General features: G+C 41.4%; 1 protein-coding gene across 1 annotated transcript; it reads right to left on the reverse strand.

The window, feature by feature from the left end:
* Positions 1-4,450: 4,450 nt before the first annotated feature.
* Positions 4,451-55,708, reverse strand: LOC121878641 (homeotic protein empty spiracles-like). The gene is made up of 3 exons (XM_042384968.1): positions 54,976-55,708; positions 24,982-25,151; positions 4,451-8,791 (listed from the first exon to the last, which is right to left on the reverse strand). The coding sequence occupies exons 1-3, from the start codon at positions 55,469-55,471 to the stop codon at positions 8,549-8,551; spliced, it is 909 nt and encodes a 302-aa protein (XP_042240902.1). The 5' UTR covers positions 55,472-55,708; the 3' UTR covers positions 4,451-8,548.
* Positions 55,709-72,089: the final 16,381 nt, after the last annotated feature.

Here is a 72,089-nt window from a genome sequence, read left to right on the forward strand (position 1 = left end):
TATTTTCTTTCTTTATTCCACGCTGAGAACCGGCTAGAGACACCGTACATCAGGCCATGGTCGTATTTATGTGCATTAATCTGTGAGAATTAGCGGGAAAGTTGCTATACCATGTGTAAGACCCTGATGAGGAAATTATTAATGGTGATCGACAGCTGCTAAACCCGACATTATGACGATACCTGCCGCACGACGCTCCGAACCCCGCCAAGACCGATTTATTCGACCCCGAGATTTTGTTTTTATTCTTAGTTACTCCTTCAATGTGTCTAAGTCATTTTCTTATCGATTTTTATTATTTTTAGCGGATTTTTTCTTGATTAATATATTTTTTTTTTTAGTTTTCTTTGCTTTTTTATTGCTAAGTATTTTTATTTATTTTTTTTTATTTTTAATGTTCAGTGTGTATATTTAGCCCTCACTCTAAAGAAACAATTAAAGGGACGGTTTTAGGGATCACCTGAAGACTCTCTACCCTAGCTTATTTCACCTAAAGACTAACAATTACCTTAACACTAGCCATGGACGAAAAGTTACTAGCCATGGACGAAAAGTTACCAACCACGGACAAAAAGTTACCAACCACGGACAAATTCCCCTAATACAAGTCATTTAAATTTACTGAGAAAAAATAAATTAATTCACCAAAATTCAAATAATTTATAAACGTAAGCTTACCATGGCGAAGTTCCTCTGCGATACAGACGGCTTCTTTTACCTCGTGGGTTAGATTAGGTTAGATGTGGTGTTGGCTGATAAGTTTATTACAGGTGTAGCCGCATGGTGATTCAATCTATGGACAGACACCTTACACACTGAAAGATCCATATTGTAAATTTTTTGATCTCACAGCTAAATGGTCTTTATAGAATATGGTTACAGAGTTCACCACTATCACCACCACTAAACACCATCACCAGTACTACTATCATCACCACCATCACCACCATCACCCTCTCCCTCACACCAACCAACAAATACTGCTTGGCAAGTTGGCTTCTCGGATCTACACATCGTTAGGGTGACACACACACGCTAAACGACCCAACAACCTTACTACTGTTTTACACTCGTTTGAATCCGGGACACGATGTATACAAGACATTATTATTATTGTCTAGTGTTCTAATTATCTTTCTGTGTCATGTTTTAATCATTTTATTTTACTTTTAGCTTTGTGTATTATAGTGAAGATGATAATAGGTGATATTAGTGTTTTCTGAGGTCGTCTGAGTTCCTATGTGTAGTGATAGGGTTTTATATGAGATAGTTTTTGTTATTGAATTTAATATATGATCAAAGTTGTTATATTATATCATCTTTATGTACTATTTTAATGTTCCTTACGAGTCTTTTATTATCAAACAAATCGATCGGGTTTTGTTTTTGTAACTTTCATTAATAATTTGATTTTCTCTTTCTCTCTTTGATCCTTTCTGTCTGTCTGTCTGTCTGTCTGTCTGTCTCCCTAGTAGAGAACAAGTTATTAGCTGGTCCCCCTCCCACAGGTATACTAATTAGAACGTAGCACCAGGTAGTCAACGCCTCCTCCCTCCTTGCTAACTTTTCTCTCCCCGTTTCTTCTCTCCCCACATAATCCCTCTCTCTCTCTCTCTATCGTAAGACATCTCCCCCCCCTCCCCCCAGGTACAGTGATGAGAGTAAGGTCATCAAGGAGCTGCCTACCAGTAACAAAAGTAGAAGCATAAATGACCTCGTTTATTTGTGTTATCGCAGACTTACACGGAGGGAGAGGGGGGAGGGAGGGAGGGAGGGAGGGGAGGTGGGAGGAAGGGGATGAGGGTAGATAGTGTGGGATGATGGAAAAGGAAGGGCGGATAGAAGGAAGTAGGGAGAATGAGTGAGGGAAGGAGGAAGGGCAGAGAGGGAGGAAGGAAGGGAATGAGGAAAGAATGAAGGGAGGGAATGAGAGACTGAGGTAAAGAGGGAAGAAAGGACAGATAGAGGGAGAGAGAGAAGGAAAGTAGGACTGAGGGAGTGAGGGAGGGAACAAAAGGAGAGAGAGGGAGGTAGGGAGCAAGCCACACACACACACACACACACACACACACACACACTATCCCAATCTCTATAACTTAATTCATCATCAACTTTCAATCGTTTTCAGAATGGCAGGTCACCTTCAACGTGCAATTGTGGCAAAGTAAATAAACTAAATATATATACTGTATACAATGACGCCCTCCACTAGTGGCTCTCACTCATATAAAAAAAAAACACCACCTATTATGATCCCTGGTTGATGTTGCCATAAGGTTGACTCGCTGTGTTTGGTTTATAATTTGCGCCGTCGCTACACTTAGCATCTCACGCTAGACGAGTGTAATAAAAATGGATTTGTTTTCGTGTTAACTGAATGGTAAATATTTTTTTTATTTATTTTTTTTTTTGGGGGGGGGGGATTATTTACAGGAATGATTTACCTTTTGTAGAGAGTTATTTATGGTAGATAAATGTTATATAATTTGTTTATTTCAATGACGCCTCTACTCTTTTAATGTCACCCTAGACGAGTTCCAATTGGCTCTTCGTGTTAGTTAGCCATTAAGTCGTTTTGTCAGGCTTTTTATGCAGTAATATTTCGTTTTTGTTGTTGTTGTTGTCATTTACTTCTAATACCTGGAAATTGTTTTTGTTATTGGAGTATCTTAATGGTGTGTGTGTGTGTGTGTGTGTGTGTTATTGATATTCTTAGTGTTATTGATGGTTCTGTTATTGTTATGTAATTGTAATAGATAATGTATTAATTTTGTCCTTAATATTACATCATCTTACTGCCCTGCCACCACCACTCACCCTCCTGAGAACAGTGAGTTATTATTGTTATTGTTTGTGTAAAATACTAGAGGTAATAACTCACCACATTTCCGGGTGATGAAGAATTACATCTGGATCCTCTTTGTCGTATAAATGTAACTTGTGTGTAATTACCTTGTTATACCTGTAACATTCTCTAATGAGGTTGACCATCGTTTCTATAATACCTAGTGTATATGTAATTTACCTGTCTGTCTTTACACACACACACACACACACACACACACACACACACACACACACACACATGTATATACTGCGCGTGCGTGTACATAAATCTTTCAGTAAAAATACATAAAAATATGAAGGATCTTGTATGAAGCAGAAAATAGTATTACTTAAGAATGAACAATTAAGAGGGAGGTTAATGATGGTAACTGACTGCAGCACAGTAAATAAACTGAGTCATTACACGCAGTAATTATTTTTTATAGAGCAGCCTGGGCGTAAGGTGTACCTACCTGATAACTGCGGAGGTATAAACACAACACAAGCAAACAATAGCAAGGTAACAATGAGCTCCACTAATGAACGAAAACATAAACACTAGCTGTTTGTTAAACCAATGTACTCACAGCTTCCTGAGTGGCCACCATGAGAATAATGCTTCCTGAGTGGCTAACATGAGTATAATGCTTCCTGAGTGGCTAACATGAGTATAATGTTTCCTGAGTGGCCAATTTAAGCATGATCTTTGCTGAGTGCTTAATATACTCGGGAATATAATGCTCACTTAATGATCAACATACTTATAAAGATTCTTGAGTGACCCAACATAAATTATACTGATCACCAGCACACACATAAACATAATCAGATCACTTAACCAATATTCACAATGATTCAGTGACTTAAACTATAAGCCATACAGGTACACGTCAACTAAGGCTCGCTGAGTGGCCATCCTAAGCTTAAAAAAAAACCACCCTAAACACGACCAGACTAACTAACTCCTGTATGCAGATGCCACAAACGCTTACAAAATTAACCAATAACTAACGTATTATTACTTGTTCAATGTATATATTCACGACACAAAGGTTTGGTGTTACAAGGCTACTGTGTATTTTCCTCAGGCAGTTGGATAATTAGGGGGGAAGAGAGGTTTTTAAAAGTTAACTACACAGACTATTGTAAGTTTTGTGAGGGTAATGTTGAGTATTTTGTCTGCTAAAATGGAGGTGGAAGGGAGAGACGTAATTACTGGTGTAGGAATAAGAATGAGGTGTGTGGGTAAGGACCTGTGGGTATTATTTTAATGAAGAAATTATAATCTTGGTTTATTATTTATTTCTGAACAAGGAATAAAATATCGTAACGTGAAATTATATGCAACAACTACTGCTATTACTACTGTTTCTATGGCTATTATTATTAGTGCTGCTACTACTACTACTGCTACTTCTACTACAACTACAACCACTACTTTTTTTTTAAACGTGGCCTCCAGCCTCCCCCATTAGCCACACCTTCGCCACCATTTTATTAGCTTAATATTATATTCTACTACTACTACTACTACTACTACTACTACTACTACTACTACTACTAGTACTACTACTACTAGTACTGAAAACAGGTGTTAGGATGAAGGTTATATTGAGGTTGAACATTATTTATTCCAGTCTTTATTTACAGAAAATTGTACATATTATACAACGCCAAGAAACTCTTTGGCACTAAACAAAATACAAAAAAACACATTCAGGGTCTCCACCAGAGTTAAGTTCTTGTGTCATAGAAGGTAAGAACACAACAGCCAGATGTCTGTACCACAAGAAAACACAGACAGCCACAGACAATAGAAAGGTGTCCTCAGTCTGTACCACAACAAAACACAGACAGCCACAGACAATAGAAAGGTGTCCTCAGTCTGTACAACAACAAAACACAGACAGCCACAGACAATAGAAAGGTGTCCTCAGTCTGTACCACAACAAAACACAGACAGCCACAGACAACTCAGTAGCATAGGTTTCATTTTACAATACACAACTAATCTTGGCTTCTGTCGGCTTCCGTCTCTCTAGGATATAAGACTCTTGACCAGAACCACGCGACGTAAGGATTCTCAAAGGTATATAGTTGTACATAATATATCTCTCACGACTGATAATGCAATAGTAAATAAAAAAAATGCTATATTGAACATCTCATGAGGTGGAGTTTGACATGAGGACAATAGGAACATGAATACAATGAAGACATGAGTTATATGACGTTGATCAGGAGTACAAAGTGTTACATTATTTTTGTCACATCATTCAAGGCTGAGATTGAAGAAGCAGCATCAGAAAACAAAGAGAAATGATTGGTTAGACACCTAAGTTAGTGGAGTCTAATATGAAGAGATAGTTGTGAGGGTCAAAGACACAAGACTCAAGCAAAAACGCTATTTAAATACATGAAACTCACAAAGAAAATAGAAATAGGAACTCCAAGAACTCAACTAGATTTCAAGACATCTTCACTGATACTAACCACGATGAAAATGTCTTGAAATGAATCCGAAAGCTTAACTATTATTCCCTCCATTTTTGCCTTACGAGTTCCATGTATTATGCTATCCACGTATATATTGTGATTTCCTTTTGCAATAAGACTATGTATGTATCTTTAGGACTTGTTCGTGACGACACAAACACAGACATATAATAAATTAGGAAGACATATACAAACTACACGATACAGGAGACTAAATATTTATAACAAAAACTATAGTGGGACTTTATCAAGGACACATTGACGTGGTTGGTAGAAATAAAAAAAATATATTATTGGTTTTATCATCAATACAGTTTCTCCAGTAGTCAGAAGAATATGTAATGGTAGCTGGATAGTTAATTTCAAATGGCATACAATTTCATGATAAGTCAAGCATCTTTGAAGGTTGCCATGACTACTATCCTACATTAAAAAAAAAATAAAATAAAATATTTGATTAGCGTAAAAGAACAGTGAAAGTCAGGTATAGTTAGTGAGGGTTTTGACCAGAGAGTTTTGACCATGGTGTGAGTTTTGACCATGGTGTGAGTTTTGACCATGGTGTGAGTTTTGACCATGATGTGAGTTTTGACCAGAGTGAGAGTTTCAAAAGACACAGTAAGTTTTTCCTGTGCAGAGTAAACAGACACTCTTTGGTGTAGCTGAAGCGCCGAGTGTTGGCCGCGTGAGTCAGTAAGCAAGTCCAATGAGTCAGTGAGTCAGTTAACAAGTCCAATCAGTCAGTGGGTCAGTAACAAGTCCAATGAATCAGCGAGTGAGTTAGCAAGTCCAATGAGTCAAGAAAGGAAATACATATTTCCGAAGTCAATACCAAGTCCAAAAAGCCAGTAAAAAAAAAATTAAGTCCGATTAATAAGTCAGAATTGGATTTCCAAGTCAGAGTAACAAGTCCACAAAATAACAACAGGAATTTCTTTAGTCCAAGTAACAAGTCCGAGAAGTCATTAGATGAAGTCACAGTTGGTTATTAGGTCAAGTTGTTGATGTCAAATTGTGAGTAGTTGTGAAGTCAGGTTGTGAGGTCAGGTTGTGAGGTCAGGTTGTGAGTGGGTCATGGTTGGGTCAATAACATGGCACTGGACCACTTGAGAGAGACTGTTAAGACTTTCTAAGACTCACATTAACTGAGGCTCTAATAAACAGTGTTAAGCCTCTTCTGTTTCCTATATTCACTAAGTAATATTCGCTGTCTTGTGAGCCGGGTACTGAGTCACTGGGTGGTGAGTCGCATGTGAGTCACTGTATAAATCACACCTGACTCCGTATACCTAGCGAGTCATTTCTACAACTCACAGCATCATGAGTAGCATATGACTCCGTACATGTGAGTCATTTCTACAATTCACCTCATTATGAATCGAGACATTACATCTCATTTATTTTGACAACCTCCTGTAACTCATCTCAGGTAATGACGGTAATAACACAGGTCTCTCATAATTAATTAAACATAATATCCTCATTAAAAATATAATTGCATGTATTTTCTATTTAATTCCAGGGTTTGGATGAAGTTACAACGAAGGTAATATTTACAACAGGTGTTTCGTTTTAAAATTACGTGTAAGATTTCGTAATTACATACTTTATTAATTATTAAATACCTTAGATGTGGTAAAGGAGTGTTTTTGTATTGGTTTTTTTTATATAGGGAAAAATCTAATGGGTGTTTGTGTGTTTGTTTGTTTGTTTGTTGTTTTTGTTCTCTCTCGTGTGTATAAAATTATTAGGTTTGTAGTCTGTACATGTAGGAACATCATGGCCGTCTCTACTTGTTCTCACTTTATCACCAACACTGTCCTTCACCAACACTGCCTACTTCACCAACACTGCCTGCCTCCTTCACCAACACTGCCTCTTTCGCCAACACTGCCTCCTTCATCACCATTGCCTACACCAACACTGCCTCCACCAACACTGCTTCCATCTTCAACTATTCACGCCACACACACACACACACACACACACACACACACACCTAAGTTCCATACAAGTTTGCTGTTATCAATATTATCTAGGAATTTGTGTGAAATTTACAGACTCCAGAAGTATCGTAGACTCTCTGTCTCTCTCTCTCTCTCTTACAGGTTTTACAGTATCACGGTCACCCAGATCTCTTAAAACCCTGATGTGACATTCCTTTATCTAATCCTCATCTAGAGTAAGATTTTCTCTCTGTCTGTCTGTCTCTCTGTCTGTCTGTCTGTCTGTCTGTCTCTGATCATGCTTCACTACTCATCTACGACCACTACTACATTATAAGGCGTTTGGGAATGTGTTAAATTTTCAGTGAATTTTTTTTTGATCAATTATTTTTCACAACTGGAATCTGACACTTGATCTCTTTATCCTTGAAGAGTTACATAACACACACACACACACACACACACACACACACACACACACACACACACACACACACCCACACACACACACACACTTTCTTACATATACCTATTTCGTCTATTATTTAATTTTGGACATCTCTATATCAATATATCTCAAGGCTGTATATCATATAACAATAATCTCCAGCTTGAAAATTCACTAACTAGTCATTGTTTATTATTGTCTTGGTTTCTCTCTCTCTCTCTTTATTATCAGATTCCTCCCTTATTCCCAGACATTCACTTGTTTATGTATTAAGAATCATCATAAGAATGTGGCGGGAGGGAGAAAAAGACGAATGAGTTTTTCTTTTGTTTTCTAGGGAAGTATAACACTTTTTTCGTCCGGTAACTTAGCGTTGCTCTCCTCACTATTACTCCGGGTTTTTTTTATTCACTTCACACACTCTATAATATTCAGGATTTCTTTATCAATAGAGAGAGAACATTTTTACACTTTTCATTTCCTTTGATCAAGATATTTTAACATTTTTCATCGGGGTTTTTCTTCTTTCAACACTGTGGAAAATACGTTATGTTTCATCCTTGTTTTCCATGTGTTGTCTCTCTCTTGTCACCTGCCTGACCTGAGTGATGGTCAGTGATAGGTTTTAATTGGACGTGCTCGATGCCTCCTTTTAGTCTTGGCTTACTTCGAGTTCTTGCACTGCGCAGAAAGTAATTGTCAGATTCAAGGAGTGCGCATATGGTAAGCGCCAGGCTGGTTTTCTAGCCCAGACGAACATTGGGTTCTATAGGACTGCGCAATGTGATCAGCGTCAGGTTCTAGGACTGCGCAATGTGATCAGCGTCAGGTTCTAGGACTGCGCACTGCCCTCCTGGCCTCGGGGGTCACATTCCTCGTCACTCATCACGTCGTCCTCGTCGTACTCGATCATGGAGAGGTCGTCCTTGTCGTCGGCTTTACCAGAGTCGCCCTTGCCACCGTCAGCATTGCCGCTCGAGTCATCCTTCTTCGGTCCTCCTCCTCCAGCCTGCTGCTCCTCCTCCTGCTGTACCCTCTTGTGCTTGGTCCTCCGATTCTGGAACCACACCTTCACCTGCAACACAAAAGTCTCAGTATCACTTATACATAATAACACAGAATCTTTTAAATTACAGTTATATCGTTACAAGATCACACGACTTGTAACCAACCAGTCATATTACAGAGAAACATAACACAGGATCATTTTATTTCTCGTAAACTTAAGAGATTGTAAAGTAATTCCTCGTTAATGAGAGGAAATGGGTTAAAACGACACACTTTCTCGCCACTGGATATTTCGTAAACGTTAATTCTATCGTAACTAAGAAACAAGAACAGTATCTATTTTATCATGGCTGCTCCTATTAAATAATAATAATAATAAATTACATTAACGTATGTATAACAAAGCAACACTGTTTTGAAGCGAAAATTATTGTACCGCTAATTCATTAACTAATATACACAGGTGTAATAGTATATAATTAAGATATATACATACTATACATAAAATACTAATGAATATGTCCAATAATAATTTTAAATAAAAATAAAATATTCTTGGCAGGTTATGACAAATTTTCTAAAGACTATTTCCTTTAAGTTCAACTCTAATCATTTTTCTCGGTAATGTAATAATTTGTACTCGTCTATATAAACAAGTCTTATAATTGTCAATATGTCCCTGGAGACTCGGTGGCTTGTTATGTGTAGTCTCAAAACCTCATGAGTCACTTTCACTACAAGAAATTTTTACAACTGACTGTTTTAATTAGGGAAAAAAAAGTCACTATATTTCTCTCTCTCTCTCTCTCTCTCTCTCTCTCTCTCGTTCCGCCCAGTTGTTTTACGGTCATGAATAATGAATTTCTCCATCGCTTTCATTTGATTTATAATGTTACCTGCACCTTTGAACACCTGTCTGATATCACCTGCAGCTCTGAACACCTGTTTTATACCACCTGCAGCTCTTAACACCTGTCTGATACCACCTGCAGCTCTGAACACCTGTTTTATACCACCTGCCTGACACCACCTCTCTCTCTCTCTCTCTGTCTCACTTCCTCACACTCACCAATCTCTCTCTCACCCCCCCCCCCAAGTGTATCCTTCATCTCGCTAATGTCTAACAAGTTTACAAGTCCAGCCTCAAATCCTTAGTCATCCACTTTAGTCCAGACATTAAAAAGTCATAATATACCCAAAACAGGTGTATAATTGAAGGTAAAACAGCGTAAGTGTATAATTTGACCTGTGCTCATAATCACAAGTAATATACTGCCTGAACACCAACCCCAGGGTTTGATTTTGATTTACTTAAGACAAACTCTGGGCGGATCTTTGGGGTCGGATTCTTGGTGTCGAATCCTTGAACCCGGATCCTTGGAGACGAATCCTTGAACCCGAGTTTTTGGTGTCAAATCCTTGAACCCGGATCCATGGTGTCGACTCCTTGAACTCGGGTCCTAAGTGTCGAATCCTTGTACCCGAGTCCTTGGTGTCGAATCCTTGAATCCGAATCTTAAAGTGAGGACTATAAAAAAAAATCGTACCTTTTCCCCCTAAAACGGAGATATGAAAACCCAGCTAACTACCTCACACCAACTAAAATAAATTACGATACCAACCAACATGACGTCAAAACTGCACCGAGAGACTATCGTAACTGTAACGATATACATCAGGGCGTTCTTAAGCCAAGGGAAAAAAAACGAAGACATTTAACGAACGAATCTTTGAGAATCTGGACCCTGGCTTTAAGAATACCGGGGTCCTGGATCGTAAATCTCATGTGGCAGCCTCAGCAAAACCACCTTCGTCATTGTCGGGGTACTGTTGAGTCTGTGTGTGTGTGTTTATATATGTGTAGTGAACACATTAAGCTTTATGATATATTGTGTATACATTGTAGAGTTTAGGCACATATTGAACATTGCACAGAATAAGGCACATATCAATTGATCAAACACCTCTTTTCAATATGATAAGTTGCACGTGTTGAGCATTGCATTAGGTGTGTGTGTGTGTGTGTGTGTGTGTGTGTGTGTGTGTGTGTGTGTGTGTGTGTGTGCGTGTATCGAGCACATTAAGCTACCTGATACATATTGCAGTGTTCAGACACATACTGATCATTGCAAAGAACATTGCACATACACGTCTTTTAAATATCATAATATCGCACACGTTAAACCTTATATACCGTGTGTGCATTGATTACATTAAACTATCTCATATGTATTGCACACACTTAACGTTGTATATAACATTACAAACATCAATTATTTCAACACATCTTTTACACATCACAGCACATATTCAACACGTAGTAAATGTTTCGCCAACACACTACAACACATGTCACCGCTGAAGGAGTCAATACCGAGGTGCCTTTGAGTCGTGTAGTACCAGAACGGAAGCGATAAATCTTGATAATGGAGACGCAGGGTTCACATATATCTACTGCGATCGATCGTCGGTATCAATTATGAGAAAGGGACGAGATACAGATAGGGAGGGAGGAAAGGGGTGGGAGGAGAAGGATGGGAGAGAAGGTGGGAGGGAGGATGAGGAAAGGAGAAGGGTAGGGAGGAAGAAGGAGGGAGGAAAAGGGTTGGTACGTGGGAGGAAGGAGGGTAGTTGGGAGGGTGAAGGAAGAGGGAGGGAAGGAAGGTGGGTGCGAGATTGATTGGAAGGAGGGAAGGTAGGTGGCTGGAAGTGGGAGGGAGAGTGGGAGAGAGAGGAGTAACAGCTGTCACACACAAGCAATGACAAGGAGAATTAGAGACCATGAGAACACACACACACACACACACATGAAGAGTGAGTTAACGTACAGGTAGAATAAGTTGACGAACAGGTACAATGAGTTGACGTACAGGTAGAATAACAAGAAGAAATAACAGGTAGATGACGTACAGGAAATAAGAATCACGCAGGTAACACAAATTTTAATGAGCTCCTGGGATGAGTCTCTCTCAATATCAGGTATTCGTGAGGCTGAAGGCTCCCATGTACTCACCCACTCCTACACCTCAACTCTTCCTCAATATGTAAATACTTTTTAATACATATTATTACACATATTTGCTATTATCTACAACTATGTGTATATTTCGATGTATAAACGTCATTATTATACACATACAAACATATACAACTGTGATGAGGGTGTATGAATTCTTATCTGTGAATTAATGACGTTATGTATACGTACACATATATGAATAAACTAAGGAAATACTTATATATGTAATACAAACATAGTCACAGTTACTTACACACCCATATACACATTCAACCTCGTGTGTGTGTGTGTGTGTGTGTGTGTGTGTAGTGTGTGTTTGTGTGTGTGTGTGTGTAGGACTCCAAGGACCAGCTGTTATTAAGGAGGTTTAAATGTTTTATCTTTATCTATCTATAACATCTATAGATTTCCTGATGTGCTTTTGTTTTTGTGTATTATTATGGAGTTATTTCGTTTATTATTATGATTATTATTATTATTATTATTAGTGGTAGTTGTAGTAGTAGTAGTCGTAGTAGTTCTAGTGGTAGTAGTGGTAGTAGTAGTAGTAGTATCCATGACGTTTCTTTATCAATATAAGTCAGAAGAGGTAAACAAAAAAATATCTGTCATGTTCCTTCCATTTTGCTGCAGACGTTCATAATCCCGCATCTCTTCTGCCTAATTCTTCTCAACATGATACGTCTTCTTTAGTCTCTCTCTCCCCCTCCCCCACTCCTTCCTCCTTTCCCCTCACCCTTCCCCCCTCACCCCACCCTCAGGAGTGTGTCATCCCCCCCTTCGTGCCCTGGACAGCTCCTAGGCTTGATTAACACGTCAGACTCCCTGCCGCCAACCTGTTATTACGACCTAACCTGCTACACGATCCCCCCCTCCCCCGCCCCCTTCCCCCCTTTTTTTTGGCTTTTCTTGAAGATTTTGGTGAACTCTTCTCTAAGCTTCACGTGTCTGTGTGTGTGTCTCTGTTATGGTTGTGTCAGGTTGAGGGCGAGAGGGGCGTGCGAGTCGTGTACAAGTGGTTTATTCATATTAGTTTAAGGAGTTTGTTTTGGTGTGTTATTTTATATGCTTGAGAGGCCATTTCACTTTGTAATGGAAATGCGTGGCAGAGAAACCCAGACATTAACACAATTATGCGCTTGTTCTAAATCCACAAAGTATTCCAAATTATACACCAGTCTCCCGCCTCGACAAATGCGATAAAAAATAAGAGTGGGTGAAGGCGGTAAACAACTCACCACAAAGTTGACTAATATAGTCATTTGCTCCCCAACCTCCGCCCCTAACAACCCAATCTGCTGTGTAATAATAATCCCGGGGCCTCCTCAAATTTAAAACAACACACAGCTCAATTAAACCCTAACCAGCGGAAACTACAAGAGGATTATGTAGGCCAACCTCACTACACCGGACCTGGGGACAACCTCCTCCAGGGGAATACACACTGCTGGAGGCGACACACACACACAGGAGGCTGGACGTCCGCCTTACACACTCGCCTCCTTCAGGGTGATGCGACAGGGGAGTCCTCCAGTCCCATGGCGTCGTAGTATCGGTGCGCTGTCCCTCCGTACTGTGGTTATTCCAACAAGCGGGCGATTATGCAAGCTAATTATAGGCACGGAGGTAGTTATCAGGTGGTTAGGACCATAATACCATCTCATGTCTGATGAAAAATGTTGTGGTGAGGAGGGAGTATATACGATGAAGTCTCTCTCCCTCCCTCCCCTGCACACCTCACTCAGGCTATATTTACGATCCACTACTGTGTGACTGCATGTATAAATAAATGAAAAAAAAAAGTTATTCCTTCCCTCAAGTTATTCACCATTGTTAAGGAAGGTTTTGGCTCATATAAAGAAAGAAATATCCTGTACATTACTAGACACGTCATGATCCAGAACACTTCACGAGATATTAAACTAAACTCGTCATTATAGATATAGAGTATTACCCAAGCCGTGAGTCGTCTTGGTGTGTGTGTGACTGTGTGCTTCACGAGTCTCTCTCACGCAAAGGTCAAAAAACACCGTCGTTTGACACTGAGTTACACTTTAGGAGAAACATGTCCCGGTAATTACCTCCAAATTAATTAATTACATGGGATGAATCCAATATTACTACTAAGCATGCATAATTGCCCCGCCCCGACCCCGGCTCTTCCGTGCCTCCCACGTATAAAATCTAACCTGTAACACGACACCGCTAATTAAGCTGTAAACTTACTCCTCGTCCGACCTTTTCATTGGCAAGAATTGAAAGATATAATATTGAATTAAATCATTATCCTGTTGAGCTACGATAACAACCTGGTATTTTATTATGAAAATACTTCGTGTTGGCGAGGCGGGGTTGATTACCATCTGTGTCGTCCAATATGTTACAATTATGAAGCATATTAATGACGGGGTCGAGGCTGTAAACATACGGTCGGTGCCACGTAGGGAGTCATCATACTGGTCATGTATGTTGCTCCATAACTTAGTGCCGCCACCACTCTCGTCCTCCTTACCCTCTTCCCCTTTCCTCCAGCATTACCCTTACCCTCTTCCTCCTCTCCTCCTCCTCCAGCACTACCCTTACCCTCCTCCTCCAACACTACCCTCACCCTCTTCCGCCAACACTACCCTCACCCTCTTCCGCCAACACTACCCTCACCTCTTTCCTCCTTCTCCCCCAAAACCAGCTTGTATAAATAGACGATGATGTTAAGGCCATGACGGATAAACAGACAGTGTGGAGAGGAGAGGAGAGGAGGAAACAGCGTTGACTTGAGGTGCCGTCGATATGGTGCAAGAAACGACAAAATGAAGAACTAATCAGGACAGGTCTTCTATCTGGGGCTGTAGGTTAGGTTAGGTTAGGTTAGGTTAGGTTAGGTTGGGTTAGGTTAGGTTGAGTTATGTGACTCTGACTTTGTTCTGGTTATAAATGAAGTGTTTCCTTCACTAGATAGTATTGAACTTACGTGGCCATTTTTATTAATACCATCTAATACCGGTTTTTGATATAATACACATACATACAGATGCAGATACATACACTCACATACACTGAGACACACAATTATTAATAATAATGGATGCCCCTCGTGTAACGAAGATGGTCAGCCTAAGGGCCACCTAGCAAAGAATTTGTTTTAGGTATAGAAGCTATCGCTAAAGCAACAACCACACACTAAGTTAACGAGCTGCATGACCCAGTGTCAAGGAATATTCCGAGAAGACCGGACAACTCGCCAACTGCACTGGCTAACCACTAACCTGGAACACGATTCGCAAATCGATTAACATCCAGGTCCCCAATTACTGCTGGGTAGACAGAGGCACAGATCGCCCCACACACACACACACATACACACACACACACACACACACACACCATTACCATTATTGATGTACTTTATTCTCTCATTTACTCGTTATTTCCTCGCCTCCTCCTCACCCCGGTGTTGTTAACCCTCGGTAATATATCACAGTAATAGAGGCTAGATCGTACGCTTTACAGGGACGACCGAGTTTACAACAGCCCACAAAAAGGTATAATTTAGGTTAAAATATTACTTACCAACGGTGAGTAACGCCCGTCCATCACCGTAATGCTTCCGTAAATTAATGTTATCGTGGCGGTAGTTTTGCCAACCTCATTTCGTCCTCAAATACAATAATGAATATTCATGATTTATTTTTGTTCAGTTAGAGACTCTTGAGGTTTATTAGTGAGGTTGAGGCAGGTAATTCATTGTTTGGCATCTACCTGGTGCATCTACCTGAGGAAGAATCTCCCACCTAAGTATATTTTACCTAATGATTAATAACCCTAACCTAACCTAACCTAACCTAACCTAACCTAACCTAACCTAACCTAACCTAACCTAACCTAACCTAACCTAACCTAACCTAACCTAACCTAACCTAACCTAACCTAACCTAACCTAACCTAACCTAAACTCTATAAACAAGTTCTCAAATTCCTTTAACTATATGAAAGAAAATATATACCTGTAGTTTGTTAATTAAATCTTATATAACAAACATTACTCGTTGCTTTTATATCAAGAAACTAGGGAGTATACTTTATAACGTATATACGGTGTCCTTAGAACTGTAGTGTGTTTAAATATATATATATACATCAGTGTTATTCCTGTACCACAATTTATATATATGAAACAACAAATACCTGCTGGTTTATATGTGACTCCAGCTGAGATTTTTAATGAGATCAAACAGCTATTTCCTTGACGTCCATCAGCCAACCAGTACCTGCGGTGTTCTACTCGAGTATAAAAGTCAAATAAACCAAAAAAAAATACCCTAGGAAGTCAACATATTTCGTGGGGTAAAAGTCAATTGAGAAAAGAAAACCAGAAGCTTTTTTTTTTCCCTATAGGACGAATATAAGATTAGGGAAATTCCCCTATGAATACGAAACAGTGGGGGAAATTATACACCATATGTCATTATTACGTTAGATATGACACTGAGAAAATCAGGTGACGTGTGATTAGCGGATTGGGCGTGGCGTAAGCGGTTCTTAACCAATCGCTGACGACGCTTAGATGTCCGGGCATGGTGATTGGTCACGTCTAGAGCGATTTAGGCGTAAACGAGCCATTTGGTGGTCGGTTTTTATTGTTGTATTCTGTGTCGTTGGAGCTGTTGATGGTTGTTAAGGGAGGGGGGAGGCGAAGTCCTAGTTTGTTCCCACTCTAGCGCTAGTTTCTCTCTTATTAGCGTTAGTTTCTATCCTTTTACCGTTAGTTCCTACCTTCTTAGCGCTAGTTCCTGCCTAATTAGCGCTACTTCTTACTTTTCTAGCGCTAGTTCCTACCTTCTTAGCGCTAGTTCCTGCCTAATTAGCGCTACTTCTTACTTTTCTAGCGCTAGTTCCTACCTTCTTAGCGCTAGTTCCTGCCTAATTAGCGCTACTTCTTACTTTTCTAGCCCTAGTTCCTACCTTATTAGCCCTAGTCCCTATCTTATCAGCGCTAATTCTCACCTTACTAGTTCCAATTTGTTCCTCACTGTAGCGTTAGTTCCCACCCTTACTATTTTTCTGCACCGGCGCTTGTTCCTAACCCAACAAGCACTACCTCGTTACTCACCACTTCAAAATAAAAACAGGAACCAATAAAATGTGTCAAAATTCGTCAATATTTGTAAAAAAAAAAAAAAAATCTTTGAACAAAATTACTAGTTTACTTCAACGATAAAAAATTAATTTAATATTACACTCGTATTTACACAGCATATAAATTCAACTCTTCAATTACAGTATAATAAAGAGACGATAAATATTGACTCACTGAATAAATTATGACAAGGGAAGGATTTAGTTTTTTGTTAGGAAATGAAATATATGAGAATCGTATTTATATATCCACTGTGTATGCAATGATAAAATACTACTACTGTTAATAATAATAATAATAATAATAACAATAATGATAATAATAATAATAACAATAACAATAACAATAACAATAACAATAACAATAACAATAACAATAACAACAACAACAACAACAACAACAATAATAATAATAATAATAATAATAATAATAATAATAATAATAATAATAATAATAATAATAATAATAATAATATAACTGCCATCACACGTACACAAATGACTCACATACTATCAGGCAACTTGTCGAATCAGGGGTACTCCTTGGGGGGAGGGGGGGGGTGACCTTTATGAAGTGGTACTTAGATGGAGTGTGACCTATAAGGGTGACGATGAATACAAACCACATGTAAGTGTGAATAAGTGTGAGCCTAGGAAGTGACTACCAACATGACAGACAGACAGAGACAGACAGACATTTCGTGATATTCAAAAACTCATGAGAATTTTGGGTAATGCTATTGACCCTCATTTACTGCCCAATTAGAGGTCCTTCTCCATACACTGTTACCTGTGTGTTAGTCGCCATGATCACACTTAATGGCAACTGATTAAAAGGTAGAGACGGCCCCATTATCTATTATGACGTCATTTAAAGGTCTCCTGAACAAGCATTGGACTTCTTAGGATAATTTAGACCAATTAGCGATATTTAAGTTAGGTCATTACTGCCCCATTACACCTTTTCATTACCTAATTAATTTTAAGTATTTTGTTTTCTCCCTGTTATTGAATCTTGCCATTAAATATTAATTACCTGTAAATATTAACGCAATATATTAACATTTAAACATTCAAGTGTACGTATGTTAAATATTATCCAAACTATGACAACAAACTACTATCATAATGAGTTGTTGATATCAAACGTCATCAATTCTTACTGCTATTTAACGAACGATGTGTAAGAGAGGTTAGCCCATTAAATCGAATCCCGTTATATGGAGGTTTCAACTCTACATGAAAACAAAACAAGTTCAACAACTATACGGTCATTAAACGCGTAATAAAGTCAATAATTACACAAATCCAAAAACAATAAGAAAGAAAAGGATTGAACTCTTTTTAAAGTTTCTATCACGTATACACAAAGGATCCCAGCAAAAGCATCGTGTCTACTTAATCCCTTGACTCAATAGAACATAAGGGATCGAAGCCTTTTTCCCCTCTCGTGTCTTATATCACTTATAGATATCTTAAAAAAAATATAAGAAATGTGGGGGGATAAGTGGAGTCGGAATCCCCCAAAGGACATCTAATTCTTTTTAAGCAATGGGTCTTGATGGTGTAGGAGTGTGGGATTGAAAATAACCTAAGGAAAAAAAAAAGCTGTTGATTTATGAGCCAATAAGTGTGTGTTGTGTAGTGTGTGTGTGTGTTGTGTTGTGTAGTGTGTGTTGTGTGTGTTTGTGTAGCGTGTGTGTGTGTGTGTGTGTGTGTGCTTCTGATGGTTTTAAAACATTTTCGTGGGTGTAGCATGATCATAAAGTACAGACAGACAGATAGACAGACCTTCAATAAAAGTATAATTACTGTACATTGTTGTTTTATGACTGAAAGAGACTCTGTATGATATATTTTCCCCCTCCAACCATTTATAAATATATGAATAGGTAAAAATCGGTCATAAAATACTTTCCAACAGCTGGCTATAGTTTTACTCCATGAGAAGCAAAAGCCTTATCGTGTAATCTTTCCTTCCCAAACAACAGACAGGCTGAGGAACAACAGTCATTACATCGTCACTGTAACAATAGCATCTTTTGTTTGCAGTTAAGTGAAGGTTATCGTTCTAAAAATATTTCCCACCCAATTACGTCCAGTAAACAACAGGTCAGGATTCTAAATTGGTCAATTTTACGCCCCCTAGTATGTTTTATGGCACTTTCGTGTTCGATAAACTTGTGCCGGTAACACTTGGTGGGCGGTATGAATGAACAGCACTTTTCCTGGACTTAGCATGGGGTCTTGTGTCTTATCACTCCCTACCATCTTAATGGACATTTTGTGAGATTTTCAATTACTCGAGGCAAAAGATGCATGAAATATTCCCCTTTGTCCCGACGATACGTAAAAATATAGAGGCCATTAACCTACTTGATTCTTATAACATTACGACAGGCGTAATTACGAATGCAATTATCGTCATTTTTGCGAGTAAAGAGAACATTTGCGATGGTTCATAATTTTTGGCGGGCAGTAAGGTGAGGGCACTGGAGTCCTGAGGGGAGGAGAAGAGGAAAGGAAGGAGGGAGGAAAGGAGGGAGGTAGGAGAGAAGGAGAGGCGGAGAGGAAAAAGTAAGGAGGGAAGGAAGGAGGAGAGAGGAGAGAAGAAAAGGAGAAAGGAAGGAAATGGAGGAGAGAAAGAGATAAATAAGAAAGGAGAGTAGGACAGGAAGAAGAAGGAAGTAGAGGAGGGAAGGAGAGAAAGAAAGAGGAGATTAGGAGGCTAAGGGTGGAGGAGGGAAAGAGAGGAGGAAGGGGAGAATGTTGAAGGGGTATTGACTTGGAGGAGGAGCTCGTTGACCCCTCCTAACCTAAATTACTGACACTGTTTTGCAGCAGTTCCGGGAAACAACCACCAGAAGCAATCTAATGTAGACAAAAAAAAAATGTTCTTAGCGATGGAATGATTGTTAAGTGGTGGTAGTTGTGGTAAATGACTATGGCTGTGGTGAATGATTGTAGCTGTGGTGAATAACTGACTGGTATCTCTGACATGCAAATTCGATCAACTTTACTCACTAATTACAAGTATTAAAAAAAACTCCTATTAACTGACTGTACTAACTGACTGTAAGAGTGGGTTAATATTACTAACTGTTTACTGTTTAGGTATACTTGTGGTTATGCTTCTAGACCAAGTTCTTATGGGGTGTTTTATGTGTCATGGCGAGGTGAGGTCAGGTCAGGGTCGTTGATAAAGACTGGTAACTGCTGTAGGTGGATGAGTAATTGTATTTTTAAAGGATCCATCTTAACATTACTACCATAAAGACCAATTATTTTAATGTCTTGTCTTGTCTTGTCCTGTCATGTCATGTTTCCAGGTTCATAATATCCAGGACGAAAGGTTTATTACAGCTGAGGTTCTTCCCAGTGATGGAGGTTCATTCTAGTCGATAAATTTTATACCAGCAAAACTGTGAAATTTTTGTGTTGTTATTTATCTAAGTGTTTCTGTCTTCATTCCTTGCTAGTGTTGCCGGTATGGAGAGAGAGCAAGAGAGAGAGAGAGAGAGAGAGAGAGAGAGAGTGTGTGAGTTACCTGCGGCTGCGGTTCACCCTGGAGGAGGTTCTCGCGGTACGCCATAGTTACGGTAATAAGCCCTAACTTCCGCCCCTCTCCTCCCCCCGCTGGTGACTGGCCACACACACACAGACACACAAACCAGGCCACAGTACAGGCCACACCAGGACAATAAACTCTCATCAAGGTGGCCACATCATAACTAAGACCAATACAGCTCAGACCCTGCACCAGATTAAACCCATATTAAGCTAAAGGAAACTTACTAAGATAACCACAAGATATTCTCCTCAGAGTAATGGCTGGCCAGTACAACAGAGACGCTACCCATTATGACCAAAAACCACAGAGCAGTGCAGGGGAGGACACACCGCCACGACCCACACCACAAGACCACACAGGTGTAATAAAGACCCCACAAAGACTGTTCACCTGAGCTATTATGGCGAGTGAGTCAGTGATTCATTAACTAAATTGTCCTAACCACTGACTATATTTCTCACGAGGCTTTTATACACAGTTAAATGGCCATCAAACACACATTGCTATTCACAACTGTCGTAATTTATATAAGTTGGTGTATATAAATAAATAGAAACTTATACAATAACGTTTGTGTTTATTGTCTGAAAAGGATTGATGGTTCTTTTATAATGTTCTTGGAGGGAAGGTGCAGAGTCTCAGGTGGTCGTGTTCTTGGCCATTAGACGTTTAGAATTAGATTTTGATTTTGATAAAGCGTCTAAAATCAATACTGTCATTGTCACTCTTCATTGCCACTGTCACCGCTCGAGGATGAGAGAAGATAAAAGGTGTAGAATTTCCTTCGGTTGTCAGTTCATCAGTCTGACAACATGGAGGGTCATAGCGCGTTCACTTTAACTCCTAATATCAATACATCACGTCAGCGTTCACTTAAACGCCTAAGATCAATACATCACGTCAGCGTTCACTTTAACTCCTATAATACATCACGTCAGCGTTCACTTTAACTCCTATGATCAATACATCACGTCAGCGTTCACTTTAACTCCTAAGATCAATACATCACGTCAGCGTTCACTTTAACTCCTAAGATCAATACATCACGTCAGCGTTCACTTTAACTCCTATGATCAATACATCACGTCAGCGTTCACTCGTTTCGTATGATCAGTCCATCAGGTGTCAGTATTTACGTATCTCCAATTATCAGTGACTCATATATCAATATTTACCTGTCTTATAAAATCAATCCATCAAGGTGTCAGTTTTCACCTGTTTGGAAGATCAATATTACAGGTGTTCAAGTGTCCATTAACATTGTAACATGTGTACACCTAGTTCATATGTTCACTCATTCTTTGTTAACAATATCTCAAGTGTTACAATGTCCCTTTATAACACGTACACATTACCTGCAGGTTCCTCAGTACTCCCCCAGGTAAACATAGCAGTCAAGACTAATTTTCACCTGATATTCCACGGGCCATAAAGTGTGGTTGTTGGTAACACATTCAGCGCACAGTTGTGACCGCGGTGCTGCCTACTGCGCTTAATAGCCCACGTACAGTACAATTCCTATTTCAACCTGACATGCAAATTATTTCACGGTAATCCCTCCCAGTTATTCGAACCAATCACACGACACCTTGATTTATGGTCCGAATGTCGAGTAAACGTCAAAATTCTCTATCATTACAACAATTGGGCGATATTTTGGGGAGTCTTTGTCTATTGGGATTTTCTATTAATAGTAAACCAATTATATGAAGACGGTCACGCAGGGGAAGGAAACGTTTGAGGAATCATTACGGGAGTTCGCATGTTAATGTCGGCCCGGCTGAGAGGTCATTAGATTGCTATCAGAGACAAGAAGACGTGTTTGGCCGCGGTGACCACTTGCTGTTACCTCCAACTTAACATCGTTCATGTGAGGTTCGTCTCCTGCAATGAAACTTAATGAGTTATAGTCAGTGGTAGGAACTAGAGGAGAGAGAGGGGGGGAGGGGGGTTGGTTAGTAAGTGGAAGGGATCTGTTTTGTGGTGGAACTACAGATGGGAAGGGAGACGATGGTGTGAAAAGAGGGAAGGATATGGGAGGAATAAAAAAAGTTAAGAGAAAGGAAGAGGAGAAACGAAGGAGAGTGAGATAAGACAGATGTGGAAGGGATGAGGGAGAGTGAGAAGTGAGATAAGGAAAGGAGTAGAAGGAATGATAAAGAAAGATATGGAAGAGCTGTAAGATAGATGACAACAAAGAAGAAAATATAGATGTTGTCGACACTTCCCTCCTCCCAAAAAAAAAAACATGCCCCATCAGCTAAAAATTTCATCTCTTGTAAACTAAATCAAACTTTAACTTCCACAACACAGAAGTAACATAAACAAACAATCAACCAACCACGCCCCTACGCCCACACACGGAATCACTTCATGACATCGACCCAACTATTTGATAACTCGGAGATATTCACCATTCAAGGGAGGGAGGGGGGGTGGGTGGTGGGGTGGGGACTTTCAATCACCTAGCGACTGGTTGAGGAGTTGGGTTGTTAGGTCGTTGTTTATACCTTACTCACGACCCTGTTATGAAGCGTTCTGAACCTCCTACTGGGTAAATGGTGTTTAAGTTCTAATTTTATGTCACGTTGGTGGGGGGTTATTTCCTCATATAATCGGAAACATCCCTAAGCGTCGATAATAGTGGAGAGAGAGAGAGAGAGAGAGAGAAGTAACTTGACTGTTTCTTTAGTTTTGTTTTCTTACTTCCTTGACGTGTCTTACCTGAGCTAACGTCTTCTCCTCGAGTGCTGACAATTCTAAAAATTACGTGAGATTGTTGTGATTTACGGCAGCATTAAGCCACAGTTTCGCTAAGATTCTCGTCACAAAACACGACTTGCACCTGACAGATATTTTTTCCTTGTGGACACGAGCACACACATACACACCAGGTTATATGTATGCAGCTCACACACCTAATGATTGTCGGTCCAAGTGGATGAAGCTGTACTTTTTTACCCTGCAAAGCAAAGGTTGTGGAGGAAACTAGAAGCTTTCCGCAGCAAATTGCCAGGTGAAGACACCGGCGCATACTGGCCTCAACTCTCAGGGCCGTAATGCAGGACTAACACCCATAGACTCTCGACTCTATTGTCCAAAGCCACATAGCACCTTCCGCCAGCCAGTCCCCGTGTGGGGAGAAAACGAGGATAGACAGTGCTATCCTCGGCAACATGAAAGGCGAGGATCCTTCTCAAGCTAACGAGAGCCTCGACCAGACGGCTGTCCGTTGTGAGCAGAGTGTTGCCCCGGGCCCTCATATATTCAACATTATTGCACGCAAGTCCCGCCAGCGTTGACAGGCTCTGAACACGCTACACTGAACAAAGCAACATTGCCAACGTTCACTAATGTCCATCTCAACCCAGCTCATAACATGTCATCTTATCAAACGTTACAGCTTGTTCTTGTTCCATCCCTGATGTAATCGACTAATATCTTGTCATTCAAAATTCCCCCTTAAGTGAGGTGAAGTCTAAATGTAAGAGCGAGTGTGGTGGTGGTGGTGGTGGTAGTGACTGTGGTGTTAGTAGTGGTAGTGGTGGTGGTGGTGGTGGTGGTGGTGGTAGCGGGGCGCGAGGTCTGGTTGGACGTCGGGGCGGCCAGTGAGCGAGCCGTGTAAGGGGGACACAGAGGCATTACCAGGCGGGATGGTGCGTGATTGGGGGCTCGTTTACGGCCGCCACTACGGACACGGGAATTTTTACGGGTGCTGGATAGGGGATACGGGAAGCCAGTCACAGATCCCGCCAGTAAGGGGAGGGAATGGAACAAGTCAAAGAAAACTGACCGGGTACGAACTGATTCAATAATTACCTGCAGACGATAGCGGACCTGGGGGAAGTCTTTGAGGATCTGGAATTCATATCCGACAGAAAGAATGATTATAATGTACCCGTAACTTTTATTAGTGGTGCAAACACACGCAATACTGAACCCTTGAGAGAACGTGGTTGAAAATAGAGATTCAGACGCCCAACCCCCCCCCTCCCCTCCCCTCGCCCAAATTTAATGGAAGAGTGAGGAAAATGGATGACGATTAGTGTAATGTTGCAGAATGAGTGTCAGGTCGTGAGGGAAAGCTGTCCCGGGTCAGCTAAAACATAAGACATATTTATAAACTGTCTCCTATGGTGGTGAAAAAAGGAAGGAGGGGAAAGATTGACCCAACACAATGTAGAGTGATAAAAGATTCTTACTTGAGGGGAGAAGGAAGAGAATATGTTGTGGTCTCTCTTCTTTGTTAGTTAATGGTAGTGGATGTGTGATTCAATGGACACACACACACACACACACACACACACACACACACACACACACACACACACACGAAGACGAAAAAAAAAAGATGAAATATTGCCTATGGTTCCAAGTTTTTTTGTTCTTGTTTCGTACAATATGTAAACAACGAATCTTCACTACGTAACACTGATCAAGTATGTGTGAGACAACAATAACAAACAACAGCTGTATAAGGTATTGGCTGAGGGGATATAGAGGAAATAGTGAACATTATAAGGAGTTTAATTACCTGTGTTTCAGAGAGGTTGAGGGTCTGGGCCAGCTGTTTCCTCTCGGCTCCCACCACATACTGGTTCTTCTCAAACGCTTGTTCAAGTTTCAGCAGCTGACTCGGGCTGAACGCCGTCCGGATCCTCTTGGGCTTCCTGAAGGGCAACAGGAACGACGGGAAGTCTGGCCCTGGGAAAACAAAGACCAGATTTTCGTTATTGTTATGGGGAATTTTTATTGGGTATGTGTAATGATTCAAGCGTGTGTATATTTTTGGGTACACACACACACACACACACACACACACACACACACACACACACACGAAACAATAGAAAATATATCGCAAATAAAAATAAGAATTAAAAACAAAGGCAAAATATCGTATCCAAAAAACTGTGTCTGACATTCACCTCAAAACAACAACAGAAACAAAACAAAAACAACAACAACAATAAAAGAACAAAAATATAACGCATATCTTGAGAAAAAAAAAAACAATTATATTTACGTTTACAATACAAAGACGAATATAAAAAAAATCGATTATATTATTTTAGGTTTTGCAAAGTTTAATAAATCTTCCTTCGGTAACAGTAAATAACAACACGCGCTAATAATATATTCTGTGGATTATTTTTTTCCCCATATTTCTCACATATTTGTTGTATTAAACGTAATGCATCATAAAGCACACATTTTAAAATAATAATTGATGTTGTATTTTGTAGATTAAAATTCGGTGCGATGATTGGTGTGTGTATGACTGGGTTTAGTGCATACCAAAATCAGCTGACGTAATGAAGGTGTAAAATTGTAAATGAAACAAGGTAAAAAAGTAAAAAAAAAAAAGTGTGTAAATGTTGTAAATAAAAAAAAAAAATTAGGAATATTTTGTAAATGAAAAAAATAATAAAGGTGTGTAAAAGACGTAAATAAAGAAATAGTGTGTAAATACTGTAAATTAAGCAATAACAAAATAATAAATTCCTTTGTTAATTTGACAGAAAAATCAAAGTTCCTAGTTTAATAATAATAATAATAATAATAATAATAATTATAATAACAACAACACCAACAAAAACAATAATATAAGTAACAATAAAAATAACAATAATAACAATAACAATATACAGCACAGGTAGACTCGCAGAACAAACAAATACTCCCCCTCCCCTTACTACCTTCCTTTGAGAAAATATCACAAATATTTAACACACAGAGAGGAACAGCAGCTTGAGCATCTCTTCTCTCTGATCTCTCATTATTTACAAAAGAAAGAGAACAGAGAAAAAAGGAAAAAAAAAAAGATAAAAAATATTCAGCTTCGAGAGAACAATTGGTGGAGAGGAGGAGAATGACAGCAAGTGTGTTGTCATGTGTGTGTGGGGAGGCCACTGTGTGTGTGGGGGTGAGGGCCGTGTGGGGGAGGGCGAGGCCACTGTGTGTGTGGGGGTGAGGGCTACTGTGTGGGGTGAGGGCTGTGGGGTGCAGGTCAGGTGGGGCTACTGTGTGGGTGAGGCCACTGTGTGGGGGGGCCACTGTGGGGGTGAGGCCGTGGGGGTGAGGGCTACTGTGGGGGTGAGGTCACTGTGGGGGTGGGGGCCAAGAGGTCACTGTAAGAGGTTACCAGGAGGTGAGGCCACTGTAAAGAGGCCAGGTGGGTGAGGGCCAATGTGTGGAAGGGTGAGGCCACGTGAGGGGAGGGGGCTATTGTGTGTGGGGTGAGGCTACACTGTGTGTGGGGGAGGGGGCTGAGGGCTGTGTGTGTGGGGTGATACTACTGTGTGGGGGTGAGGGCTAGGGAGGTGAGGCTACTGTGTGGGGGTGAGGCACAATGTGTGGGTGAGGGCTACCGTGTGTGGGGTGAGGAGGGCGTGTGTGGGGGAGGGCCACTGTGGGGAGGGCTACCGTGTGAGGAGGGTTACTGTGTGGAGGGGTGAGGGCCACTGTGTGGGGGTGAGGGCTACTGTGTGGGGGTGAGGCTATTGTGGGGTGAGGGCTGTGTGAAGGGGTGAGGCCACTGTGGGGTGAGGTTACTGTGGGGTGAGGGGCTATTGTGTGTGTGGGGTGAGGGCCACGTAAAGGGGCAGAGGCCATTGTGGAGGGGCGGGACAGTGAGAGCAATTATAAAGGGCGAGGTCTCTTGGGCTTTCACCACCACCTCCACCACCACCACCACCACCACCACCCACCACCTCCACCAACTGCCAAACAGAGAGAGAGAGAGAGAGAGAGAGAGAGAGAGAGAGAGAGACTGTGTTTGTTAATGGTCTTCCCTCAAGCAGCACAGGTATAGGAACCACAAGCAGGCGCCAATAACGAGGTGAGGGGAAGCACCACGAACCTCTCTAATGGCGTTTCTTAAAACCCTCTAGGACACTATACTGACGATTCGTGATCTCCTCATAGCAACTTTCTCCCTCATAAATTCATTTCGTGAGGTTGTTGTAGCACCATCTTCTCACCAGGACGACTTTCCAACCCATAACGGTATTCACTGAAATCCCTTAAGCCTCTACGGTATTACTAAAGGTTTATAATCGACCATAAATATCTTTCTTCTTCATATTTTCAGTTTGGAAGTTCTATGGAATTTTCTGGAAGTTCATGAATTGTTGGGGGGGGGGGTAGGGGGGAGGGAGGAGGGGTGGGGAGGGGAGGTGAGGTAGGGAAGGCGAGGGAGTGGGAGAGGGAAGGGGGTTTCTCCTATTGCTGTATAGGTAAAAAAAAATAAACAAAATTAAGGCCTTCATGTTAGGTTAGTTTATTGCAAGTTACCTTATCGGGATTTATTAAGAGGATAACGTTACGATATCGGGAAGGTGAACGATTTGGAGGTAGTTATCGGTATATCAACCTGAGCGCCATAATCATCCGATATAGTTTATTATTATTGTTATTATTATTATGCTCGGGTGTCCACTTAACTACAGCCTGGTGCCTGGGTGTCCACTTAACTACATCCTGGTGCCTGGGTGTCCACTTAACTACAGCCTGGTGCCGGGTGTCCACTTAACTACAGCCTGGTGCCCGGGTGTCCACTTAACTACAGCCTGAGCCTGCCAAGTGTGTCCACTTAACCACAGCCTGGTGCTGGGTGTCCACACTTAACTACAGCCTGGTGCCTGGGTGTCCACTTAACTACAGCCTGGTGCCTGGGTGTCCACTTCTAACTACAGCCTGGTGCCTGGGTGTCCACTTAACTACAGCCTGGTGCCTGGGTCCACTGTCCACTTGGGTGTCCACTTAACTACAGCCTGGTGCCTGATGTCCACTTAACTACAGCCTGGTGCTTGGGTGTCCACTCTAACCACAGCCTGGTGCCTGGGTGTCCACTTAACTACAGCCTGATGTCCACTTAACCACAGCCTGGATGTCCACTCCTAACACAGCCCGGTGCCTGCGTCCACTTAACTACAGCCTGGGTGCCTTCGGGTGTCCACTTAACTACAGCCTGGTGCCTGGGTGTCCACTTAACTACAGCCTGGTGCCTGGGGTGTCCACTTAACTACAGCCTGGTGCTCGGGTGTCCACTTAACTACATCCTGGTGCTCGGGTGTCCACTTAACTACAGCCTGGTGTCCCCCCGTGCGTGAACATTTGTCACCCGTATGACCATTGCATGACTCTTTAGAAGGGCGATGTATTGACTCCACGGTACATTACTGGCCATCACTTGCTACAAGAATGTGGCGCTCTACTACCACTACTACTACCATTACTACCACTACCACAACTACCACTACTACTATTACTACCACTACGCTGTGATGGACGGACGGACTGACGGACGTATACAGTAGATGGAAGGATTGGCGAACAGATGGAAGGTCGGGCGTACGTGAGAATTCATAATAATAATAATAATAATAATAATAATAATAATGATGATAATAATAATAATAATGATGATAATAATAATAATAATCTCCTCAGCAAGTACAGTAAACAACAAGAAAACCAAATAAACAGGAATAATTTTTTACCTTTGTGTGTGTGTGTGTGTGTGTGTGTGTGTGTGTGTGTGTGTGGACAGTAAGGTGCTCATTGTTGATTCGAGGCGACCTGTGTATTAACCATTGTCCGGGAGCGAGTGTCTCTTGTCAGGTGCTCTAGGGGGTGGAGAAGGGGGAAGGGGGAGGAGGAGGAAAGGGTGAGGGGATAGAGGGAGTCACCAGCTGTCCAGGGTGTCACTTTCATTAGCGTGTTAGCACCGTATTAGCATATTACAGGTGCAACTAGAGATCTGCCTCTCTGATAAGGGTGACAATGTGGAGATGCTACTCTTGACATGGGTCTCCCTTACTCCTGCTTGTATATACCTGGCTGGCTGGACTTTACCTGCTGATGGGGTTAATTAACAAGGTCCTACCGACTCTCTTACTTGTACAGGTATTCAGTTGACCTTTACCTGGTGATGGGGTTAATTAACAAGGTCCTACCGACTCTCTTACTTGTACAGGTATTCAGTTGGACTTTACCTGGTGATGGGGTTAATTAACAAGGTCCTACCGACTCTCTTACTTGTACAGGTATTCAGTTGACCTTTACCTGGTGATAGGGTTAATTAACAAGGTCCTACCGACTCTCTTACTTGTACAGGTATTCAGTTGACCTTTACCTGGTGATGGGGTTAATTGACAAGGTACTCTGCATGTGTATCGGGGCTTTTAACCTGATAGACGGGTGAGGGTGAGTGTTTGTGTGTCAGGTAGATGTTTGTGTTTGTGTTTCTCTTCATTATGTATCGGTTGTTAGGGTGACTATTATCATTGTTTGCTTGTCTGTCTGTCTGGGTGTCTTTAGATGAGTGATTTTTCTGAATTGTCTGATTTTTACTTTCCATATTTCTGTCTTTTACTCTGTCTCTCTGAAAGTTTCTCTGTCAATTATTATTCGTACTTCGGTCTTTATCTTCTCTATCTGTCAATTCGTCTGTCTATTTCTCTCATTCTCTCACTTTTACCCTCCGTTTATCACTCACTCTTAAGTATCTAAATTCTTCACATCCAGGCGCGTCAAGAGCCAATATTGACTCTCACGCCAGCAACTGTACACACGAGTCCTCAGGGAAGTGTCTGCAGGACTGGACACAAAGGTCTCTCGTCCATAAATGTGTTGCCCAAGAGTATTATAAATTTGGCCATAATAGTGTTGTTGTGTTTCTAATGGTAACACTGCATGACGTCAATCTTCGCTACACCTTGATACTATAAAACTTACCTTGTCGTTGTCTGAATATTTACGTTGTGTTCGTTGGAGGATTTTACATTTATCGTATTTTATTTATTTTTTGGGGGTAATTTTAATTTTATTGTAAAAGAATTAGTTTGTGTGAATTGTCTGAAGGTAAATTATAACAGGTGATTTATTGATTAATTTTAAGGGTTTTTGTTAGAGCCATTAACCATCGTTTGCTTGCAGTTCAGGTAGAATTCACGTGTATTCGGGCATCACAAGCACTGATTGGTTAGTTATTTTTACCCGCTAGTTTCTATCCCATTCTCCTCTTATAAATAAAACATTAACTTAGTCTAATTCCATGTAGTGATAGGAGGAACACCAGCTGACGTCACCGTGGACAAGGACCAATTAGCGCACGTCATGCCCACACACGCGTGATATATATTTTTTTTCTTTTTAGTCGTCTGTCCAATCTGTTACCCCCTAAGGTATCAGGCCACGAGAGACGTTTCTGGCACCAGCTTGGGGGGAGGGGGGGGGGGTTCAGGTCACTGGTGAAACACGGTAGACTTGACCATCAATGTAATTGGTGACGTCATCTAACAGTTGGCCATTCAAGAACATTAAACTTATAAGTAACGTCAACAACGGGACTAAATCATTTACTCATCGATATTGTGTAATAACTGACGTCATCCACAAAGACGACCAATCAGCATCCTTAACTACAGTTACATCATGTACAAGACGACTAATTAGCAATATTGCAATAAGTGACGTCATCCATGAGACGACCAATTACCAACCTTTTAATAAGTGACGTCATCCATGAGACGACCAATTAGCGACCTTGACAAGACCAATTACACGGTCAGCGGTTGAGGTCAGGCTTGGTAGATCGGCGTTATCTGTGACGGGCATCAGCTGACCCGTTGAATTGCTCGGCCCACCGATATTAACCATCCGAATTGCCCGATAAAATTAACCGGCACGTCTCTACCTGCCAATCAGCCATGATAGATTGGGTGTCTATTATCGCTCGTCACATAGTTAAGTGAGGCTGTCAAGAAGCTTCACTCAGCCTCCTCGCTGCTGTGATAAGGCTTTAATGACCTGCTTAATGCACATCGCCTCCACCCCACCAGCCAGACACTCCCTCCTTCACCGTCACTCACACTCCCTCCGTCACTCACGCTCCCTCCTTCACCATCACTCACACTCCCTCCTTCACCGTCATCACCTCCCTCCTTCACGTCACTCACTCCCTCCTTCACCGTCAATCACGCTCCCTCCTTCACCGTCAATCACGCTCCCTCCTTCACCGTCACACACACACACACACGAGTATCTCCCTTAAGCTCCCCCTCCCCTTTAACTTTCCCCCATTCAGAACCTTAGAGTCCCTTTGCTGATCCCTAAGCGCCCCTTTGGTCACCCCCGAACTCCCCTTTGCCGACCCTCTAAAGTTCCTTTGTCCACCACCTAACCTACCTCTATTCTACCGTCTAGCGCCTCTTTTATTCTGTTCACTTTAACATCCCTACCGATCCCTTTGTCAACACCCCTTTACCACCCCTTTGCCACCCCTCTAGCACCCTTTTGTTACCCCCTAACACCCCTTTGTCATCACTAACACCCCTTGCCACCCCTCTAACACCCATGGCCACCCCTTTGCCACCCTCCTCTTAAAACTCCTTTACCAACACACATAATGTTCCCTACCCCTTGGCTTCTCTCCCAACCCCCCCCTTAGCCCCCCTTAGCCCCTAGATGGGTGGGCCCCTAAGGTTAGTACGTCCCCAGTAGTAGTGACACGCCTATTGTCTTACACCAGCAGTGATGAATGTCCCCGTCACTCCCGTCACTATCCGTCCGTCTGTCAGCTTCTCCGTCTCAAGACCTCGGGAGTCTCCAAGGTTCCAGCTACGACACAATTTTTTTTTTTACGCCACATCGTCACATTGGTTAGGTTAGGGAGGGTTAGGTTAGGTTAGGTTAGGTTAGGTTAGGTTAGGTTAGGTTATGTTTGCGTTATGTTAGGTTCGGTCGATTAGTTTAAGTCATATTAGGTTAAATTAAGTTAGATTAGCATTAGGGTGGTTAGGTTAAGTTAGTTTTAGGTACGTTAGGTTAGCATTAGGTTATGTTAAATCAGGTTAGGGATAAGGTAGTTAATTTTTAGGTCGAATAAACTGGAGGGGGGGCTAATATTCAGGTGATCCGATAAACAAATACCCCAAAATTAGGTAAAAATTCATAGCTTAATTCAATGTTTTTTGTAATTCTTTGTTTGAGGAGATTTTGACATACGATCGGAAAAAAAATCCTTCTTCAATTTATTCTTCAGGTAACGTAATTTCACGAGAGAGTTTAGTTTTTAAATTATTATTGAAGGTCGGTTTAAGGTCTCGTATATCCGTGAGAGAGAGAGAGAGAGAGAGAGAGAGAGAGAGAGAGAGCCATTCTATTCTTTCTTTCGCCCGACAAAATCTATCATTAAACTATATTTATTCTATAAGGTAAAGTTTCTATAATTTTTTCCCTGAATCATTAAACTTTGACGATATTCTTAAAAAAAATTATTTATAAAAGTTTATTCCCGATCTTGTCATACATACTGGCCAAAGTTTTTTTTTAAGTAAAATAAATAAACTTTTAATAATTCCAGGTCATTATAAAAAGTTTTTCTTAATTTTCTAAAAGTAATTAAACAAAAAGTAAATATAATTTGTCACACTCGTAGTCCAAGTCTCAATACACGACGTAAAAATATGAAAACTTTCCCTACACAACCGATAGGGGTGAAGTAGATAGTTACCGACAAAGGGGTGGACCAGATAGATAATCGTGTGTGTGTGTGTGTGTGTGTGTGTGTGTGTGTGTGTGTGTGTGTGTGTGTGTGTGTGTGTGTGCGTGTGTGCGTGTGTGCGTGTGTGCGTGTGTGTGTGTGTGTGCGTGTGTCTGTGTGTGTGCGTGTGTGTGTGTGCGTGTGTGTGTGTGTTCTTAAATAAGCCAATGTGTATTTAAGCTACAAAATACTTAATGGAAGAACAAAACTCGAATTAAATTTCCACATTTCATTCCACTTCTTAAATTATGGGTGACATTCATAACGAAAATAATAAACGATTGAATGAGTAAATAAATGGATCACCTGAGTAATTAATTAGTCCCCTCACCTGCTTATTCCACCTGATGATTAAACACCTTAACGTTACCTGGGAAGGGGTTAGGTTAGGTTTAGTTAGGTTAGGTTTGATTAGCGTTAAGTTAGGTTAGGTTAGATTAGGTTAGATTAGGTTAGGTTAAGTTAGGTTAGGTTAGGTTAGATTAGGTTAGGTTAGGTTAGGAGGGTTAATATAAAGTGAAATAAACTAGGAACCAAATCTTCAGATGATCCCAAAACAGACACGGGTGAATCTTCTTAAAACCATCACACTTAAATAATCACAAGGTAATGGGCCTCACTAGACGATCATAAAGAAAATATAATAGCCGCCCCAGCCCCCTCCAGCCCCCTCCACATCACAGAAACTCCCTAAAAATACTCCAAAATTAAGATCCGTTTTTGGCTTTTCGTCCCGCTGTTGACTGAGGCGGGTTGGTAAGTTTGGGCTGATTTACACGCCATTGTCCCCGAGCTCGTACGATCTTTGTCATTCAAATGAGCTGTTATTAATTGGCCCTGTCCGAGATGTTGGTTGGAGCAGGCGGGGAGAGAGGGAGGGGTGAATGAGGGCGGATGGGGAGGAGCGAACTATGAAGGAGGGAGGGAGGGAGGGGTGGTTGAATGGGGTAAGGCGGGGAGGGGCGGGCCTAGATAGGTGAATGGAATGGGATGGATGATGGCGAGAGAGAGAGAGAGAGAGAAGGCGTGGGATAGAGACAGAACCGGGAAGGGCGAGGGAGGGAGGAGGAGGGGATTAAAGTGGAATAGGGAGGAGTTATGGTTAGGTATAGGGACGGATAGAGAGTCGGATGGGATGGAGAATAGGGATAGCCACATGGGATGGGAACAGAAGGGGGAGGAGGATACATGGTAATGGGCAAGGACCGAGGAGGGTGAAGGAGCACCGTCAGGAGATGGTCGGCAGGAGGAGGAATGAACGGAGGAAGGGCGGAGTCGAAAGTTGGTGGTGAATGGATGAGAAAAATCGGACAGACTCGATCAGGGGAGGATGATTGGACAGACGAACGGTATAGATTGACAGAGTCGGAAGGGGGGGAGACAGACGGAGCCTACAAGAGGGGGAGGAAGGGGGGAGGGAGGTAGGAGAGTGATCGGACGGAAGCTCCTCTACCTACACTTCTTCATATTTATATATTCAAAGTCTTCATTTCCTTTATGTAGACAAACTGAACTCTGCCACGTCACACTCCCCCTCCCCCCCCACCCCCACCCCCTCACCCCCCTCACCAGAAGACACACCTTTCCGGATACGTTGAATAAATTTACTTAAATGGTGTTGAAGGAACATGTCATATTACTTTCATTTTTATTAACAACTCTTTCCATCACATCAATTACTCAACCCATGTATGTATGTATAATATGTATTATCATGTATCTATTTATGTATTTATATATACATGATTCGCTAACTACAAATATTTAACGAAACCAAACCTAACCTGAGCAATTTTAAAATGTCTTTATCGTATATGTACTAGACGCGTGTAAACACCTGCACACACAGATGTTAAGCGAGAGAACACACCTGCACACGCACACACACACACACACACACGCACACACACGCACACACACACACACACACACACACATATCCCCAACATAGCTACATTTCATATCATCAACACCACATCATCATCTACACATCACGTAGATAGTTAACTCATAATATAATTTACACCTCAACTTAGCATGATGTTACCTGAGTAATTAGTGCGTCCTAGTTTCTGAATGGGAAGCTTTATACCTGAGTGGAAGACATAGGAGCTATCGAGGTATTTACAGAAATTTATGCGGTGGCCTTGATAATCAGGTGAGGAAGCTGATTGACACAGGTGTAATTTGTATACCCTGTACACTTGTGTGGTTGTGGGAATTTTGAATTTATTTATTGATATTAGGTGATTATTTTATGATAAGAAAAATGAATGTAATTGTTTTCTATTTTCAGGTTTGACAGTGTGGGTGAGTGAGGTGTGTGGATGACTGAAGGTGTGGGTGACTGAGAGTGTATATGAGTGAGGGGGTGGGTGACTTGGGGTGCTGTGGGTGACAGTCTTGGAACTATTGATCTAAGACAGTCCTTTATTTTGGTTAGGTTAGGTTAGGTTAGGACACACAAGTTACCTGCCTTTGACTGAGTGAAGGAGGGAGGGGGGAGGGGGAGGGATATGTGTGTGTGTGTGTTTTCACCCCTGCTCGTCTACTATAGCCAATGGAACTACAGGTAAGTGCACAGATCATCAACAGGGGCGTGGTTGAGTGGTTGAGTGGTTGCACTACTACCGGAAATCCACAAGTTTTCTCAGGAATGATTTTTATGCCCTCAAACACTCGATTCACAGTCACGTATAAAATTTATAAAATGATACGTATCAAGTAAATCAAACCAGAGGAAACAGAATATTGTACCATAATCACGTCGTCTGGTTACTTAAAGAGACTAAAACACAATAAGAAGAACAAAACTTCCTTCCCCCCTCTAGTTGTTATCAAGATAATCACGGCACAAGTACTGACATTAGGCAACAAACAGCTATTCAAATACGTCGGTGTTTACAAGAAACTTTTCAAGTCTATGTATCACGCAGCCATCTTGAGGTGACCTGCCGAGGCTCACTCCTCTCTCGTTATATGTCAGCTCCAGACGTCAGGAAAAATTTGAGGGTTATTATGCTGTTGCAGTCATAAAAAGCGAGTAACATTATCCTTATTTTGCCTTATTATAATAATTGTGTGGACTAGGAAGGAGAGAGAGAGAGAGAAAGAGCTTCTGCGCTGTTTCCGTTGACGAGCTCTACAGGAAGTTCAGACGAAGAAGGAGGAGGAGGAGGAGGTGCAAGAGGGGGATGGGGGGAGGAAACAGCGGGTAGCCCTTGTGACCCATACTGCAATTTGTCCTTATCACAGAAATTAGTGTTTTGAGGGTGACAGTAATTGGTTGGACTGTCACGAGGGTAGATTGTGTTGTTTATGGCAAGTGACTCTCCTGTCTCAGTATGTTAGCTGTGTACTTCCTCCTTGACTGTGTGGCCAAGAGACAGGATCTTATCACTTCCTTGCTGTTATTTCCTTACTATATGACGATGTTTTCAGTTTTCAACATTATTGTACTAAAATGCGTCAATTGTATTCAGTCTTCGTAAACACTTCCATCATCCTCACGTGTAATTATTAAGAGGTATGTGTTTGTATACGTTCTGTAACATCCGGATATGGCGCAAACACCACAACCTGAGGACACGGGTTCGACTCTGAGTTACCGAGTGATGGTAACGTGGCTGCGATAATACACCTAGTTGTGTGTCTGTCAATAAAACACACACACACACACACACACACACACACACACACACACACACACACACACACACAAAGTTATTCGGTATTAACATCTTGTGTCAATCTTGTCCTAAGTTTGAGTTCAGGTGGCGGGGTGTGGTGATCGTAATAACCAGAGCTGACAAGAGTGACTGCAATCCTAGTAAATGAAGGACAAGGAAACTAGTAATCTTCGTTTTGGGAGAATGTTGAATATCTTTTTTTTTTAACTTGAATGTATTAGTAGTTTACGAATCTTGTATTGTAAAAAAAAAGATAAAAACGATATATATTTCTTTATGTTGAGACTGCTATAGTGGAGGTGTGGTGAAAATATGCCACTGCCTTCACGTGCTTAATCAACGCCTCGACGCATATAAACAAACCATCACTGAACCATAACTGTGGCAAGGAATGAACCAGTGAACGGTGCTAAACTTTGGTCCGTTCCTGCTAATGTCAGACACAATTCAGGAATGTTTTGTTTTAACCCACACGAGTGAGATGGTGACCTGCTTTTACCGAGTTTCCATAAAATAAGCCATTTTCAGGTTTGAGAATTTAAAATCGTTACTACATATAATCAAGTTAGAATTGTAGTATATAAACCAAGTGAAAAAAAAACAAAATTGTATTGGCGTTCCTTTACATTAACCGAATTCCATAACATTCAGGTGTGCACAGGTATGGGACAATTAGATTATCATCACTAAATTACACATACAGGTGTACACACATGTATAGAAGTAACCAGTATGTGAAAACAACACTTAAATACCCTGGTGTACAAGGTAATTGTCATCACACCTACACACCCAGGTACAAACAGGTGTGTGTGTGGGGGTGGGGTGGGGGGGGGGTATTGTATCAACATCACACTTACACCATCACTACTAGTACCGCCTACCCCAGCATCACCCCCGGGCGAGGTCACATCAACACTGACCACAGTACCCGGGGCTATAGAGTTACAAGGTAGCCAAAGGTCAATCAGAATGTACCTAGAAAACATATATTAACCAGATATACGAACAGGAATATAAAAATAAATAAATAAATATCCGTATTAGTTCGTCGTTCGATCTAGGTTAAAGGCAGCAGCGTCCGGATACAAGAGTGTGCGGATAGCAAAAGCGCCAATTATGTTAGGAAGATTCTTATCAGCGAGCAATAACACCGTGAAATTATTTGGCCGGGGCGGACGTGACTGCAGCCTCAACACAGCGCCACAGCCTGCTGAGTCCCGCCCGCCTGACCTAATTGGTTTTCAAACGGTTGTGTGGATACTGCAATAATGGTTAGTTAGGAGCTGCAACAATGACGCGTCGGGGTAATAGACTCTTTGTAATGGCGTTCCAAATAGGGATAAATATCTCCTGTTGCGTCTAATTCTATATCGCGGGGTCGTTTGGGGACATAAGTCATCGGCGGTCCTCGACAAAATATCGACGAAAAGATATTGTTTGGAGGAAACTGTCAGCGTGTTTGAGTCACAAATGGATATAGAATGCAAGTTTGATGTAAATTCAGTGAATACAAATGAGAAAACACACGCACGAGGAGACGCTGTATAGAACAAAACAAGCATCTCATTTTCTGCCGTTTGTGTAAAATGACAATTCTTCGTCCACGGGAGAGTATAAGGCGGGGAGGGAGCGAAGAAGAATAAGGAGAAACAGACGCTAAGTGAAGGGACTGACTGAGAGCTGGGTGTTCACTGACGGGGGTTGAGATGTGAGCTGGCCAGGATAGCGTGTAAGGGAAGGTGGTGACCAGGGGACCTACGAAGGTTCCCTGTCCACCATATGACCAGACGACAGACGGTTCGTGTCTCCCTTCTGACCAGGGGACGGAGAGGAAGGATCGGAAGGAGGGAGGGAAGGAGAGAGGAAGGGGGATCAGAGTACTCCTTCCGACCAGTTGTGTGTCGTCACGAAGCCTCCTCCCCCCCCCTCTCTCTACCTCCCTCCCTCTCTCTACCTCCCTCCATCTCTCACCCTTTCCTCTCCCTCTTATTGACACACCTCCCAGTTTTTCTCTCAAAAGTTTCATTTATCAAGAGGAAAATTTATGACGGTTATGTTCACAGATAAATCATCCATTTTTTGTTAGTACATTTAATGAAGAACTGTGATAATAGAGACTTTTTATTATCACTTCCCCCAATTAATAAAAAAAAAAAGATTCTAGACGTTACCTGGAAATAACAAAGTAGAGTGTAATTACCACCTAAACATCTGGGTACCTTGGTAATGATTTTATAGCAGTCACTATAATTGTTATCTGAGTTATATACATCTTCCTGAGACCAAAAGCACGAGTAACATAGCTATAAAGGCCCCCCCTGCCCCCCCGCCCCCCCGCCCCCCAAAAACCACCTTCTCTCATAAAGTTATCAGTGGAGGCCAAGTCACTTGATCTAATAACCCCCCTTCACCACCCCGCCCCCACCTCCTCCTCCCCTTGGGGCCAACTTGTTAGAGTCACCCCGCCTCCCCTGTACTACCTTGGGACGCAGTTCACAAGGGACAAGGAGTGTTTTTTTCCTTCAGATTTTTATTTCATGTGAAGGAGGTAGATAGCTTTTGTTTCTCGTATGTGAAGTACGGGAACAGGGAGGAGGAGGAGGAGTGGTGAGGAGGAGGAGGAGGAGGAGGAGGAGGAGTGAGGAGGAGGAGGAAGCCGCTGTTATGATTTAAGATTTTAGGTCAGACTTCTCCCCCCCACCCACCCACCTTTTCCCTCTCCTCTTCTCTTTCTCTCTCTTTCTTTCTCCCCCTTCTCCTCACTCTCCAGTCTCTTCTTTTACATCCCTCCTTCCTCTTCCTCTTAACTCGATATATTCAAGTACTGAAATTCATACCTTTATAATTTAGTAACGTTAGCAGAGGTACAGTGATGTCTATAGTGTTACAGGGTGCCAAATACAGTGTACCAACCTGTGATTACAGAAGGAGAGCAATACCTCCTGAACCTTAATTATATTTCAACTTTTATATTCATCTGTCTGTCTGTCTGGTTCTCTGTCTGTCTGGTTCTCTGTCTGTCTGGTTCTCTGTCTGTCTGGCTCTCTGTCTGTCTGGCTCTCTGTCTGTCTGGCTCTCTGTCTGTCTGGCTCTCTGTCTGTCTGGTTCTCTGTCTGTCTGGTTCTCTGTCTGTCTGGTTCTCTGTCTGTCTGGCTCTCTGTCTGTCTGTTTACTTATTAATCTATTTATCTCTTTATTTCTTTATCATTCTACCAGTTATTATCTTATACATACATATATACAGCCAACAAACACATCATGTATGCATAGACGTTTGTATACATAGACGTTTGTATACATAGACGTCTGTATACATAGACGATTGTATACATAGACGATTTATACATAGTTGTTTGTATACATAAACGTTTGTATACATAGACATTATTGTATATACATAATAGTTGTTTTCTTATACATAGACGATTGTATACATAGACGTTTGTATACATAGACGTGTGTATACATAGACGTTTGTATACATAGACGTTGTCCCGCCGTCCATTAGCAAGATTCCCAATTACCTTTTTGCCCAAACCTACATATAAATACAGGTATTTCTGTGTCATGTAATGGTAAACATCTACCTGGCCATGAAGGCTGTGTAGTCAATAGGTGGTGTAAGGCTTCAGGTGTGTTGTCAATAGGTGGTGTAAGGCTTCAGGTGTGTTGTCAATAGGTGGTGTAAGGCTTCAGGTGTGTTGTCAATAGGTGGTGTAAGGCTTCAGGTGTGTTACGCTTCAGGTGTGTTGTCAATAGATAGTATAAGGTTTCAGGTGTGTTAATAGATAGTATAAGGCTTCAGGTGTGTTAATAGATGGTGTAAGGTTTCAGGTGTGTTAATAGATAGTATAAGGCTTCAGGTGTGTTAATAGAGGGTGTAAGGCTTCAGGTGTGTTGTCAATAGAGAGTTAAAAAATTTTGTTTCTCTAATATGAAGGAAATTTCTATCAGTTATCAGTAATTAGTGTGAAATTGTAATTTTTTTTTCACCTTGGACGCTTAAATAAATCTATCTATATTTTATGTCTGCATCTACGAATTTAATCTGTATATAAATTAATCTGTATTTAAAACATTCCGATCTAAAATAATTTGTATCTGAAATCACCTGCATCTAAAATTATCTACATCTACTAAAATTATCTTCAAAATCACAATTATCGCTCAGCTATCAACTTTAACTCCGGGAAAGACTTTAAAAAAAATATATTGTAAAGATAAGTTAACAAAAACACTAATAATAATTTAACTACTGATAAGAAACAAAATCAGCCTTATCTTTCTTATCATTAGGCCTATGTCTCAGTAACACAACGATTGTTCAGTAGTTGGTAGTTGTTTAAATGTATGTCTGGAGTAAATACTTTTATTATCGGTCAAACAACTACGTAATGCAGTCTTGGTGAGCCTATAGTCAACAGGCGAATAGATGTTAATTTGATGATTTGTTTTTGACTTAATGTGAGTTTTGATTATTTTTTCACAGGTAATAAATATTGCCATACAGGTATATTTAATTAAGGAGGGATAACGACACCTGACAATCATAATAAAGTTCTGCTACGTGAATTTTTTTTGTAAGAATAAGTTTTTACATTTATTTGCATTTCTACAAGAACTTTTAAACAATTTATAACTTTTCCTCGTGTCAAATTTGTCCAAAATCTTGAAGTATTCGACACTTGACATACATACAGACGAACACGACAGACAGACGAACACGACAGATAGACGAACACGACAGACAGACGAACACGACAGACAGACGAACACGACAGACAGACGAACACGACAGACAGACGAACACGACAGACAGACGAACACGACAGATAGACGAACACGACAGACAGACGAACACGACAGACAGACGAACACGACAGACAGACGGAGCAAACGGGCGGACGGCGACAGACAGACGGAGCGACAGATAGACAGACGACAGACAGACGAACACGACAGATGAACCCGAACACAACAGACGGGCGAACATGACAGATAGACGGAGCGACGAACGGGCGAACACAACAGACAGACGGAACACACCAGACAGACGGAGCGACAGACAGACGAACAAAACAGACAGACGGAACACGACAGACGGAGCGAACACGACAGACAGACGGAACACGACAGACAGACGAACACGACAGCCAGACAGACGAACACAACAGACAGACGAACACGACAGACAGACGAACACGACAGACAGACGAACACGACAGACAGACGAACACAACAGACAGACGAACACGACGACAGACGAGCACGACAGACGGGCGAACACAACAGACAGACGGAGCACACCAGACAGACAGGCACGACAGACAGACGAACAAAACAGACAGACGAACACGACAGACAGACGAACGACGGAACAGACGGAGCACAGCAGACAGACGAACACGACAGACAGACGGAACAAGACGACAGACGAACACGACGGGCAGACGAACGACAGACAGACGAACACAACAGACAGACGAACAAGACAGACAGACGAACACAATAGACAGACGAACACAACAGACAGACGAACACGACAGACAGACGAACACGACAGACAGACGAACACGACAGACAGACGAACACAACAGACAGACGAACAAGACAGACAGACGAACACAATAGACAGACGAACACAACAGACAGACGAACACGACAGACAGACGAACACGACAGACAGACGAATACGACAGACAGACGAACACAACAGACAGACGAACACGACAGAAAGACGAACACAACGCCGCCCACAAGGCTCTGACCATGGATGTTTTGTATTTATTTTGTACAATATTCGTGTACTGTTGTGCAGGTGGCGGCGAGCTCTACCTGCATAAGGGTTACCTGTATACCGAGGTGATGATGTTAGTCTTACCTGGGAGATCATATAGAACTCTGCTGTCCTAACCTATCTTAACCTAACCTAACCTAACCTAACTTAACCTAACCTAACCTACGAGACTTTTATGAATTGTGGTCTTGGAATTCTCGTGAGGAGGATGAGGATGAAGGGGAAATGAAGAGGAGTGTGTGTGTGTGTGTGTGTGTGTGTGTGTGTGTGTGTGTGTGTGTGTGTGTGTGTGTGTGTGTGTGTTACCTGTTGACTATATTCTGATTAGGATGTGTGATATGAGAGATGAATTACGTATGATAGTCAGACGCTCACGGTTAGGGGATACATACACACACACACACACACATACACACACACACACACACGTAAGCATGGGGTCTCGCAAGCACGTAAGAACCCCGGGCGACTATTGTGAATTTCCTGTCTACCACTACCACCACTGTTACTATCAACCGTCTGCCACCACTGTCACTATCACCACCTGTCACCATTTTCCACCGGGTAGGACACACACACACACACACACACACACACACACACTCTCTCTCTCTCTCTCTCTCTCTATGTGTGTGTGTATGTGTGTGTGTTTGTATATGTGCGTGTGTGTGTGTGTGTGTGTGTGTGTGTTAATAGTGTGCCATAAGACCATCAATCACACACACTCGACAAGTCAATCATTTTTATACCTTATGTTCGTCCGCTCTCACAACCACCACCACCACCACCAACGTCACTATACATCAAATATTAACCGGGAAAATAACACAGTAGTAAGGTACAGGTGAGTCGTTCAGGTGAGTCGTTCAGGTGAAAAGAATGAGGTGGTTAGCAGTGTGTATCTCCCTCGTAACTTAGTCTATTGGGAGACGAATCAAGTCAAGTATAGCTTATATGCCGAGGCTTCTGACCACCGCCTCGTCTTCTCCTTATAGTATAGATTCAGTCGTATAGGGCGCCTTACAAAATCCCACTCATCTGTTTTTCAATTGGACTCGGATCCCATTGGAAATATAACAAAAAACGTATTTTCCATTGAAGAAAAAAAATTCCACTGGATAAAAATTTATATCGATGAGTGTTTTTCTTTAGGTAAAAAAATAATATTGAAAAAAAAAATCTCATCAAAAGTGAAGTTATTTTCCGTTGGACAAAATCCCGGCGCTGGAAAATATAAAAGTAATCCATGAACCTTAGGTAACTGTCCGCTTAACTTTCCAAAATTATTATTATTATTATTATTATTATTATTATTATTATTTTCTTACTGTTTTTGTTATCATTATTTACGCCGTTGGTTTTATCATTATTTTTATCATTACAATCATTATTATTATTATTATTATTATTATTATTATTATTATTATTATTATTATTATTCTGATATCTTTAACCCAATGACTAATATTAGTATCACTATTATAATTACCACCAGGTGAACAACTATCTACCACTTAACCTGCCGAGCATATGACTGAGCAGCGGGGTGACGGAGGCGCAGCGGTAGGACTAGAGTGAGGACTAGAGTGTCTCCAAGATGGTGGCCGCCCAGGTGAGGCTCTCATGATTACAGGTGGACAGGACTTCACTTTTACTATGTTAGGCACGTCATCTACCTGGGTTAGTTTGTATGTGTCAGCACCGGGTCTCACTCTTGACTGACGCACGCGCTATAGGTGGTGGTCTAAGGCACTAGACGTATATGATGGACAGACAGACAGACAGACACAGACAGACAGGGAAGATTTAGGGAGGGGGGGACGCACAAACGGACATATACGCTATGAAGAAACGAAATATGACGAGCCCTTTGGTGAAACGTCGTACTTACACACACACACACACACACACACACACACACACACACAAACACACCATTCCCTTCACTTATAAACACTGATTTGAATATTCAGTATAATTAAAGGACTGTTTTGTTCTTGGTTTTAATGAAAGGAATGGCATCTTCTTCCGGGTTATGTTGAGAGGATTCTTCTTCTTCTTCTTCTTGACTGTAAACTTTAGGTAATATTCTTCAAACTTTCATTCCTTCACCCGTGTATTCATCATTTCATTCATTCCTTTATTCATTCATTCACTCGTGTATTCATCATTTCATTTATTTATCCATTTATTCACCCATATATTCATCCATTCATTCATTCATTTATACAACAATACTCAACAGAAACAACAGTAAACAAACATACAATTACAGCGCCTATACAACTGTACCCAAACTGTAACAATAATATCTTACCTTAAATTAAACCCCAAAAATAAACTAAATCCTCCTAAAGCCACGATACAAAAACGTAAATAAAAATAAAAATAAAATAATAATAATCATAATTAAAATATACCAAATACTAAGGGGATTTATTTTTTGACGTGGAAATTAAAGCCGTCGACATATGGGATTTTGTTTTGTCTAAATAAAAATACTGAAGAAGATCGAGGTGATTAGCTTTCGTAAACAAAATTAAATAATATACTGAATAGCCCAAAAAAATTAATTATGTCACTGTAGTAATTTATATATATATATATTTTTTTTTATCGTAATATCATCAAATATAATAGGGAAAAAATCCTAATTTATCCTTTAACTTAATTTTTATACTATTTTTATTTTATATTATTATTATTATTATTATTATTATTATTATTATTATTATTATTATTATTATTATTTGGCCCTCTAGTGTCGAGCATAAAGTATTAAATATTCTGGTATCTATAAATCCGATGCTCTAAAAAAATATAACTAATTCCCGCCATAAACCAAAGTATTTTAGTATATATAGTTTCCGATGCTCTAAAAAATATAACTAATTCCCGCCAACAACTAACTATCTGATGCAATTTTGTTTCTTCTGTTCCTGGTGTTTAACATAAAATATTAATAATTCTAGTATCTATAATAATTTCCGATGATCTAAAAACAAAAACAAACTATCTGATGCGATTTTGTTTCTTCTGGTCCTGGTGTATAACATAAAGTATTAAATATTCTGATATCTATAGTTTGCGATGCTCTAAAAAAATATAACTAATTCCCGCCAACGAATAACTATATCTGATGTGATTTTGTTTCTTCTGGTGTAGTACATAAAGGTTTGCATATTCTGGTATCTATAGTTTGCAATGTCAACAATTACGTATCTGATGTGATTTTGTTTCTTTAACGCTCTTGTTATACCTATAAAAACTCTATTAAAACTGTAATTTAAATTGTCTATTGAAGATTACCTATGAGTATCTCCAAAATATTGTCCATTACCTACTTGTTTATAATCAGATAGTGAGTCTCAATCGCCTTTTTTTTTTGAGACTTCATCTAAAGGTTTAATATATTAATGATTTTTTTTATAATCTATACCATGTCAATCACGTGTAATATATGACACACACACACACACACACACACACACACACACACACATGCTAATAACGCAGGACAAACACGTCATCGTCATCCGCAGTCATATTACTTATCGCCGGAAATTCAAAATAGCCGTCTATTTTTTTATTTTTCGAGGGAGGGGGGGGGGTGTTGAGACAGTAGCGGACGGTAATACCACTCGTTAATACTGGGTTTTATGACGGTAATTAATTAGGATACCTTTTGTCTAATTGGCCCAGGTAAGTCGCGTTACCTGTGGGGGGTAAAGTGTAGTTGTTTCCTGAAGTAATTTATTTGAGGTTGAGTATAGAGAAATAGTTGAGTCTTGAGGTAGTTAAGGAGATCCGCTAATAATAACCTAACCTAACGTAAACCTAACCTAATCTAAACCTAGCCGAACCTAACCTAAGCCTAGCCTAAACTAACCTAAACCTAGCCTAACCTAACCTAAACCTAGCCTAACCAAACCTAAACCTAGCCTAAACTAATCTAAACCTAACCTAACCAAACCTAAACCTAAACCTAGCCTAAACTAATCTAAACCTAACCTAACCTGAGTAAAACACCACGAAAGCTTTGGGGTTCGGTTCCGGATTCGGTTTATTTTTTACCCATGTTCTAAATCTCAATAAACAAGTCTTTTTTTTCCTTCCAGGTTCTTTATAAAACAATAAAATTTAAAAAAGAAAAGTATATATAAAAATAGTTAATAAAATATATATTCTTGAACGCAGATTATCATTTAGGTGTTAAATTCTTCATCGTGGGATAAATTAAATTTTGATAGCAAGAAATATACCTCCTGATGACGCGTCACTAATTCCTAAGACAGAAGGTATTTTATTTAATTATCTACGACAACAAATTACTTCTTAATGTCACAGAAACGAACCAAATTATAACATATATTTAATTCCTTCAAAAACTATCATCTAGTTTTTAATCTCATGTAATTTATCCTTGAATAAATGATACAAATTCTGCAAAGCGAGGATAGTGTTTACATTTTAATAGAGACAACAAATTTACGTGTTTTAATGAATGGTTTATCTTACATCATTTATTTATTTTTCGGTTAACGACATAAAAGAAAAATAATAATATTAAGTTCTTTATCCAATTAATAATATCTGATGTCAAAAAGAATATGATAAATTCTCTAATAAAAGATATTTTTTTTTTAGCCAGATGACGATGACATTAATTTCTTTACTTAAATATCTAATCTTCGACCTCAGAATACACTCACATGAATATTAACCACCCTAACCTAACCTAACGACCCTAACGTTAACCTAACCTAATGCAGTGTTAAGAGTGGCCCAAAATCTTCAGGTGAAATAAACTGGGTGGCCTAATCTGCAGTTGAGCCTAATTACCTGTCTATCCTTGATCACATAACACTAACTCACATCACGCTGAACGACATAACAGAGACTTAGATTCAATGCTCCGCTAACAACATACTGGAATGTAACACGGAGATACACAGGTAGATAACACAGGTAACAACATGGTGGAATTTTGATGTGTTTCCGGGAACAAGAGAGAGAGAGAGAGAGAGAGAGAGAGAGAGAGAGAGAGAGAGATAATTACTCAGTACTTGAACTTAACCCTCCCGAGGCCTTAATTATGTTCCGGATGTTCATGACAATAAAATGACAATATAAGTCATTGTCAACTATACTGAAGGTCTCACACACGCACACACACACACACACACACACACACACACACACACACACACACACACACACACACACGAGAGACTACTCAAATAAACGCTATGTTGTGTCTAGTTATATAATTTGTATATTGTACCACATAAAATAATTTCCCTACATGTTTATCCAAAGTTTATCATTGGTTGGATATCGTAAAAAAAAAAAAGCTTAAACTGACTGAATATACTTTTAAGCTTCAACAAATTTAACAGTATATCAAATTAGTTACCTTGAAGGATAAATGCAACAGTATTCGGCACTATGAATCTATATCGTACTTAAAATAAGCGCTATGGTACTTTATAACCAAACTCAACTTCCTCTTAACAAACTACAAGATTTTATTCCCTCTCGTGTAGCCATCGTCATCGTCATCCTCATCGTCATCGTCGTCATTAAAGTTATCGTTACGTTGATAAAAACCAAACAAGCTCGAATGTTTATCTTTCTACAGTAATACATATTTCACTAACCCATCATCTAGTTCATTGAAGAGAGAGAGAGAGAGAGAGAGAGAGAGAGAGAGAGAGAGAGAGAGAGAGAGAGAGAGAGAGAGACTTCCCTCTTCACCACAAGTCAACAACAAGTCACCTATGATACACTTTAAGCCTCGAGTAAGTCCAAGTCAAAGATGTTTAAAACTGTGCTGGATCTACAACCTCTGCTGTTATTATCACCCCTCCAAAAAAAAAACCGTCACAACTATACCATTAACAAATACCTCTCTTATGATATTAACTTGACATTAACTTATGACATAAATACTGTTTATATATCCACTGTGACCAAGGCATATGACACTTAAATTAACCATTGTGTTCTGGGCTTATAACACAGTTTTGACATAGATAATATTTTCATGGTAATTTAAACTTGACACTGTTAATATTTCCATTGTAACCTGAACGTATGACACAATTATAATTTTAACTACAATTAACCTTATCATCCAAATCTTCCCCTGACTTCATAACACACCATTAATATTTCTCTATGTGGCCTCAGCTTGGGACACATTATAAATAACTACATTACTGCCATCAAAATTATACTATTTGGTGTTATAAATTGGCTCGTGTTTATCTTTCTCAAACACCTGTAAGGCAGGTAACCTTTGTCTCAAACATCTGTGCTGGTATTATATCCCCTCGAACGTGTGTGATATAGTATTAAACCTCGAACACTTCTGAACAGTGAGAGTGAACGTACATATCTGAGAAGGGGGTGGTAGTTCAGGGCGGTGCGGATATAGTACACTGAATACTAGGCCTCGGTATATACATAATGAATCAAAATAACCAACACTGTCTTCACTTCCCCAGCTAAAGCCAGGTAACCTTTTGCAATTCAACCGGTGGTATCCTGGGGTAAGAACCAGAGATCCTTAGGAAAAGAAACGAATGCTTTAGCCACTCGGCCACCGCACAATCGGACATGTGTACTTTGACCTTAAACACATGAGAATCACCTGTACGAGTCTAATACCTGTGCTATAACATTACAACTAAACGGGATGGAAGCCAAGAGACGAGCGACATATATTTAATTTGTAAGACTATGATAAATAGGAGGTCCAGCCAACTAACAATAGCCATGAAAAGCGGTTAATAGGTCATTTCTTCTGTAGATGACCTGAATTATAACGCCAAGGATATCCAGAACACAGTCACCTATACCTCACCTCAGTGCATGCAGCAACACGCGCGAGGGAGCATCGGGGTAACCCATAAGACGAGGACACATGCTGCATTTTATTTATGAAACCTAAAATGGTGTGAGCTAACGACACAACACGATATTCTCCGTCTTGTTCAGAAAAAGCAATTCATTTAAGGTTGTACCCCATATTTGCTGTAAACTCGAGGCAGAGTGTACGGGTCCTGTGATGGAGCTTATGTTGTCGGGTAGTGAGAGGGAAGAGTTTGTTGTTTTGTGGTAAGCGTCCAACACGAGAGAGTGAGGATGGAGGGATGGACGGTGGGAGGGAAGGAGGGAGGGAAGGAGAGAGGGATGGAGGGAGGGAAGAACAGAGGGCCCCCTGGCTGACTGACTGACGGTGGGAGCTTCACCTTCACCGCCTCCCTGGTTTATGATCTCTACACAATAACACACATGACGCCCCGACGCTGTAAAACTCCGACCATGTTACGATAAATCACCTCGCTGATGAGACCACGTATGTACACCAGGCCGCACGTGGTGGTGGTGTGGTGATGCTAGTAGACCCTGACGACTAGAGGGAAGTGTGTGTAGAGAGTTGATGTATGATGGTACGGTATTTAGATGATAAAAAGTGGATGTAGTAAATTAAGAAGGTGCAGTGTCGAAAGACTTGAAGGAGGCGTCCTGGGTATTAGCAGGATAAGTACAGTAATAATCGCGTTATGTATCGTTATGAAAACCAAAGAATTATGTTAAAGACTAAGATTACTGACGTGTTAGAGGAATGGGTTACAGTATCGCACGAGCCAGGCGCAGTGTTCATAGCGTTATTTAGTGTGTTGGTAATACCGAGTGCAACTTAACTGCTCCTGAAACGTTGTGACAAATTATCTGATGTCATTTTAATTAGTGTATAGAGAGTGTTATACATACGAGGAGTAATAGACGTTGATATATTTGAGAGAAGCAGTCAGGAACGTCACACTGACCTGGTCCACAACAACGTAAATATATCAAACGAATTTCATATCGATTAAAGTCACTCCTGATCAATTAAAAAAAAAATCGCACCTTGTGATTGTTTCCTTCTACCTCTGGATATATTCGAGTTAAGCGTATTGTCGACGCCATTTTGACTGTCAACTCTTAGGGTGGTGCAGCGTAAGTAAACCTGTTAATATATCACACACTCAGGGTAGAGACCTTTGAGAACCCTGAGGAAGCTATTTAGTAAAGCAGTCAGTCCATAGCACGTTCCTGATTACCTTCCTGATGGGGAGGCCCTTTGAGAACCACCTGGCGTTGACTCTAGGGGCTCCTATGTGTAATAATGTAAATATTTCGGTCTTCGATTGATGGACGTACAAGTGATTATTTTTAGTTGTTAATAAGAAGAAGTTTGTCATATCTTTTTTATATCGTTTTTAATGTTGTGTGAATTTATAGAGGTTAACATTGCCTTGTCCACGAATGTTTAGCGTCATTGTTTACAAGTATAATGTTCACTAACTGGTAGAAAACAAAAGAAATAAAGATAATTATGTGTTCTATGTCTTTATTTATTTATGCAAAATAATTTCAAGAAGAAAAAAATTAGTCGGAAAAAATTTTCACCACGAAATTGACTTGATTTTTTCAGGAATATAAACTGATCTTATATGTAACTCTCAGATGTTTGTTTTGTTTCGCCAACCAGAGTGAACTGTGACGTCATCAGGGTACATTGGTATTGCTTGGGTATGATGGCGGGTGCTGCCCTCTGTCGGTGCCTACTGGAGGGAAGCTTTACTCTACGTGGGTAATATCTATGGTGAAAGGACACACACATTGTTTATTTTGGCATTATGTCCAGAAGACTTCAGTAAACGAATAGACTTAAATGGAGTACTGACACACACACACACACACACACACACACACACACACACACACACACACACACTACACACACACACACACTCCCCCAGCACTCATAAACACACACACAGACATACCGATTACTTACACTTGCTGTTTATTACATTTATCGGGTGGTCGCGCTCCCATAAACGGATTACAGGTGAATAATGAACACGAACGAGGCGCTGACACACACGAGGGGGCGCTGGTGGACACACACGAGGGGACGCTGGTGGACACACACGAGGGGGCGCTGGTGCACACATACGAGGAGCGCTGGTGGATACATACGAGGGAACACTGGTGGACACATAACAAGGGGCGCTGGTGGATACACAGAACTAAAAAAGGAAGAAGAGGAAAAGGGAGAAAATATGAAGAAAAAAATCACGAAATTGAAAAATACGAACGAATTATTATCATTATTTTTATCATTATCAACATTAGTAGTAGTGAATAAAAGTAGAAGAAATACACACAGAAGAATAAAAACAAAACACCGAGTGATTGCTGTCGTAGAATCACTTATTGTATGTAATTGTCTTATCTAATTTTGCTAAGCATTTGTATTATGCAATTGTGTAAGGTAATTGTGTAGATAAACTATATAATCTTGTAAAAGATATATGTAGTAGAGTTGTTTAATGCAATCGTGTAAATTACTTCCGGTCAACTTGTATAATCACATATGAACACACAGTTATATTAATTAATAATTATATATACATACGAATTACACATGTCAGCATTATCATTAACAACGAGTGCTTAAAGATAACATCGATAACAGACAGACAAGCGATAACAGACAAGCGATGACAGCGATGTATGATAACAGTGGTCAATATTGATTCAGAAATTACTATTTAACTCCGCCAAACTTAGTATTATTCTCACTTATAAATTCTACTGAATCATTTACCAATATTTAGCGTCTGGTAAGATTAATTGACGACAAAGACTCATTATGTTTTCATTATTTTGTACTAAAAGATTATTTGGATTAAACAGCCTAATGGTAACGTAACGTAACGTAACGTAACCTAACCAAACGAACAATACACAAATAATGTCGTGAATACTGACACATCACGGGAGAGGAGGTGGAGGTGGAAGGGGAGGGAGTAGAAGGGATGGAGAGGGAGAAGAGAAGAAGATGAGAGGAGAAGAGAGGAAGAGGATCAAAGGAAGAGAAGATAACGGGAAAAATTGTAGAGAGAAGGTAAATAAGGAGGGTGTAGAGAGGGAGAAGAGGGAAGAGGGAAGGAAGAAGAGGGAGGGAAAGAATCGAAACAAGGGTGTAATATATCTATCACCATCACAATCACCATCATCACCACCACCAATATCACCACCAACACTATCATCACCACCATCATCACCACCACAATCACCACCACCACCATCATCACCACCATCACCACCACCACCACAATCACCATCACCACCAGGATAAAGTCACTCTGAAATATAATCTTATTCTCCAACCAGACCAATACATCAGAACTCTTGGTTACGTCATTACACGAGATAAACAACAACAACGGCAATCAACATTTAAGATTTCAGGTCAAGTGAAGTAAACAACAACGCCGCTAACAATACCCGGAATTAAGTCATTGCTGAACACTTTTGGGAAACTAGATTTAAGTCACATGATGAAAATAGATATTACGTATTCATGTAGTAAAGCAAGTGAGAGGTTGACGGTAGTGTAAATTGCTTGAAAAAAAGTTAAATGTATTTGTTATTCATGCAAGCACCTTCCTGTTGTGGCCGGCAAGGTCCTGATCTCCTGATTCTTAGCATTCAGCAGATAGTGGGGTGACTCCACTCCCTTGGGCAGAAGCTGAGGTTGTTCACCTAACGACAAGCCCGACACTGGGCCTTCTCCCCTTGTGAAGTGAACTGAGACGGTACTATATACAGTATATGTGGACATGGTAGCGGTAACTGTCTACTGATACGAACACAGATGGTAGAATAATATAGTTTTGACAACAACACTAGGGAAAACTGTCAATGAAGCGATATATCAATAATAATAAGAATGATGATAGGTGTAAGAATCACAATAATAATAAAACAATAATAAAAATAATGATAATAATAATCAAAATAATAATAATAATAATAATAATAATAATAATAATAATTTCCACTATTGTTATTTTATTATTATTATTATTATTATTATTATTATTATTATTATTATTATTATTATTAAGACCCTTATTTCCGTTACTATGAACAAAAACTATAATAATAAAAAGAAAAATACTAATAAAAATAATTTCATTAATAACAAATGAAATCATAATACGAAAATAACAGATATTAATACGAAGCAAAAAAAATACAAGCACTAATAATAATAATAATATAACTAATTCAAGTAGTAAAACAAAAAACAAACATTCACCAATAACAGTAATTACAATAACAATAACATTAACCCTTGGAGGACGATGTCTCAAGTAATAACTCTCAAGGGGTTTATAATTCGAGTCATATTTCTCAAGGAGTTACAACTAGCGTCTTCAAAGGGTTAATCTCAATAACCAGTGGCAAGGCATCATAAATAACAATAACAATAACAATGACAACCTTAATGTAGTCTAATCACATCGTTAGTACTGCTGTATGGTCGACTTAATTACCATCTCTATCAGGTAAAGACCAATTGATAATAATAATAATAATAATAATAATAATAATAATAATAATAATAATAATAATAATAGTAATAATAATAATAATAAAGAACAATTGCTGACATTAATATATGAATAATCTTATCAAATCAAAATAATTTTCCTTGACTTACATAAATTCGTATGTTCTTTAACGAGGATAAAAATTTAATTATTATTTTGTAATTATAATCGTTGTTCTTTTTAAAGTAATTATTAGATTATTTTTAAAGGTTATCTCTTGTAAAAAAAATAATACCGAGTTATTATTTATTTTCCTGATAGATGAGGCTCCCCAAAACAACAACAACAACAATTACTATCATTAATAGGTGTTGGTATATAGGCGTATCCCCTTAAGTGTGTGTGTGTGTGTGTGTGTGTGTGTGTGCCTAAAGGTCAGCTCCATGCTAACTTTCAAACCCTGAATTTAAACATATATGGAAAAAATCAAGTGTTTTGGTCACACACACACACACACACACACACGTGCCATAATACAGTGCCTTACATACTTTGAACACCTAATATGTTTCCTTAAGATATACCTTCAACAGGTAATCACATTAACGAGCACAGAGGTAATCAGTAACTGCTTAAAATAATTGTTGGTATTAGGTGACACGACTGTTACCTGCTCTAAATGTCTCAATATAAAGATGATATTATAATACTGAACAATATAGTATATATGTGTGTGTGTGTGTGTGAAGATAAAGTATTCATAATGTGATAAAAATATAACAGCAATAGTGATAACAATAACAGTATAAATTATATCAGTAATAATAATAATAATAATAATAATAATAATAATAATAATACAATTATTATTGGCCAGTGTCATGACAGCCTGAGTGCGGCAACTGCGGCAAGAGGGCTACCTAGGGCTGGTGTGCTCCGGGTGTGGCCGTGACCAGCGACCCTCCGCCCTACCACAACTTGCGGGGAGTTAAGCCCCTGGTGAGTGAGTGAAGCCTGTGTGTGTGTGTGTGTGTGTGTGTGTGTGTCATGGTGGAGTTAGTGCCACACGACAACGTTTGTTTACCTGGGAACCTGTGGCCGAAGAGCCGGGAGTGCCTGGAGAGGAGCCACGGGTACAGCGGGAACTCCCTGGGTCCTGGCGCCGGGGGTAAGGGCGTGCCCAATTGTGGCATCTGGCCCAGCAGGACGGGGTGCATTGCTGGGTGCAAACCATGGGCAGTCCCAGGGGGCAGCAGAGCCGCCAGGTGGAGGGCTTGTGGTACATGGAGGCCGTGTAGAGTCTGTAGGGACGGGATGGCTGCCGGGTGGTGAGCTAATGACGTAGGCACAGACGTAGGAACCAGGGGGTGGATGGGCTCGGGGATCCGAACTTGTGTTTTATGCAGATCTTGGAAGGACCCCAGCGGGCTCCTGGGTCGTGGGCTCCCTCGTGGGGACCCTGGTGAGAGGGGCGGTGACTCCCTCGCCTCTACTCCCCCACGCCCGACGATACTGTCAATAGAAAAGCCCAGCTTGGGGCGCGTGGGGGTGTGAATGACGGTAGAGGGTGTAGGAATCATGACCAGCGCCAGCCGCCAGAGCAGCAGCAGCAGCAGTAGGGCATCGCCACCCGCTACACCCTCCCCTCCGCGCCCGACATCCTCCTCCTGACGCTGCACTTGATCTATCTCTTCAAAGAGTCAATATTTTAAATGAACACAACGTCGCAGTTTGCTCACACAGGACACAGCGTCCCAGAAGTTCCCATCAGCACGTAGGGGAGGCGAACAGGAAGCCTAGATAGTAATGTTGACACTTACACGATGTTGACTACATGATCAACACATGGAGCTTACCGCCTGGATCGCCATGTCGGGGGTGCCTCCTGATTGGTCGGTGATTGTAGAGCTAGGCGCAAATCTACGCGTTCATTGGCTACGAGGATGTTAACTCAAACGCGACTCCGCCTACACAATTAATATCATTTCTTATCAGGGAGAATACAGCGATACACAGCGTCTACTGATAACTGTACGAGGACCCAGCACACACACGTGGTATTTTTATCACTAGAAACATTTTCGATCAAACAATCATAGGAATTAACTTCATAAAACGGCAATAGAAGTTACTAGCAGAACGTCTGTCAGTGTAAAGAAAGAAAAAAAAAATCTTCGTCGACTAACGTCCTCTCTCGGCGGGTGGAAGAACCAGGAGGATGGGCGGAGTCGACCTTGTCTCCGCCTCGAGGGAGGAGCCACGTAATGGAATACAAACATAACTGCTATTGTTATAACGGGCAGCGAATTATGAGAAAGCTGGCGGGTCTCTTATATCCAATGGTTGTGTCAGATTCACCATGGCGCTGGCTTAAGTTTCGAGGTCCCAGGCATCAGGCTTATAGCGTGTTTGTTCTGAACGTAGTAATGTTAACAGGATTGAAATGTATGTGTGGAAGGCTCTCGATACGCAAATAATATAGTTGCTTAAGAGATGCGAGTCTTAGAGGAAACGAGGAAATCACAACATGCTTACGATTATTCCTTTCATATTCATCTGCAGCCCGTAAACTCTGACACAACAATACGAAATAAGATAAACACAGACACACACACACACACACGCACATAGAGACACATACACGGCTGCTTTGATTCCTGACCAAGTCGCAGCCAGCAGAAGTTAGGATAATGGTAATATAGCATTGGGTTGAATGGGCTTTTAGTACGTCTCATTACCATTTTGTGCTGTAATGTTGTCATTTCATTTAGCCAGCGCGTCTGTTCCAGCTCCTAGGTTGTCCGCACATGCCTTGTCATTCTGGATTTGTGTATAATTCAAGTTAAAGCGAGAGAGAGAGAGAGAGAGAGAGAGGATTTGTAACACACACACACACACACACACAGCTTTTGTTTGTAATATAACTTCAGCGCCCCGACATATGGCAACACCACCTGGCTGTGCCGCTGTTGCCACCTTGGCGAGTGAATCAAGTTCTAATGTGATCAATTCTCGCCACAATTATATTACCCACACCGGTTATCATTACAACGCTCGCTATGAAGAGGTGGGGCCCTTTATATTCTCTTCGGGGACGACCATGGAGGGATAGAGAATGGGGGCCAGGCAGACGGGGAAAGGACAGGGGAAACGGGGAGAGGACGGGGGAGATAGGGAATGGATGGGAGGACGGGAAGGATGGAAAGGGAAGAAAGGGGAGACAGGACAGTTGGGGAATGGATGGGAGAACAGGGGGAAGGACAGGGGAGACGGGGAACGTACGGGAACTAGGGGAGGAAACCGTGACAGGGAACTGGGTGGGGTGTGTAGTATGAACTGCGGTAGCGACTGTGGTAGGATCTATAGGGGGGGAATGTGGTGAAGTGAAGGAACAGTTGCTGGGGGGAGAGATTCTGCTCGAGTGCCACAAGGAGACCGAAGGGAGAGTGAGGTGAGAGGGTGTGAGAGGTGAGGTGAGTGTGTGTGGTGAAGGAGGTGGATTCTGGGCTTAGGATGGTGGCTTGTGGCAGGATCCAGGAGAATAGACTGGTTGGCTAGGAGGTGTGGCTGGCTAGGAGGTGTAGCTGAGGCGTCCTGGTTGAGAGGATTAAGCTTGGGAGACGCAGCCTTGAGATGGAACGACGAGGCGATGTGACAGACTGGGGTCGAGAAGGAGACATGATAGGTGAGGGGACGAGATGTGACAGGAAGGGGGTGGAGGAGACATGATAGGAAGAAAGAGAAGTGAGGGGACGAGGAGGAGATGACATGACATGAAGAGGGACAACATATGGTGTCATAAAAACAAGGAGATAGAGCCGAGGATCTAGACGGATGTATGACAACAGGAATGATGATGATGATGATGATGATGAAGGGGAACGGAAACAACGTCAGTATTCATAACGGGAAGAGAGAATGAGAGGGAGAGAGAGAGAGAGGGAGGGAGAAGATTGTCGATAATGTAGAGGAAAAATGGGATGAGGAAATGAGTCGAGGAAACGGGATGAGAAGCGAGTAGGGGAGGATGAGGAGGAAGAGAAGGGGGACGAGTCTGGAGGAAAGGGATGAGATTTTGGGACGGCTTTAGGACGTCGAGTATGGACGTAAGAAAGACGAGGCTAGTAGACGGGGGAAGAGAAACGACGGAAGAAGACCTTTTGATTTTTTATATGATACGAGGGAAGTCGAGGGATGATGGTTAGAGGATAGTATTTAGTAACTAGAGACAGGAGCCAAAGGAGAGATCAGAGTTACTCGTTTGTGTGGTATGGAGTCTATGGTATGTGGTATGGGGTTTAGGTCTGTGGCACTAGTCTGGGGTCTGTGGGTCTGTTGTGTACATCTATATGGTCTAGAGTTGTGGTCTAGCATACAAGTTTTATGTTATGTTCCATTTCGTCCTATTCCACGAGGCCAGCAAGATATTTCGACCCACAAAAACATAAACTTCAAGATCTTCAAAACTCACTCTCTCTCTCTCTCTCTCTCTCTCTCTCTCTCTCTCTCTCTCTCTCTCTCTCTCTCTACCTTAGTTGAGACGGAGGTTCGGGTAGGCTTATAGGCTGGCAGATGACACTGACGGGTAGGCCAGATCCCTGACACGACCTTTATAGACCCCAGGCAACATTTGATAGGCTTGGCCCCGACACACCGAACCTAGGTGATGGCGGTGAGGTGGTGTTAGAGTCGTGGTATGGTGATGCTGTGATGGTGGTGTGGTGGTGATGTTATGATGGTAGTGTTGTGGTAGTGGTAGTGATGGAGAAGGATAGAGGTGGTACAGCGTTACTAGGATGAGGGAGGGGGTCCTATACACCTGTAGCTCTGGTTGGAATCCTTTCAGCTACACCAGCTTGGGCACTCCTTCCAATACCTCTCCTCCTACACCTGTATACTGCTACTTCACTCCGTCCTCACCTGTGTTAGACCCTTCCTCACAGACGCGCTCAGTTAATGGTAATAATAAATAAATATGATAAAAAAATGACATTATGATAAAAGAATAAACGATTATAACGAAAGATCTACTGAAAGCCTCGTGTTCCTGAAGTTAAGATCGTGGTCTAGCCAAGGCCACTAGGGTCTAGACAAGGCCAATGGGGTCTAAACAAGGCCACTAGGGTCTAGGCAAGGCCACTGGGTCTAGACAAGGCCTCTGGTATCTAGCCAAGGCCATTGGGGTCTAACCAAAAGCCATTCAGAGTGTCCACACCAAAAGTAAAAACTTACCTGGAAGATAATGACCAGGTAAACATTGATTGAAAATAAGACAGGATACTCACGTGTGTTGAGTAGACGTCCAGTTTGGTTCTGAATCATTGTTGGTCATATTTGGGAGTGGATTCCTGGTTAGAGGTAGTGCTTACAGAGACTCCTCCTCCTCCTCCTCCTGCTCCTCCCCCTCGTCCTTCTCCTCCGTCAGGGGGCGAGAACCACCTGGAGGAGGAAGGGGAAGAAGGTGCAGGATGAGCTTAGGCTGCATGTCTGTTCTACTGTAGGTGCTGAGGGTGAAGTTCTTAGTTGGTGGTGGTGTTGTGTGTGTGTGTCTGTGTGTGTGTGTGTGTGTGTACACGTCCAAGTTTGAATGTACATGTTTCTATTATCTCACACACACACACACACACACACACACACACACACACACACACACACACACACACACACACACACAGGGTCTTATTCTAAGTAAGCGAGTCGTGTTTACATATTCCTTAAACTTGAATTATTGTTCAAATTATGATAATTACTGACTGCCACGAGGGAGGAATAAAGTTATCCGTCTCGAGTGATTATGGACAATCATTCCTAGGACTAATTAGCGAGTCTACCCGGTAATTGGGACAAGGTGGTCTAACCAACGAACCGCGGAGTGAGACATGATATAGGAGGTTTAGATGAGAGAGAGAGAGAGAGAGAGAGAGAGAGATACAACCAAATAGTCTCTCATACCAAAAACAAAAACAAACAAACACAGAAAAGTATTACACGAAACAAAACAAAAAGACAGGGCAGCATAATGTCAACCTTCTCACCTCACCCCCCACCCCCCCTTGATGGAGAGACCCCTGGCCCACCAAAGGTCCATTGTATGTGCTTCTTGGCAAGTAATAATTTCAACCTTCATTATGTCGTAATGTATGTCTGGTAACCCTTAATTGCAAGGTATATGCTCGCGGTCATTTAATTAAATAGCGTGTAATTTGGTACTAATTTGCTCATGCGTTAATGTAGCTGTAATGATATGATTACAGGTATAGTTGACCGTTCAGGACTTTGGGATGGGGGGGGGAGATGGGATGCTTATGTAAAGAGGGGTGGGGGATAAGGGTGGGGGCTGAAGGGTGTGGAGGGGAGGGTTTAATTCCTTATGGCGAGTCTAAATGGGTTATAACTATACATAAAACCTGAATTAAATCTCCTAAACGTTTATAGAACTCATTTAATCTATCCACACAGCTTAGATTATTACCTCGCCCACCCTCATGTGTTCACCCTCAGATAACAGATACTGACTTATAATCACCAGGGAAAAAAAAAGAAAAATAAGAAGAAAAAAACAAAAGTCGAGTTACAATAGACGAGGCTGTTGGGATCATAAGGACACATAGACCAAGAAGAAAAGGAAAATACGACACAAGGGAAAAAAAAAGAGAATCACTATAAGGTTGTTAGATTTTTTTTTATCAGTGACAGGAAGTTATTCTAATGGTTATCTTAATAATATAATGAAAACTAATGTTGTATATTCACGAGAAGAGGATATTAATTTGATGATGATGAGAGAGAGAGAGAGAGAGAGAGAGAGAGAGAGAGAGAGAGAGAGAGAGAGAGAGAGAGAGAGACTAAATTTGCTTACTCAAGTTTTAAAACACCGGATATGAATGACCCCAAGATAAAATAAAAATATTATATTATGAACTTTGTAATTCATAACACCCCCCCCCCAAAAAAAAACCCAATATAAATGATTGTAATATATAACAATAACAAGGGATTAGTAGCGTTGTTGTTATAATCATATGCTAATCCAATCACTATCAAATTCACCTAATCCTTCTGTTGTCTTCTCTCTTTCTCGCTTCTTCCCTCTCACTCTTTCTCCTCCTTTCACTTCCCTTCCCTCCTCAAATTCTCTCACAACACCACCAGAACGTAGACAAAATCAAGTGGTATTATCTAGAAAATTAGGTGTCGTTAGCCCTGGGTTTCTTTTTGCGCGGGAGGAAGGAAGGTTGGCGAGGAAAGGTGAGGGAGGGTGAGGGAAGGTGAGGGAAGGTGAGGGAAGGTGAGGGAGGGCGAGGGAAGGTGAGGGAGGGTGAGGGAAGGTGAGGGAGGGTGAGGGAGGGTGAGGGAGGGTGAGGGAAGGAAGGAGGGAAGGTGAGGGACAGAGGGAGGGGTGAGGGAGGGTGAGGAAAGGCGAGGGAGGGTGAGGGAAGGTGAGGAAGGTGAGGGAAAGGTGAGGGAGGAAGGAGGGTAGGGGGCGAGGGAAGGTGAGGGAGGGTGAGGGAGGGTGAGGGAGGGTGAGGGAAGGCGAGGGAGGGTGAGGGAAGGCGAGGGAGGGTGAGGGAAGGCGAGGGAGGGTGAGAGAAGGTGAGGGAGGGTGAGGAAAGGTGAGGGAAGGTGAGGGAGGGTGAGGAAAGGTGACTGAGGGTGAGGGAGGGCAAGACCTGACGGAGACCACCTGCAGATACGATACTCCGTCTGTCACCTTCAAGTCATTACCCCCACGTCGAGGAATAACTCAGTTTAAGGCATTGTAAGCATATTTTAAGCCCATTTCATCTCTTCTTAAGCACACAGATATTCTTTGAGACGATATATGGTGGTTAAAGGTACATAGAAACGCTAAAGACTTTTATTCACTGTGGAAATCGTGTTGTGGATAATGCTGTACAGACATTATCCATCGCGTTGATATGAGGTTAAATTTCTCTTGGTTATTCTGTCAGTTTATTTACGATAATAATCATCAAATAGAATTCTGTCAGTTTATTTACGATAATAATCATCAAATAGAAAGACAGATATATATATATAGGCTATAGACCTTCCCTGTACAATAAGATATATTTCAATTATGGATATTTTTCGATTATTTTTCACTATTTTAATTCTAAGACATAAATAAATTTCGTTTATTCACTAGAATGCCATACAAAACTTTTCATTTTTCATCTGTATGCCTTAAAAAACTATATTCCTTTATCACTTGGAAGACAGATTAATTTTCATTTTTAAACCTAAACAAATACGTATTAATCCTCAAAAAAAAATCCTCACAACAAAGTCATTTAAGAGGAGAAGATGTAGGGACGAGCGACGGCAACAGGAGGAAGGAACTGACAGGAGGAGGATGATGGATGGATGCTCCCAGTTGACTTAAGAGCGCAGTATACAACCAACACTTCACCCACGAAACCACTCGAGGGGGAAGAGGCTTGTAGAGTAGGGGGGGGGGTTGGTAGAGTAGGGGGGAGGGTGGTAGAGTAGGGGGAGAGGTGGTAGAGTAGGAGGGAGGGTGGTAGAGTAGGGGGAGAGGGTGATGGAGTAGGGAAATAATCGCTTGGAGTAGATAATGAGCTTTTGGAGTAAGGATAACACTTAAGAGCTGTATACCTGGAGGGAGTGTGGAGGGAGTGTGGAGTGGCAGAGGGAGTGTGGAGTGGCGGAAGCAGTGTGGTGGTGAGTGTGTGTGGTTGTGCTAGAAGGAATGTAGAGCAGTGGAAGGAATGTTGGAGTGTGGAGGGAATGGTGGAGTATGGAATGCTGGATGATGTGTGAAGACCTGGAGGAAGTCTGGAGTACTGGAGGGAATGTGAAATACTAGATGGAGTGTGGAGTACTAGAACACATGCTTAACTAAACAGCTTCGTTACAACTGGACAATTAGATCAAGTTTACTATAGAGAAAGTGAAAATACCCAGGGATAAAAATTACGACTAAGTTAAGGAAATGAAGAAAACACAAACCAGTTAATCTTTAGCGAATGTATAATAAAGAAAAAACCCAATAATTATCCTAAAATCCCTTTAAACCATTTGCTACGAGACGCTATTTTTAATACTGTATTTGTCTAAGGGAAGTCGATTACAGCAGAGAGGGAACCCCGAACACAAGCGGTTAATAGACTATCTCCCCTATAAACATTATATAGCGCTATATAACTCCCAAATATAACTGATATAGTGAGACTCGGTTATATTGACACCATTATATAAAGCACAGTTAGGATATATGCAGTAAATTGAGGTAATATCTCGAATGATATTGAAGAAAAGGTGATGAGTGACCAACAGACACTCCTGACCTGAAGGCGGTGAGTGACCAACAGACACCCCTAACCTGAAGGCGATGAGTAACCAACAGACACTCCTAACCTGAAGGCGGTGAGTAACCAACAGACACTCCTGACCTGAAGGCGGTGAGTATCCAACAGACACTCCTGACCTGAAGGCGATGAGTGACCAACAGGACACACAGTACATGATCCTCTCTCGACAACTGATGTTCCTCAATCAAGCGACGAGTAATTCTGGCTCGTTGTTGATCTCTTGATTATTATTCGGGATTATAGACTTGGAGATAATGAAGGGAGATTACAGTGATATACCTGGCGATTGGGTGAGGGGGGCCCAGGCAGGGGCCAGCAGGTGGTGAGGTCTGGGCAGGGGGGGCACAGATGGGGGGAGGGCGGCTGGGCAGGTGGTGGAGGTCTGGGCAGGTGGGGAGGAGGCTAAGCAGGTGGTGACCAAAAGAATTGCTTCACTCCCCTGTAAGTATCGGAAAATATAAGCATGTTCTTGGGGGTCAGGTGAATCAGGTTACATGGTCTTTTCTGGTCGGCTGGGCGGGTTACTCCGCTGATGGAGTGACGTCAGATGCTACTCCTAGTGCTCTCTCTCTCTCTCTCTCTCTTGCAACCTGAATTAATTTCGTCATGGTTTTGAGAACGAAGATTTTTTTTTTTACTTAGAGAATAACTCAGGAGCGTCTGCCTACCGATGATTACTTTAAGATGAAGTTAGCAGATATTGAAAGATTCAGAGTAGCTGTTTGTATCGTGTGTTATATCTCTCACCAGAACGAAAGAAGAAATAGCTCTAATTTTATTCGTGGAGAGGGAAGAGAAGGAGGAGGAGAAGAAGGAGGAGGAAGAGGAGCAAAAGGAGGAGGAGACGGACAAAGAGGAGAAAGAGGAAAAGAGAAGGAGGAGGTGAAGAAGGAAGAACAGAAGGAGTAGTAGTAGTAGTAGTAGTAGTAGTAGTAGGAGGAGGAGGAGGAGGAGGAGGAGGTTGCCCTAAGCTCCTACTGCAGCACACACGCACGCCGGGGCTGCAGGGTGGTGGTGTTCCAGGCTGGTAGTGCCATAAATATCCTCATAAAGTGTGATGGTGACCCAAGATAACGCCCTGAGGAACGCCGCCGACTCACATGAAAGGTAATGGTCCGTGTATTGATTTATCATTAAGTTTGACATTTAATACATACACCTTGGTTACTTCTGGCCCCTTGAGTGTGTGTGTGTGTGTGTGTGTGTGTGTGTTGAAACGTAGGTAAAAAAAAAGAGTAAAATATAATCCTCCTCCTCAGAGTCCAAAGTGAATCCCTTGAGCGATTTATCAGACAGATGTTTAAAGTAAGGTGATAAATCGCCAAGCCGAAGCCTTCATTAAGTGATTATAGATTTCTTTATCACTAGATACACGCAACACACACACACACACACACACACACACACACACACACACACACACACACACACACACACTACAACCGCGAGATATGAATAGCCATTAATTAATAGTTTTGAATTTCAGATAACATGTTATGTTTTGATTCACGAGCGTCTAGGGGTGGGGCGTGGGGGGCGTGGGGGGCGTGGTGTTGTGATGTACGTCCCTCACCTGCCACACCTTCCACTCTCATTAACAATATTTACCAACGTTATTTTTAGGGATTTTTCTTGTCTGGTGAATTGTTCCTCTCTCTTGGGTATAGTTCGTTTAATTGAGGTAAAAATACAATGCTTTATATTTCTTCCTGTGCTCTTCTTCCCTCCCTCTCGTCTCTTCTTCCTCCTCTCCTATCCTTCCTCCCTTCCCTCCCGGTCACCCTTCCTCACTCCTTTCCTCATTACCCACCTGGCTATTTTTACTCACACCTAACCTAACCTAACCTAACCTAACCTAACCTTCATCACCACTGTCCCTATCACCACTAAAGCCACTATTATCCTTCCCCACCATCACCACAAACATCACCACCACTACCATTACTACAACTACCAGCCACTACCAACATCACCACCATTACCACAATCACCTACCACAATATCAGCTGAATAATTTAAGGACTAGAATAGATATTGTCAATGTGGCAATACCTGTCCTATGTGATACAACATAAGAGCCACCAACGAGAGCACCTGTGTTATCTTAACTCTATGTGGCGTCAACACCTGTCTCTCTTAACACCCTCCATCAGGCAGGTATTATCTCCCACCAGATCAATGTATATCTGACCCACACTCCCACACCTGAACCAACAACCCCAATACACTCCCACACCTCCCACATCACTCCTAACACCTGGATTCACACCTCTACACCTAACCCACACCACCCCACATACAATATGACCCATTAACCCACATTCCCACTCTCACAAACATACTTCCACACCTGAACCCACACCCCCTACACTCTCACACCTGACTCCTACTAACACACCTGAATCCACACTCCCACACCTGTCTATCTCTTTGTCTATCTAGTATTTTTATATTGTGATGATTTAGAGCAACATACACATTAAGATGTATCCTCCTCCTCCTCCTCCCTCTGTTCCCACCCTTCCCCTTCCTCCCTACAGCACCACACACAACACCCCTCCACTAATACTCTACACAGCTCGCCATTATCAGTACAGATAAGAAGCAGCACAGGTGTTGGTCATAATTTACTGCCCAGGTAATAATTACGTCTCGCCTCACCTGATAGTTTATAACAATATTACCGGTATTGATGTCGGTAATGGGAATAATGATAATAATAATAACAGCAATAGCAATAGCAATAGCAATAACAATAACAATAACAATAACAATAATAATAATAATAATAATAATAATAATTGTGGTCTTTAATGTTGTAGATGTAAATCATATGAATAAATGTGTGGAGAGAGAGAGAGAGAGAGAGAGAGAGAGAGAGAGAGGCAGGTGGTATGGTAACACACACTAATATTATTATCATATGATTATGTCCTTCCTCCCCGCCCCCCTTGTTTACCATCACCTGGGTCCTCTGGCTCAACCTCTGTCTGTCTGTGTCTCTCTGTCTATCTGTCTCTGTCTAATTGTTATACCCTTGTATTCTTCTGTCTAACCATCTCTGACCTTCTGTCTCATCCTCATCTATCTGTCTCTCTGTCTCGTGCCGATGGTGACGCAAGATAGATTCTCCTTCCTCCTCCCTTCCTCCCAGGTTATTTACAGTCTTCTTCGTCCACTATTATCATTATTTTCTTAGTGTAATTTTCGTTTATTTCACTAATCTTTCAAAATTCTCCAATTCCCGATATTATTAATTTTTCTTTTTTTTTTCTTATTATTTTCAATCTTTAATTCGTCTTCGTTTTACATCATTCATCTCTGTTCACTAAAATTAAACCCCACAACCAATTATCTTCTCTTACGTATTTCCTATTATCAATAATCTCCCATTTAGACGTTTATGTCACTCTTTCCCTATTTTTACTCATTTTCTCCAATACCCTCTCTCTTTCTCTCTCTCTCTCACTGAATATTTTGGTGTTTCTATAATCTTGTTTTTATTTTCAATCTCGTTTCTCTATTATATTAGTCTGGATAGCGTGTGTGTGTGTGTGTGTGTTCTAGGTGGGTCAGGGAGGGACACACTGCAATAGCTACTCTGGGACCCTGGTCTGCCTCGGTCCACTCATTACCACAACAATACAAACTAAATACTTGCCATTGACTCATTTTGACTTCAATAAATACAAACTTCCTCTACGGACATAAACACGAAATTAACCTACTTTTAAAAGGTAATAGGCTGAGTTATCATACGAATCAGAGAAGTGTAGAAGGAGGGGGAAAAAATGAAAATAAGAACGAAAATTGTGAAAATAGACTCGAGAGGTTAGGATTGGCAACCTAGACGTCAGTTTGAGTCGTCTATGAATACGTGCTTGATTCGTTTATGATTCTCATTGACACTAAGCTAATCTGAGCATCGTTTGATCCTAAGTCGGCGGATTAAAAGGCGATCTGACGTAAGAGAAGAATAGGTCGGTGGGTGAGGTCGATTTCAAAATGTTTCACCTGAGATATAATTCTTAATCAACTGTATGTTATTACCTTTAGTTGAGGAAATTATCAAGGGAGATATATGGCTAAAATAATCAATATTTTACGTGGAATAAACCCCTAAAAATGGTTACAAATCAATAGAAAATAAACAAACTTTCTCAAATTTTGACATTTCGTTTCACTGATCAATGGCCGAGCAACCAGGGCAGATTTTCCACCCCTAAGTGTAAGACGGCGTCATGTTCGTTATCCTCTATGGTCGAGAATCACAGCTTAACTCCCCGTGGTTGTGGACTGTGTGGCGTGCATGAGTTAGTTCCGTCTTAAATCGCCCTGTCCCTTTGGCAAGCTGGCCCTAGTTAGGAACTTAAGCACCTCAATATAGCTGTAATTGTTGGGTGGCCGCGACCCTTCCGCAGAATGATATCCAATTACTCGGTATAATGGAGAAAGAGGCAGGGGGGTGAGGGGAGGAGGGGGGTGAGGGGGGAGGGGAGAAAAGGGGGAGGTAGGATGGCAGGGAGGGAAGGAGAGGGTGAGACTGGAGGGGAGGGAGGAGGGAGGAGGGAGGAAGGAGGAAGGAAGGAAGGAGAGGGTGAGACTGGAGGGAGGGGAGGAAAGGGTGAGACAGGAGGGAGGGGAGGGGGGAGGGGAAGGAGGGAAGGGAAGGGTGAGATACGATGGCTGAGGGCTGGGAATAGGAGAGTGGGGAAGGGGAAAAAAAAAGGAAAGGTGAGAGGAGAAGGAGGGAAGAAATAATGGGGAAGGTGAAGGAAGTGGAAGAATACGATGGGAAGGGTGGTAGGAAGGAGAAGGGAAAGGTGTTGTAGGAAAAGAATGGATATATATAGGATGGGAAAGGGTAATATATGTATGAATTATATATTTACGTATGTATATTATCCATGTATATATGTATATGAAGGTATAAACGTTTGCCTGTGAATATACTGTATATACGTATTCATCTATGTATATGTGGATGTAAGGTTTAGATTATTTTTTACATCTGGGGAATAACGAATCCTTAATCCATTCCACCGAACTAACACCCACTTTGAAAACCAACTTAAGAAAATATACATAACCAAGAAAATTACGTAACTTGAGATATCCATTTATATCTCTCACCACATCATCACATCAACTCCCGCACAACTTCATAACGAGTTCCAGCAGTGATTGATGATCCATAGAGATAAAGTAAATCACACCTGGAGAGACAATGCACCCAGATGACTAATTACCATAAAGCAGGTAAAATGATATCTTTGGCCAGGTGAGGTACTCGTATGGTTCATGAAGTTTTCTTTGTTGCCCACGAGGAACAAAGACTTAACCGGAGATAACCCGATAAGCTGTGTTTATTGTGGTCTGCTCTGAAGAAAAAAAAAAAAAGGTTCTCAATAACGGTGTTGGTTGGTTGGTTTGGTTAGGTTGGTTGGTTGGTTAGTTTGGTTGGTTAGTTGACTAGTTGATTAGCTAGTTGAAGCAGAGAAATAAAAAAAAAAAAAAAAAACATCACAATTTGCAACAGTCCCCCAAATTGACTCGTCAACCGTATGGCGCGCGGTTCAACCTGGCTGGCTCTCGGGGCTCCTCATTGGTCACCTGTCATTAACGAGACACTGACAAAACGATTCTATATATCACTTACCTGAGCCCGTAACTTACACTTTGTTAAAAATTATGATGGAGGTGTGTTGCTGGTGTTAATAATGCTGATGAATTGGTTGGTTTTTATCCAGTTAAATATAGATCAATTTAACAATATTATTAACTTTTATTTGTCCCGTGTGTTTGTATTAATGACGAAATGAAGGAAAACAAATTGATTTTTATTTATGTGTTTTTTGGGGGGGTTTTATTTACCTGTCTTATTTAAAACTCATAGGCAAATTCTTCATTATTTCAGGTGTATCTCAAATTGGTCATTAATACAGTAAAAAAAAAACAACCTCCATATAGCGGACTTTCTTTAGCTATATAGTCCGTTAATTGGAGGTTTCACGGTATGGTAAATCATTGTAATTCTATTCGTTTTTTCACGTTAATTATAGTGATGGTAATGGTGGTAGTGATGGTAGTGGTGGTAGTGGTGGTAGTGGTGGTAGTGATGGTAGTAGTGGTAGTGATGGTAGTGATGGTAATGATGGTAGTGATGGTAGTAGTGGTAGTGATGGTAATGATGGTAATGATGGTAGTGATGGCAGTGGTAGTAGTGATGGTAGTGATGGTGATATACTGTATTATGAAACCAGAAGCATAAGCTACAACTGATGAAAGTGGGAAGGAAGACATACGATAACAAAAATAGGAGAAAACCAGAGCGAAAGTAGGAATAGGTGATGGTGAGGAGATATGTTAAGGGAACGAAGAGAGAATAAGCATAAGACCAGATAAAAGTGAGGTAAAAGCCAGATGATAAACACAGAAGAGGGATAAAACTAATAAAACCAATTTACGAAAGCGAAAAAGAGATAAAAGAAGGAGATAAAGGATAAATAACAATGAAAACAGAGTTACTAGTTGGTTAGATTAGGTTAGATTTAGGTTAGGTTAGGTTAGCATAGCGTTAGGTTAGGTTAGGTTAGATTAGCAGGTTGGATTAGGTTAAGTTAGAGTGGGGATGTTTATCTGCAGGTGAAATAAGCTGGGGGTTCGAGTCTTCAGGTGAAATAAGCTAGGGGGTCGAATCTTCAGGTGAAATAAGCTAGGGAGTCGAATCTTCAGGTGAAATAAGCTGGGAGTCGAATCTTCAGAGTGGTCCGAGTTTGTCTTTTTTCAGCTTGTGGGGATAAAAAAAATCTTTTCTAGGTACTCGTTCACCTGGTTGGTTTTAGGTCCTATATATAACACAGCTCAAGTGGTATACCAAGTCGATGGTGTGTGTGGGAGAGGGAGAGGAGAGGAGAACAACAGAGGGAGAAGAGGAAGAAGAACGGGAGAGAGGGAGGGAGGGTAGGGAAGGTTGAAGAAGGGGGAAGTAGAAATGGAGGGAGGGGGAAAGGAAGTAGAGGGGGAGGAGGAACGGAAGGATGAATAGGGGGAGGATAGAAGAGAGGGGGAGGGAAGTAGAGAGAGAGAGAGGGAGAAAGGAAGGGAGGGAAGAAGAGAGGGACAGAGGAAGGGAGGAAGGGAAGTAGAGAGAGAGGGAGGGAGGAAGGGAGGGAAGAAGAAGTACCCCCAGGCTGCCAGGTAATGTGTACAGGTAGTACATATAAGGCACAGGTAATGACACTGGTTACCTCCACTATGGCTATCAGTGTCCATCATCACACAGCAAATCGCTCAAGACCTGAACAACCACCTACAATAACCTCGAAAATTATCTCAACTATACCACAATGAACGTTCAAAAACCAACACGAATAAAAAAGAAAACAAAATCCATACGCAATAACTCGGTAATTTTTTTTTTTCACTCTAATTAAACGTCATTAATATTAAGCTAAGGTATACGATCTTACCTGGAGTGTCTGTAGGTTAGGTTAGGATAGCCTGAAGGTGCGTCAGATTGTTCCCTTTCATCGTATCGTAACATTTCTCGTATAATATCGATCATTTCTTAGTCTTGTACAACACATTATTTTTGCTCAGAGTCTTCCATTAGCCCTTAGAGAAGTATAAATCCTCTCGTTTTTTTTTATATAAATGATGGACAGTTTCCTTGGTTGACCGTGTGTGTGTGTGTGTCTGTGTGTGTGTGTGTGTCTGTCTGTCTTAACTCCACTACTCCATTTCTCTTCGTACACATTCAACTCTCGCTATACATCTGTCTCTTACCTGTCTCACTAATTGGTCTCTCATCTCAACTACAGTCTCTCACTGCCTCTCGGTACTACACACACACACACACACACACACACACACACACACACACACACACACACCTCTGTCATAAAGTTAGAGAGAGAGAGAGAGAGAGGGAGACCATGTCCTTGCCTCATTCAATCCCCCTTCCCTTCCTTCTTTCCTACTCTTCTTTTCCCTTTCTTCTCCTACCCTCTTTCTTCCTTTTCCTCCTCCTGTTCTGCTAACCATACCTCTTCTCTTCTTTCTCTCCCTCTTCCAATCGTCCTCCCCCCCTTTGTCAATTCATCTCCCTTCCCATATATTCTCCCCCTAACACCATTCCTCCCCCCACTTTACTTAACCCCCATCCCCTACCTCCCTATTCTCCTTCCTTTACCCCCCCCTCCCCTTCCCCCCCCATCTCTTCCCTCATCCACCATAGCCCTTACTGACAACATACTAAATCACGCTCATCATCGCCACTAGTTTATTTATCACAGTTCCCCGTGTCCGTTTTTGTCCCATTGTCCGATTCCGTCGAGTGGAAGTAAATAATGAAGTCGTTACCATCCCGAGTCGGAGGGGACTATTGTTACGAGTAGATTTATGAAGTCCCGAGCACAAATACTCAGTTATTAGCTGCCTATTAGAGAGCATTTCAGCTGAGTTGTCGTGAATTAGCTGGAATGTTTGGGTGTGCTGTGAGATGGTAAGGGGGTGTCCATGTGGTTCTCTCTACACACACACACACACACACCGCTGTTGCCTCCTCACCAAGTACACGGTTCAGCATCAGTTTATTCGTACTAAGGTCACCAGGACACTCAGGTAAGATGGTGAATGGTGGTGAATGGTGGTGATGGTGGTGAGTCGTGTACCCTAGCTCTCGTTGTGGGCGCCAGGGAGGTGTAGGTGTAGCACAGGAGGGAGGAGGATGTGTAAACTTAATAAAATAAAACGAGTTTGGGAGTGTGGAAAACGCGTGGGTTGCCTCCTGGTCGGCTCCTTCACTATGACTTCATTACGTCAGATTGTTGGGCCGTGACATGCCGCGCAGTTACCCACC

The sequence above is a fragment of the Homarus americanus genome, unplaced genomic scaffold, assembly GCF_018991925.1.
Source record: "Homarus americanus isolate GMGI-L3 unplaced genomic scaffold, GMGI_Hamer_2.0 scaffold44246, whole genome shotgun sequence".
NCBI lineage: Eukaryota > Metazoa > Arthropoda > Malacostraca > Decapoda > Nephropidae > Homarus > Homarus americanus.

Coding starts and splice junctions, on each gene's coding strand:
- LOC121878641 (XM_042384968.1), bottom strand. CDS start 55,471: ATGATTCCTACACCCTCTACCGTCATTCACACCCCCACGCGCCCCAAG. Junction 25,152..54,975: donor CTTCGGCCACAGGTTCCCAG/GTAAACAAACGT, acceptor TTGTTTTCCCAG/GGCCAGACTTCCCGTCGTTC. Junction 8,792..24,981: donor TCAACCTCTCTGAAACACAG/GTAATTAAACTC, acceptor TTTGTGTTGCAG/GTGAAGGTGTGGTTCCAGAA.